At 50.4% G+C, this 70,801-nt stretch overlaps 2 protein-coding genes across 2 annotated transcripts in view; both read right to left on the bottom strand.

The window, feature by feature from the left end:
* Positions 1-12,552: 12,552 nt before the first annotated feature.
* Positions 12,553-52,113, bottom strand: LOC142022365 (protein-glutamine gamma-glutamyltransferase E-like). Its single transcript, XM_075012131.1, has 13 exons — positions 51,876-52,113; positions 35,491-35,685; positions 33,864-34,097; positions 32,938-33,056; positions 32,161-32,289; positions 29,338-29,515; positions 28,014-28,149; positions 19,191-19,294; positions 18,474-18,719; positions 16,891-17,196; positions 15,163-15,320; positions 14,748-14,881; positions 12,553-12,700 (listed from the first exon to the last, which is right to left on the bottom strand). Exons 1-13 carry the CDS (start codon positions 52,111-52,113, stop codon positions 12,553-12,555), a joined length of 2,325 nt encoding a protein of 774 aa, XP_074868232.1.
* Positions 52,114-66,871: 14,758 nt separating this feature from the next.
* LOC142022073 (protein-glutamine gamma-glutamyltransferase E-like) overlaps positions 66,872-70,801 on the bottom strand; it is a 20,314-nt gene continuing 16,384 nt past the window's right edge. The window contains exons 8-11 of the mRNA XM_075011545.1: positions 70,634-70,801; positions 69,544-69,701; positions 69,179-69,312; positions 66,872-67,226 (exon numbers count right to left, since the gene is read on the bottom strand). The exon at positions 70,634-70,801 is cut by the window's right edge and continues 138 nt beyond it. Coding sequence (XP_074867646.1) covers positions 67,079-67,226; positions 69,179-69,312; positions 69,544-69,701; positions 70,634-70,801 — 608 coding nt within the window. The 3' untranslated portion in view covers positions 66,872-67,078. The remainder of the gene's footprint in view (positions 67,227-69,178; positions 69,313-69,543; positions 69,702-70,633) is intronic.

Raw genomic sequence — 70,801 nt, 5'->3', positions numbered from 1 at the left:
ACTCCCACACGATGGTCCTAGACAATGCAGTATGGGAAGGTGGAGCGCAGGCATCTGTGGGGAAGGAACAAGTGGGATACTGAGCAGATGTCATTGCTGAACCTTTGGCCATTATCTCTGAAGACTCTGGGAGGTCGGGGGAGATACCGGATGACTGGAAAAAGGCAAATGTAGTGCCCATCTTTTAAAAAAAGGAAAGAAGGACAATCCAGGGAACTGTAGACTGGTCAGCCTTCCCTCAGTCCCTGGGAAAATAAGGAGGGGATCCTCAAGGAATCCATTTTGGAGCACTTGGAAGAGAGGAAAGTGATCAAAAGTCACCAACATGGATTCACCAGGGGCAAGTCCTGCCTCACCAATCTGATTAGCTTCTGTGACGAGGTAACAGGATCTGTGCACATGGAGAAGTCAGTGGATGTGATACACCTTGGCTTCAGCAAAACTTTTGATACAGTCTCCCACAACATTCTAGCCCATAAGTTAAGGAAATATGGACTGGATCCTTGGACTATAAGATGGACAGAAAGCTGGCTTGATGGTCGGGCCCAACAGGTAGTGGTCAGTGACTCAATATCTGGATGGCGGTCTGTTTCAAGCGGAGTGCTGCAAAGCTCGGTTCTGGGGCTGGTGTTGTTCAACATCTTTATTAATGACCTGGATGAGGGACTGGGTTGCACCCTCAGCAAGTTTGCAGATGACACAAAATTAGGGGGAGAGGTAGATATGTTGGAGGGTAGAGAGAGAATCCAGAGGGACCTGAATAAATTGGAGGACTGGGCCAAAGGAAATCTGAGGTGAGGCAGCTGTGGGAGAACGCAGAGGGAATCCCAGAAGCATAGGTAAACAGAACACGCTGCTTTGGGACAGGCTTGCCGAGCCCCCGGAAAAGCTGGGGGGTGGGGAGCCGGAGAGGGAGGCTGGCTGTGCACTCACAGAAGGGATGGAGCTGGGGACTCGCCTCCATCTATCAGCCCTTCAGCAGTGCCTTGAGTGCACTGCCTGGGGCTCCAGCCACCACCACTGCTGCTGCTGTGGCAGTAGCAGCCAGGAGTCCCAGGCTCTTTTGAATTGCCAGGCCCCAAGACAGCTGCCCTTTTTGTCCCTCCCTCCTGCCCCATTGTCAGGGCTGGCTATGCCTGGCAGAGCCGGGGCTGATATGTGGGGGGATGTCCCCCTTCCCCTGCCTCAGGTTAGGTCCACCAGCCTGCTTTCTTCCCACCCCATACTCACCATTCTTCTCTCCCTCCCACACACACCAGTTTCAAAGCAGCTGACAGTCTACCAGGAAGCCCGTGGAGCGAAGCAATTGAAAAACCTGTATCATATGACGCTGTACCTGCCTCATGAGGCATTGCAACCCTTTCCAAAGTCCCTGATCTGCCACCTGTAGAGGACGAGGAATCCTGGTGGGCCCACAGCTCACCAGAGATATCGTTTGGCAGGTCTGCCCTGGAGAGGTGAGCATGGGCAGGTACCTGGCATGGTTCACCCACATTCCCAATGCCTGCTCCTTCTGCTGTGTGAGGGAGACTCTGACACATACCTTTCTCGAATGCACCAGGCTGCATACCCATTCCAGTCCCTCCATAAGCTCCTGTTGTGGTCCTGGCTGCGCTTTTCCCCACACTTTTTCTATTAGCACACCCTGTCCATGGCTCCATGAAGTCAGGGACCTCCTCATCACTCTCCTCCTGGTTCTGGACAAAGTGGACATTGACAGCGTGTGATGGAGTGGGGGGAGTGCATGTGTGAGACAGGCAGAGCAGCTCCCAGCGGCTAAGGATGACCCTGGGGCTATAACCTAGGCTGGCAGGTAACACCTCAGCCCTGAACAAAGAGGAGGGTGGAGCCGAGCTGGTTTTGAATTGGGGGCAGCAGTTAGAGGCTAGCGGGAGAGGGAGCTGGAAGGAGCCAGCCAAAAGCTGCACCCCAGAGGGGCACCCCTCAGGCTCCTCTCCCCAGGACGGGTTGGAATGACTGTCTCTGCCGGCTGTACTGACTCTTCTGTGAGAAACTGGGCATCTGTTGCCTAATAAACCTCCTGTTGTACCTGCTGAGTGAGAGTCACTCCTGCCAGCGGACGGGGTGCAGTGCAGGGGGACCCCTGAATCCCATCACAGAGCATCAGGAGGAGGATGCTGGACTAGGATTGCTCTGAGACTCTGGGGCTGATTTCTGCTCCTCCCTGATCTCCCTCATCAGGGCAGAGCTTTCCTGGGTGGCATCCGTTGGCTCTCTAGATCTCTTTGGGGAGCTGCTCAGCTTCCTCCTCAGGCTCCCTCATTCTTCACCTGTGACCTCTACTCCCATCCCTGTTATTCCTTAGTGCCGCTCTCCAGATCGTCACCTTGTTGTGGTGAGTGGGTCTGTGTGTTCCAAAGAACCTGTGAGCGATGCCACAGGGCGTCTTACGCCCCCAGCTGGGTCACCCATGGCGGTAAGATCAAGGGGGAGGATCCAGGCACAGAATCCAGGCACAAAAGTCCTCAACGGCAGAACAGGTGGAGGATAGGAAAAAAGGCTGCAATGGCTGTGAAGGCAGATGAAGGCTGTAGCAGACTGGAGACTCCCAGATGTCATGGCTTCCATGCCACTGGACCTGCGTTTTCTATCCATCAGGAACCGTGTGGTGGCTGCAGTGCAACAGCCCCCAGCGTTAAAAGGAAACAGCAGAAATGTGCACTTTAAAGACTAACAAAATGATTTATTCAGTGATGAGCTTTCATGGGACAGACCCACTTCATCTGTCCCATGAAAGTCATCACCGAATAAATCATTTTGTTAGTCTTTAAAGTGCTACATTTCTGCTGCTTTGTTTTGTTGGAGTACAGATGGACATGATTACATGTTAAAAGAAGTCATGCATAGGCATCTTTCTCTGCATACTACTCTCCTAAACTTAAGCCCTACAGCAACTGGCAAATGGCAGTGGGATCAGGATTGTGAAATCTGGAAGCTTTTAGTCATGAACTAGCATGTAAGTGGCAGACGTGTATCAGTCATTCTGTTGTGAGGTAGTACAACGGTCCAGCTGCTGCATCCAAAACTGAGCAGCCCCTGTTTAGGATCCACTCTGCTCTCTCCACATGGACAGGGGGCTAGAAAAGGTGCCCTAAGCATAGTCCACCTCAGTCCCCCTGACTGGATAACCATGTGTTCACCTCCATGTGGTCAACATTGGACAGTAAACTTTGAACATGGAATATTCTAACAGACAACCTAGACAGCAAGTGACCTGAAAAATGCACAGCAATTATCACTCTTGAGCTGTGAAGATTCAACATCGATACCACTGCCCTGGCACAAACACGTAGACCAGAAGAAGGACAGCTAAGAGAAGGTGGAGGGTGCACATTTTTCTGGAAACGAACCTCGAAGGAAGAAAAACAAATTCATGGAGTGTTTTTGCCATCAAAAACAAAGTGATAAAGATCCTATCTGATATCCCTGTGAGCATCAAAGAGCATCTCATGACTCTCTGCTTGAAGCTCGCCAAAAACCAACAGGCAACTGTCATCACTGCTTATGCACCAACTCTAGATGCCGAAGATGATGTGAAGGAGAAGTTCTCTGTCCACCTGGCCACAGTCCTGAAAGACACACCCAAAGAAGACAAGATTATTCTTTTGCGATTTCAATGCCGGCGTTGGAAGAGAAGCAGATCTCTGGCAAACTACGACTGGGAAAGAAGGAGCTGGCAACAGCAACTCCAGTGCAGTGCTCCTCCTTACAAAATGTGTGGAACACGAGCTCATCACCACAAATGCCCTGTTCCGTCAGAAAAACAAATTTAATACCTCATGGCAACATCCATGATTGAAGCAGTGGCACCTCAAAGACTATACTCGTGATTGGCACGATGTCCTTCTCACACGTGCAGTGACTAGCGCTGCTGACTGCTGGACTGATCAGCGCCTTATTCAAAACCACAATGGCGATTAGGATTGTCACCAAATGGAGAAGTCAGAGGAAACAGATCCGATGAAAGATGAATGTACAAGACTTGAAGGACCCCATCATACGAAGTGACTTCCAGAATTCCAGTGTGGCTTCCGACCATTCCGAAGAACAGCGGACATGATCTTCACTGCCCAGCAACTTCAAGAAAAATTGTGAACACAACCAAACCTGATGAGTTTCAATGATCTGACCAAAACATTCATTTCAGTCAATTGTAGCGCTCTGTGGACCATCCTCTCAAAGATTGGCTGCCCCGAAAAATTCATTAGCATTTTAAGGCTGCTTCATGACAACATGGCTGCTACAGTATTGAACAACAGTGGATCCCAAAGTGACCCCTTTGAGGTCAAAACAAGAGTCAAGTAAGGCTACATCATTGCCCCATCACTGTTCTGCATCTTCATCACCATGACCCTTCAGCTCATTGATGGCAAGCTTCCAGATGGTGTGAAGATTGTCTATAGAATGAATGGGAAGCATTTCAGTGTCAGGAGACTGAAGGCTAAAAACAAGAAGTCCACAACTTTGATCATGGAGCTCCAGTACCTGGAAGACAATAAACATGGTTGTTGCTCTTTCTCCCACAGCTCTTCAGATCATCTAACGTGCCTTTGCTGAAGCAAACGAGAATCTTGGTCTCACACTGAACATCAAAAAGACCCAGGGTCCTCTACCAACCTCCATCGATGGGACAATCTCATGCACCTTCTACTGAAGTCAATGGAGAACTGCTGGAAATTGTGGCATACTTCCCATACCTTGGAAGTCATATTTCCACTAAAGTCAACACTGATGTGGAAATCCAGCATCGTCTGAGCCGTGCAAGCTCTGCTTTTGCCTGCCTGAGACACAGGGTCGTCAAGAACCAGAATGTTTATTCCAAGACAAAGCTCCTTGTATACTATGCAGTGGTTGTTCCAATACTACTATATGCATGTGAAACCTGGATAATATACAAGCAACACTTGGACATTATCAGTGCTGCCTCAGGAGAATCCTAAATATCTCTTGTAAGGATAGGCGCACGAACACTGGCATCCTGGAAGAGTCAAACACGACCACCACTATCAAAACAAAAAGCAGTCAAGTAGCACTTTAAAGACTAGCAAAATACTTTATTAGGTGAGGTTTCGTGGGACAGACCCACTTCTTCAGACCATAGCCAGACCAGAACAGACTCAATATTTAAGGCACACAGAACCAAAAACAGGAATCAAGGAGGACAAGTCAGAAAAAAAGATCAAGGTGAGCAAATCAGAGAGTGGAGGGGTGGGGGAGGAAGGTCAAGAATTAGACCTTCCTCTTCCTCCCCCACCCCTCCACTCTCTGATTTGCTCACCTTGATCATTTTTTTCTGATTCGTCCTCCTTGATTCCTGTTTTTGGTTCTGTGTGCCTTAAATATTGAGTCTGTTCTGGTATGGCTATGGTCTGAAGAAGTGGGTCTGTCCCACAAAAGCTCACCTAATAAAGTTTAGTCTTTAAAGTGCTACTTGACTGCTTTTTGTTTCGATAGTGTATAGACTAGCACGGCTCCCTCTCTGTTACTATGACCACCATGGACTCAATTATCATTCATCAACAACTTTGTTGGATGGGTCACAGGGTTCAGATGTCTGATCAGTGCCTCCCAAAACAGATTCTGTTTTCTGAATTGGAGGAAGATCAGAGGATTGTTCAGTGCCAGAGGAAGTGATATAAGGACATGCTGAAGGCACACATGAAAAAGTGCAGCATCGGTGTTGACACTTGGGAGAACCTTGCTTAAGACCATCCCCAGTGGAGAACGGTTATCTGTGCAATTTGAGAGGTTGTGCCACAATGCAGCTGAGAACAGGTGGAGAAGAAGAAAGGGTCATCAAAAACTGCCCCACACCCCTTCAACAGCTACTAACACCTGCCTCTTCTGTGATAAGATCTGTGGCTCCAGAATTGGGCTTATCAGCCGTCAATGGACTCTGTGACAAAGTCCCTTGTCCACCATGTGGGTCCCTGCACTTCCTGGCAGTTCTCTGTTGTACCTCAGAGAACCACAGAGATCCCCTTATCTGCCCAGGCCTTTCCAAAGGCAGGAGCCACAACTTAATGAGCCATCCTCATCACAGGCAAGTCCAGAGTGGGGAGGATAAAACCAGTCCCCTTGCAGGCCTGTGCCTGCTCCAGTGGAGTAATCCCTCTGGGGAAGGGTGTGGGGAGTCCAGACCCACCCTCTACCCTGGACTCCAGCCCAGGGTCCCTATGAGGACAACAGGCAGGGCCTTCACCCCTGCCTCAAAGTAGCAACCTCACCCTGGGCCACTTCACGCTCTGCTCTGCTCTGCTCCTCCCATGTACCTTCCAAAACCTTTCCCCCTGCAACCAGCGAGGGGGAACTTTTTATAGGGAGTGCCGGGCCTCAGCTCACCAATGAGGGCTGATTCCTAATAAGGCCCCAGCTGGCTGTACTAATTGGCCTAGTCAGGGAACAGGAACAACTTGGCTCACTGCCCTGCATTTCTTCTCTCTGGGGGGCTCCTACAGCCTGTCCCCACAGGCTGGGGAGCTGCCACAGAAAGCCCACTTAGGGCCCCTGTGGTTGGGAGGTTGGCAGCCTTGGCTGTGGCTTTGGCCTCCCTTGGGGCTGCTTTTGGCCCCTTCTTTTGGGCCAGCTTCTTCCCTACCCTAGGCAGGCTGCTTTCTTCTCCCCCCACTCCACCCCTCCCAGCTAGTTTTTCCTAGAACTGCTGGGTGGCTGGTGTGTGGGGGGACTCCTGCTGCCCTGCCTATTGGCAGGGAAGGGGGTATCCCCCCCACTTCCATCTTCTGGGGGGGGGGAGATGGCTGGCTCTCTATTTGGACCCACCTTCTTACATGTAGTGGCTGCTGCATCCCCACTGCTTCAGAGGAGGTAAGGGGCTTTCTGGGGCGGCGCCTGGGCTCTCCCTCCACAGCTTGCTGCGGAGAGGCTTGGGGGAGGGTGAGTTTGGGTGGGGCCCCTCTCCACCGGGGCTCCAGAGGGCTGGCTACATAGTTGGGGGTGGGGTGTTAGGGTGTGGTCCCTGCCCCACCCCTGCAGCCACCACCTCCTTTACCCACCCCCACACCCAGCTGCCGCTGGGGCCTTCCCCAACTGGGCCCCACCCTAACCATCTGCCCCTTCCTGCATCTGCGGGGCTCTGCAGCCGCAGCTGCTGTGGGCCCACCCTCAGGTGCCCGTGGGCACACCCTCCCCCAACACCCCCTTTCCTTCCTGGTTGGCTCTGCCACCCTCCTTCTTACCCCTCCCTTTGTGCCCACGCCCCCCCCTTTTGTGTTTGTTAGGGGCCTGAGTCCCTCCCCTGCTCTCACACTCACCTCCCCACACTTACATATATTGACCCCCCCCACATCCCAGTGCACTAGTAGGAGCCGTTTACCATCTTGTGCTGGGAGTTGTGGCCTTTCTTGCACCTCCCTTTCCTCCCTCTCGCCTGCCCCACCCCCACCTGACCAGGTCCTCAGCCTGGCCAGTGGGGGAGGGGTAGCCACTTCCTCCCTCCCTTTTCCTCTCCCCCTCCCCCCCCCACTCCTTCTTAAAGTGCCCTACCTCTATAAAACTCCTTGCCCTGCGCCCCTCATCATGACCTCCACAACCGCCAGGGGGACATCGGGTGGTGCCCCCCTCCCTCTTCCCTCCACTGCTACCCCTTCCACCTTTGAAATGGCGGCCCACTCGTCCAGGGCTGCCGGGGATTTTGCCATCGTGTCAGTCGAAGGCGCGGGCTCCGGGGCTCCTGCTGCCCCTGCCCTGGCGTCCTCCTCCAGCAACTCCACCCCGAATCCACACCCCCCAAAAGGGCAGGAAGGGCCAGGGGACCAAAAAGGGCAAGAGCCCTGCCCGGAAGGCCAAACCTCCCGTGGCCGGGCCCTCCACCCCAGCTGCCAAAACACCTGCTGCAGCTTCCCCTCCTTCCTGCCCCCCTGCTCCCTCCACCCATCCTGAGGGCTCTGATCCCCCAGCCCCCAGGTCGTACGCCCAGGCAGGGGCGGATGCTGCGCACCCTGCTCCTTCCGCCTCCGCTCGGAATACCATCCTTGACGGTCGCGGCTCCTTCCCCGCGCTCACCAGGAGGCACAGAGTCCGCTGCCTCGCCCCATGTGGAGACCTTCGTGCAGGCGTTGGCACGGGTGATGGGGCCCGTGGCCTTGGTGGCAGCCTCCTGGATGTTCGGGAGGATCGTCTTCTTCCTGGCTTTGGAGGCCGCTGCCCAGGAGGCGGTGGAGAGGGGCTTGGCGGTAGGGGGCATCCATGTGCCCCTGGAGCCGCTGGAAGACCTGGGTGTGCGGGTGGTGTTCTCTTCTCTCCTGCCCTTCCTCCCCAACTCCGCCCTTCTGCCTTTCCTTGCCACCCTGGGCTGGCCTCTGTCGGTCCTGAGCCCCCTCCCCCTAGGCTGCAAGGAGCCTGCCCTCCGACACGTGCTTTCTTTCCCCCGGCAGGCTCGTGTACAACTGTCGCCGGCAGCAGCACAGGGTGGGGTAGCCCAGGAGGGGGCTATACTGCCCCCTGGCCCGGCACGAAAGAGAGGAGCCTGGGGCCTCCTCCTGCTGAGGTTCTGGCTGCACTTCTCCCCGCACCTCCTCATTCTAGCACATCCCATCCGTGGCCCCACTAAGTCGTGGGACCTACTTGTCAGCCTCCACCTGGCTATGGCCAAGGTGGCCATTTATAACACCCGGGAGAGGAGGCCTGCGACTGTGGGGCCTATTTCTGCTCCTCCCTCCACTCACGAATCCCGGCAGAGTTCCTTTGGGCGGCGTCCACTGGCTCTCTCGACACCTTCGAGGGGCAGTGGGCGCTGTCCGGGGTTCTCTGCTTAGTGTCCCCTTCTGGTTCCCTCGTTTTAAACCTTTGACCCCACTCCCGTCCCTGTTTTCTCTGTGGTTGTCCCTCGCACTCTGTTGGGGCCATGGTTCTTTTAATGGGTTCCCTCTCCCATTAAGAGGGGCCTTTTAGTTGTGGGCGGGCTGCACCCACCCACTCCCTGGTCTTCAAAGAGGGCCCTGCATATCTTCCTTCTAGAAGGTTCCTGAGGCTTCCAGGTGGGTGTCTGTCACAACTCACAAATAGGAGGATGACATGAAGACATCCTACTTGTTATCAAGTGACCGCCAAGAAGATTCATAGAATCATGGAAGAGTAGGACTGGAAGGGACCTCGAGGGGCCATCGAGTCCAGCCCCCTGCCCTCATGGCAGGACCAAGCATTTCCTAGACCATCCCTGAAAGCCATTTATCTAACCTCTTCTTAAATATCTCCAGTGATGGACATTCTACCACCTCCCTTGGCAATTCGTTCCAGTGTTTGATCACCCTGACAGTTAGGCACTTTTTCCTAATGTCCAACCTGAACCTCCCCTGCTGCAATTTCAGTCCATTGCCTCTTTTTCTATCCTCAGAGGCAAGGAAGAACAAGTTGCCTCTCTCTGCCTTATGACACCCTTTTAGATACCTGAAAACTGCTATCATGTCCCCCCTCAATCTTCTCTTTTCCAAACTAAACAAGCCCAATTCTGTCGCAAGCATTCATTTGGATCCTGCGTCCAGTGGGTCCCTCCTGCAAGGCTGGAGGAGGCCCTTTAGAAGTGTGTGTGCTTGTACCTGCCCACCTCCCAGGTTTTCCAATAACATCTGAGAGCTGGGCCCTAGGCTTAGTTGGGGGAGGACATTCAAGCCTAGAGTTCTTATCCGTATCTGGGTATTAGCATAGTGGCCTGTGAATGCAAGGGATGGCAGTACAGCGGTGTGAGGCTGAAGGGGATCAGACTTTTTTCAGCAAAGGAAAGTTGTCCTGTGTTTTTGAGTGGAAAACTACAAGGCAGAAGGATATAAAATTACTGCAGCTGAATCTGGGTTTGGGTGGGTGGGTGGGAACATGGGTGTGTAGGAAGAAACAAAAAGAAACCTGATGAGAATCAACAGGGGCAAGTGCAGGGTTGTACACTTAGACCAGAAGAATCCCAGGCAATGATACGTGCTAAGGGCAGTGCTACAGAAAAGGGCCTGTAGATTACAGTTGATGAGGGGCTGGATATGAACTGAGTGTGCTTTTGCTGCTGAGAAGGCTACTGGTACACTCTTCCCCCGCCTTATGAGGGTCATTCGTTCCTGAAAAACCCCTCTTAGGGCGAATTCTCGTAAGTTGAAAATGTAATTATCATTAATTTCAATGGGAAAAAAAATTATGCATTCCTGGGCCCCAAAATGTGCACCCATTTATGCTAAAACACCACCAAATCCCATTAAATCTGGTGCAAGGGGGTGGGCAGAGCAGAGCAGGGCGGGGGGAGGCAGCCCGGCCTGAGTGCAGCTTAGGTTAAGTGAGGAGGGGGCGCTGCCTGGGGCTGGCCGTGTGGGGAGCTAGGTAGGCACAGGGGGCCCCTGGCTGGTGAGGGGCGATGCCTCTCTTGCACGGGGCTGCACAGCAGAGAGGCCCCACCGGCAGCAGCTGAGGCGGCAGCGGTGGGTGAGCCAGGCGCGAAATGGAAGGGAGCGCTACAGACGGCGAGCGGCACCCAAGGCACAGCTGTGCAGGGCGGGCAGCGGCGTCCCCCTAGCTGCCCGGGGGGTGGGCAGGAGCAGTGGGGCTGGGATGGGCTGCGCTCCCAGCATCCATGTCTCGCAGAGCGTCATGATCTACTGACGGGACTCGGACGAGTCTACCTCCCCGCACCAGACTGCCGCCCTCTTGCAGGGTGCTGCTGCCCCCCTGCACAACCTTTTTGTCAAGATCAACGCAGCCGACTCCATCCTTGGTGCTTGCCTACCAGAGCCGCCAGCCTCCAAATCGGTCCTCGTAGATGCGAGAAATGCCTTGTAAGCTAAGTAGGGGTATTAAATGAAACTCCTCGTAAAGTCGAATTCTCGTAACTCGAATGGGTGTATCTCGGGGTATGACTGTATAGTGGGGTGCATTGATAAGAGCATTGCCAGCAGATTGAGAGAAGTGACTATTCCCCTTTTTTTGTCACAGATGAGGCCACGTCTGGAGTATTGCATCCAGTTTTGGGCCCTTTCCCCCACAACACTATAGAAAGGATGTGGACAAACTGGAGACAGTCCAGTGGAGGGCAATGAAAGTGATTAGAGAGTTGGGGCACATGACTTTGGGTAAAAAGATGAGGGATTTGCACTTATTTTATTTGCAGAAAAGAATGAAGAGTGGGGATTTGATAAAAGCTTTCATCTACCTGAAAAGGGGTTCCAAAGATGATGAAGCAGCTGGCAGAATGAGGAGCAGTTGTCTCAAGTTGCAGTGGGGAAGTTTAGGTTGGCTATCAGGAAGAATGATTTCAATCGGAGAGTGGTGAAGCACTGGAATGGGTTGCATAGGGAAGTGGTGGAATCTCCATCCTTATAAGTTTTTAAGGTCAGGTGACAAAGTCCTGGCTGGAATGTTTTAGTTGGGATGGTACTGCTTCAAGAGGGGGTTGGACTACATGAGCTCCAGAGGTCTCTTCCAAATTAATCTTCCATGAGTCTATGGAGGGAGAGGAATTTCTGGGAATCATTACTAAAATAAATCCAAGCTGGCTCTCTCATCCTCTTGATCTTTCCATGCATGGCTACAGCTGGATCCTGGTTACTTAGCTGTGTTGCTAGCCGATGCTGGGGGCTATACCACTGCATCTTCACTGCTATGTTTAGCCATACTGGCTCTGTTGGAGCTAGTACAAGTATATATACCTAAGCTACAGCCACACATCCAATGGCAGCATAGACATACAGCATGCCTAGAGGTAATACCCATCTGTCACATTTCGTCTGTCTTTTATCTTTTTAAATTGTTCACGCTTAGCATAAGGACTGAAGCCTCTTCTCTGTTTGGAAAATACTACCCCAGCACAGCTAAGGCCCCACCAGCAATCTCAATAATGAAAAAGTCTGAAGAAAGGGACAGTAATGGTAGAGGAGAAGGTGAGGATCCAAATGGGATCAGTAAACCAGTGTAGGACTTCAGTTCTTTAACAGTGAATGGTCTGTAGAAAAACCCTAACCCTAATAGAAAATGATATGCCTGTGATAGAATGCTAGAGGCTGGGTTAAAAGCCAGAAAAAAGATTTTCTTCTTCTATATATCTTTAGAGTTATTGTTGTAGAACCATGTTCGTGCTCCTCCCTATTGAATTTTGTAGAACTTTTTCACAAGTGGCTTAAGTATTTGTACTATGCTGTCCTTTCCATACAGTACAAGTCATGTTACCAGCTGACCGTATAAAGACTAAAAATATCCTTCACTGTTAAACTGGGGCAGACTTTTACTGTAGCTCACTCTAATGAGGGTCTGTCTCTCACAGAGGATTCTCAATATTTGGAGCCACAGGGAATAGTGTCTAATTTTAAAAAAAGCATAAGAAACCAGACGCACTGTTGGGAGACATGTCCAGACAGTATATTTAAAATATTTACACCAATATGTGAAGAATCCCTGCCTCATTGCATATTGGAATGTAAAATTATGTGATTGGATAACTCTTGTCAGACAAGATGTGGTTTTTGTTTCACACAAGTAGATTGATTTACTAATTGTCACTATTTCTCTCAAGGTTACACAAACTGACCACTTCACTTCTTACAGTCAGTTGGACACATTTATGGTCTCAAAGGCTTTGACATCTGGAAACTTGTCGCAGGAGAAATTAACGAGCAGCTGCTTGGTTCCATTCTTGGTGGGGATGATTTCAACCAGCTCTGTCGAGCTTTGCCTGGGCTTTAGGGATGGCATTCTAAAAACCCAAAACAGAAGAAGAAAACGTCAGTTGAAAACATCCTTGTATTTTATAATTGAGATTATCCACCAGTCATCCTCCCGATACATCTGTCAGCAGGCAGGGGAACTTTCAGAGATGCCTGAAGGACTTACTGTCCAATGCTGACTTGGGAAGTGAGTAGCTAGCTCCCTTGGGCCACTTTCAAGATCCCTGCTCTCAGCGTCTCCCACAGCAATGACACGGAGCGATCTAGCATAATTCATATAGTCCCAGGTCAAACTTAATTCAGGCCGAGTTAAGAGTGTAAAGGATGGTCAATGACTTAAGAAAAATAACTGGAGACACTGAAAGAGGGTGTTAAGACTCCCCCTCCCCACTTAATAAGAATAAATTGTAGCGAGAAAACAAAACAGCAGTCACGTGGCACTTTAAAGACTAACAAAGTGATTTATTAGGTGATGAGCTTTTGTGGGACGGACCCACTTCTTCAGAAGCCCAAACCATTGAATTTCAGGATATTCTAAATTAAGGGTAATTTTTTAATTAAATTTTGGAATGTCCGGAAATGCACAATTATGGTTCTTCAAATAACCTTTCCAAGTCTTACACTCATGGTTTTCTTGCAGATCAGATTACAGGAGAGGGATGTAGAATAGCTACTACACAATTTAAGAGGTGCTGTGCATATGCAGTAGGTTATTTAGAGTTTTGTTAGCATTTTCACTTCCATTTGAGGACATGCAGCAGTAACACCAAAGAGCATAGACAAACAGACATTTTGGGCATTTACACTTGCCAAATGCATGTAGAAGTTTGCATGTGCACTTCTGTGAAGGGCAGATGGAGGTGTGGCCAAAGTTCCCTCTGTTTTCATCTATGTGTGGAATAAGTTATATTATGTGCACCGTGGCATGTACAGATGTGCATCGCCAGTAGAAACACATGTAGGTGGCCTGCCAATATCATCAGTGTAAGACATTAATGATCCAATACAGAAAAATGAACTGGGAGGCATCTATTTTATTCCAGCTCTTTATGGCTGACCCTTTCCTCATCTCTCAGTAGTGCTCCCTAATGAGTAAAGGTTGCAATTTATCGACCTTTTCTATTTTTACGTCTCTCAAAACAAGGATATTTCTTGAGTTTTGAAACCAAGGCTGAAAAAGCCATGTTTGGCTTTGGTTCCTGTTTAAGAGACAGTCTCGTCTTTAAAACACATATTTATCACAGTATTCACCAGTCCTTCCCTACTGTACCCCCTTAATTAATGTTTTAAATCTCAAAATAAACTCAAAATTGTACAGCTTTCAACATCTTAGCAGGTCTGGCTTTCCAAAAATTGTGTGGTAGGTCTATAGATTATCAAGACCCAGGCCCTCTTTGTACCTTGGAGATCGATTGGGGTGGGGGAGATACATTTTCAGAAGTATGGCCTTCTTCCAAGGGTGCCATTTGTTGGAACAAATTTGAACTGGTTTCCATTTTGAAGTTCAGGCACCAATCTGCATACTGACATCCCATGGGTGGTGCGGGGATTGCTGGGCTCCAGGGCAAGTTGGGATGGTGCCTGGCTACATGCTCCTGCCAGGGGCAGGGGGCAGAGCCTCAGGTGGAAGAGGAGGGGCTGGGGCAGCCAGTGCAGCACAGGGCCCCCTCCTCCAGCCAGCTACCAGACGCAACCAGCCTGTGCTGTGCTGCAGCCTCCCCTCTCCCCGCAACCAGCCCTCAGAGTTGCCCGGAGCATGCCCTGTGAGACCCTGGTATGATTCAGCGGGCCCGGTGCTGCGGCCACTGCTACTGCTGCCTGTTCTTTGGAATCGTTGGGCCCCAGGGCAGTTGTCCCCTGCCTCCCCTCCCGCACCACCACCCCCTGGCTACCCAGAGAGTGTAGCACTTTGGAGTCACTACAGGGCTGCCTCCTGGGAATTAGCACTTGGCAGCGCTGGAGCACTGTCCGCCAGTGCTGTCTTACCTGGAGTTCTCTTTTAATTCCCAAAACACCCAGCCCTAACTCCTGTTGTGTGTGTCCTTTGTGCCAAGAATTGAGTGTCCTTGGACTTACTCTATCTTGAGTTTTCCTTTGAGCAGGTCGCTGCCTTCTGCCTGCAGCACACAGTCTTTCACCTCTTGGTCGAGAGGATTGGTAAATGTCACTTCCACGGTCAGGGGTTCGTTCACCTTTGCATCACCGATCACCTGCATAGACCAGATATTTGCATGATTCCTCTCTGAAGCAGAAAATATGGAATTGTAGTAAGAAATGACAAGCACTCTCAAGACACTCCACCGTGGCAGCATGAAAACAGGGCATCTCTCTCTGGGAAAGGCAGTGGGTGTGGGAAGCAAAAGGTCTGTTCATACTGTCTCAATCTCCTTTCAGCTTTGCCCTTCTCCAGCAGTGACTCTGAGGTCAGATTAGCTGGGCAGCATAGCCAAAGCACTCTTTCTTTCCAGGTGGCAAAGGGGCAGATCTTTACCTGTATGACAAGGTCAGGGTTATCCAGCGTGATGCTCCTTTGCACCACCACTTCAATCCCACTTTCTACTTGGCACAGAGCAGTTACTTGAATCATATTGTCTCTAGTTAAATGTTGCTGGTATGCAGCATATTCTATCTTAATGGGAAATTGTTTTTCTGAAAAATTAAAAATAAAATACAATTTAAATGAAAATTTAAAATATAAATAAGAGACACACTTGCAAACGTCTAACAAATATTTTTGACCTAAAATGAATATTTTCTTATCACCCAGTATGTGGTGCTTGATAGGACATGAGATTTCCCTGCTTTTTCCCACTTCCTGCTGTCATTGTGTGTAGGGCTGTCAGGGACTGGGGTTAATCTGTTCTCTTCAGTTCTCTTTCTGTGTTATTTCCTGTCCTCTTTCTCCACCTCATTCTTCCTGGAAGGTGATAAGGCAGATAACTTGCCACTTTGCATTTTCTTAACTGACTAGTGTCTATTTAATTGTTATGGAAAAGTCCACTCAGGCCCTATCCAAGACTAATGCCTAAGGTACACATCACTTGGAGTTGCTTGTGTGGAGTTTCTGCATTTTTCCAAGCCTTTTTTAGTCACACATATTTTACAGTATTTTCCGTTCTTATTAATGATTCAGGCTTCTTAAGATATAGTTAAACATGGTGTTTCTGACACATTTGAATCTGCAGTAATTTCATTCCCTCCCAACAAACCACTTTTCCACCTTCTGATGTGCTGTTTCTCTGCATTATAAAAGTCCCTGTAAATTTCCCAAAGCCCCTTTGGCTCATCTTGCTTTTTTCACTCTCCTTCTCTTTTCCATGCTAGTTTCTGTTAACTGAGTATTCTGGTTTATTTGACATCACCTCTTTCATTTCTGGTATGTTCCCCTCCCCTACATTTTTGAACAATGTTTTGGAATCATAATGGAAAAGTTTTATTTCTTACATTTTTCTCAGAACTTTAACCTGCTTTGTATTAATTTAAGACCCTTTCCCATTGCAACTTTTGTAGTAGAGTTCTTCATTTCCTGAGTTTTGCCACATAGAATCATAGAACACTAGAACTGGAAAGGAGCTTGAAAGGTCATCAGGTTCAGTCCCCTGTCCTCACAGCAGGACCAGCCCTTAATTCTAGACTAGCATTTCTTAAACTGTGTTCTGTGGTACACTGATGTTCCATGAAGAACTCACAGATGACACTTTTTTGATATCACACATTGATGGTATATATTTTCTTTTCTTACTTCTTCATTGTTGTGATAGGTGATTACATCACTTCGTTTTGTTTTTGTTGTATATATTGCCGTTTGGTTATTTTGGTTTTTTTTTTTTTTTGGTCTGACAACAATATTTTGAAGAAAATTTTCATAGGTGTTCCACATAAAAAATATTATTGCTTGGTGTTCTGTGGTCTCAAAAGGTTTAAGAAACACTTATCTAGATCATCCCTGATGTTTATGTAACCTGCTCTTATATATCTCCGATGAGGGAAATTCTACAGCCTGCCTAGGCATTTTATTCCGGTGTTTAACCACCCTGACAGTTAGGAAGTTTTTGCTAATGTTCAACCTAAACCTCTCTTGCTGCTACTTAAGTCCACTGCTTCTTGTACTGTCATCAGGCATCAAGGAGAATAATTTTTCTCCTGCCTCCTTGTCTAATTCTGTCATGCTTTTACAACAAACTTGTTTCTTTGATGACAAAATTATATGAAAAATTACCTTCTTTAGAAGCAAAAGTAGCTGATAAGGAGTCCTTCCATACTTCATGAATTAGCTTCCCAGTATACATAGTAGTCCAAGCAGTCGCATTTGCCTTTACAGTCTTAGTAACAGAGGTCAAATTTCCAAGAACCAAGTTTAGGCTGATATCTTTGCCAATCTTTAAGGGCCCATCAACCTTGAACTTTCCTGAGATGTCAGGCTTTTGATCAATCTCTGGACGCTTCTCTGATGTGGCAGCAAAACCATGTGCTCGACTCACCTTACTGAGAGCCTTTTTAAACACCTCTCTTTCCTTCCTAGAGCCTATCAGAGAGAGAGAGAGTGAGAGAGAGAGAAATGGATGCAAATAATAATAAAGTTTAAATATCTCAATTTTATGTTCAGTGTAGTTGTGACTGAGTCAGCCCCAGGATAATTAATTAGAGAGACAACCAATTTGTATTTCCATTTTTATCAGACAATGCTGATGTTTACCCACCAGTATGAAGGGCCTGCCTCCAGGGGACTGTTTCCAACTGTTTACAAAGCGGGTCTTGAAAGCTCATGCTCCAAAATATCTGTTAGTGTATAAAGTGCCATAGGACTTCTTGTTGTTCTTGAAGATACAGATTAACATGGTCTGTACTTGTTTACAACTGTACTGTCTGATACTTGTTTACATCAGCTACTATTAACGTCTTTCACAGTTTCTCTTCTGAAACTTGAGACCACGAAACATTTTAAGTTCAGAGAGGAACTAAAACTTAGTTCGCAAACCTCCCCTCACCCCACTTTTGCTATGACTATACAAATGGTAAATGTAAACTTCAACTTGCTTCACTTTATTGTGCAATATGAGGCAGCTCTGTAAGCTGATGGGGTTGACAGTCCTTCAGTTTAATTGAACAGGCTAAGTTTGAATACATCTTGGATCTGAAGAAGTGGGTCTGTCCCTCAAAAGCTCATCCCCTAATAAATTATTTTGTTAGTCTTTTTAAAGTGCTACTTGGCTGCTTTTTTGTTTTGACTTGAATACACAGTTTTTTTCCATCGGTTCTTGCCCCCTTTAGACATTTTTAATAGCAGACTGTGTCTTACTGACGTGCACATGCAGACTGAGCTGTCATATGTTTGTATTCTTTATTTTCCACTAGTAAAAATGAAGTGCAAATTTAGAGGCTAATTCAGATATCTCCCTTTGTAGTCTGATGTTAAAATCTCTTTGTTTTAGAAAGCAGACTTTTAAATTTTGGATGCTATAACCTAATAGATTGAAATGCCCACTGACTCCTTCCTGTGGAATTTGCAATCTGCTTTTCTATAGGTACTATACAGAAGCCTAATAATTGTTCTATAGAATAGCAAATGCAATTTGAGAAGCCTGTGTTACGAGGATGTCAGGTAATTAGAAATAGAAATAATATGGCACAAAAGTATGCATTTCCATCTCCCTCCTTTTCCCACCACTGGAGGAGCCACAATTGTCAATTTTGTACTAGCTGTCATAGAACTTGCACAGATACTGGCTCCTACTACACTGTGTCTAGCAGTTTAAGAATGAAGCTTTTGTGCTGCCATCAAGAAACAGGATTTTTCTTTACCTTCTACATATTTGTAATCTTTAGTGACATCTATGGGCTCATAACTGCCTACTGCCTTGGTGGTGATGAACTGCCCAACTGACTTGGTGTCAGAGAAAAGTGGCTTTTGCTCTCCAGTTCTGATGTCATATTTCCAAGTGATACGGTCTGCATTCACCTCCGCAAATACAAATGGAGTGTCATGGTCCAGGTCCACATCTCCTTCTTTGATGGCTTTAAGTGAGGCAGGACCACACTGAAATATCCCTAGAATATCAAGGAGAAGGAAATCAATTGGGGCTAGACTAGACAAAGCACTCTACTACATTGCAAGCAAGGCACATTAGGCATAAACTGTGTGTCAAAGACCCTTGAATCATACAGCCCTGCCACCTCACTCCAGGTCTCTCCACATTACAGTTGTCCAGTATATTCAGAAGCATAGCTTTTGTATTGATTTCATGATGAATCAAATTTATTGTATGCTGCCATCTAATTTTGAATAGCTGCCAACTTGAGTGTAGCAAATGCAGGTGTCTCTGAAGGAAGCTGGACAGGGAAGGTTGTTTGGTATTTTGGCACCAAGGAATATACTGTTGTTTTAATGGTGGAAAAGGATTCTGGTTCTTGGGCAAGGAGAATAATGATGGTTGGCCAGGGCTGATTTCCTCATTCATCTCCCCAGCAAGTCCTATAGTGCTGCAGCTTAAACATTTTCTTGACCTAAAATCTGTTTACCTTCACTTCTCTCCTGGGGAGTTGCATCCAGAATTTGCCATCCATTATAGGAGGGCCCCAGGTCACTTCGGGTAAACCAACTTTCATTCCAGACATGGAAATTCCTGGTGATGAAAATAAACGTGGTAAATAACTAGTTGTGTAGTGGGTTTGAGGATCACTGATTCTTTCCACTTCCACATTTCTGTAAGCCCAGATTCTCTGGTTCATGCTGAAAGATGGGGGTGGGAGCAGGAGGTTGGGGGAAGTCTTCCTGTTGTCTTTGCGGCTTGTTGAGCCAGGGGCCAGTTTGGCCCAGGACACAACTCACTGCAGCTTCAGGGCATTTCTAATTTATGTTCAGTTTATACAGCCCCAAAAGCATTTGTGGCAGGAATGGATTACATGAGTGCAGCATTGTTCTGACCATGTCTTGTGATGTGGGAATGGCCAAAAGGTTGATTCAGAAACTCATCTTCCTCAAGGGAACTCTCTAGTAGCTAATCGTAGAATCATAGAACAATAGAGGTGGAAGAGACCTAAAAAAGCCATCGAGTCCAGCCCCCTGCCCTGGGCAGGACCAAACCCATCAGATCAGCCCACCCAGGACTTTGTCGAGTCAAAACTTAAGTACCTCCAGCGATGGAGACTCCACTACTTCCCTGGGTAGACCATTCCAATGCTTCACCACCCTCCTAGTGAAAAAGTTTTTCCTAATGTTCAACCTGGACCTTCCCAACCACAACTTGAGACCATAGTTCCGTATTTTGCCATCCGTGACCACTGTGAACAGCCTCTCTCCAGCCTCTTTGCAACCTCCCTTCAGTAAGTTGAAGGCTGTTATCAAGTCCCCCCTCAGTCTTCTCTTCTGCAGACTAAACAGTCCCAATTCCCTCAACCTTTGTTCATAGGTCATATGCTGCAGCCCCCTAATTATTTTGGTTGCCCTCTGCTGGACCCTCTCCATTGTATCCATATCCTTCCTATAGTTGGAGGCCCAGAACTTGACACAGTACTCCAGATGCAGCCTCATCAAAGCCGAATAAAGAGGAATAATCACTTCTCTGGATCTACTGGCAACGCTCCTCTTGATGCAACCTAATATGCCATTCGCCTTCTTGACTACAACAGCACACTGTTGACTCATGTCCAGCTTTTTGTCCACTATAACTCCCAGGTCCTTTTCTGCAGATCTACTACTAAGCCAGTCGGACCCCAGCATGTAACAATGCTTGGGATTCTTCTGGCCCAAGTGCAGGACTCTGCACTTGTCCTTATTGAACCTCATCAGATTTCTTGCGGCCCAGTCTTCCAATTTGTCTAAGTCACTCTGGACCCTGTCCCTACCCTCCAGCATATCTGCCTCTCTCCCTAGCTTAGTGTCATCTGCAGACTTGCTGAGGGTGCAATCCAACCCCTCATCCAGGTCATTGATAAATATGTTGAACAGAACAGGACCCAGAACCAAACCTTGGGGCTCTCCACTAGAAACCGACCGCCATCCCGACATCGAGCCGTTGATCACTACCCTCTGGGCGCGACCTTCTAGCCAGCTTTGTATCCTTCTTACCATCCATTTATCCAATCCACATTCCTTTAACTTGCTGACAAGAATATTGTGGGAGACCGTATCAAAAGCTTTGTTAAAGTCAAGATACATCACATCCATTGATTTTCTCCTATCCACAGAGCCAGTTATCTCATTGTAGAAACTAATCATATTGGTCAGGCATAATCCATGCTGATGACTATTCCTGATCACTTTCCCCTCCTCCAAGTGCCTCAAAATGACTTCCTTGAGGAGCCCCTCCATGATTTTTCCAGGGACTGATGTAAGACTGACCAGCCTGTAGTTCCCTGGATCATCCTTCTTCCCTTTTTTAAAGATGGGCACTACATTTGCCTTTTTCCAATCATCCAGGATCTTTTCTGATCTCCATGACTTTTCAAAGATAATGTCCGAGGGCTTGTCAACGACATACGCCAACTCCCTCAGACCCCTTGGATGAATTAGGTCCGGGCCCATGGATTTATGTACATTTAGCTTTTTTAGATAGCTCCTAACCTGTTCTTTCCCCACCAAAGGCTGTCTACCTTCATCCCACAGTGCACCCCTTGTCGCATTAGTCTGGGAGCTGTCCTTGTCCGTGAAAACAGAGGCAAAGAAAGCATTAAGTACTTCAGCTTTCCCTGCATCATCTGTCACTGGGTTACCTCCCTCATCCAGTGGGGGCCCCACACCCTCTCTGATCACCTTCTTCTTGCTAACATGCCTGTAGAAACTTTTCTTGTTATCCTTCACATTCCCCGTGAGTTGCAATTCCAGTTGTGCTTTCGCCTTCCTGATAACTGCCCTACATTCTCCAGCAATACCTTTATATCCCCCCCTAGACATCTGCCCAAGTTTCCACTTTTTGTAAGCTCCCTTTTTGTGCCTAAGTTTTCCAAGGATTTCCCCAGTAAGCCAGTCTGGTCTCCTACCATATATACTTCTCTTGCTGCGCATCGGGATGGTTACTTTCTGCGCCCTCAATAGGGCTTCCTTAAAATACTGCCAGTTTTCCTGGACTCCTTTTCCCTTCATGGTAGCATCTCGGGATTCTGCCTATCAGGTTCCTGAAGATGGCTTTCTGAGCTTCTTGCAGCAAGGCCATGATTGCGAATGCAGCCATAATTATTAAATGGCAGCTAAGTTTAATACTTTTCCTAGCCATCATACCTCCTAATAAAACATTCTCTGTGAGGCATGGTTTTCCCAGTGGTTTCTGTACTTGTCTCTGGTGGCTAAGAAAATAACAGAGTAAATAATACTGAAACAGCATGACTATTAATTATTTTGATGCTGCTGTAAACCATATGAAATAAATTATACTGTTTCTGGATCAGGCTTATCTCAGGAAGTAACGGTCTTCATTATGGGCCCTCAGCACATCCGGCCTCCATTAATGTACAGGAAACGTGCTCCTCATCAGTCACATGTAGCTTACTGTAGCAAATGTTGTAATTCAGTCACTGTTCTGGTTGGAGAATCTCCAACAGAAGTTATGGCTGGGAGTTTCATTGGGAAATGTAAAATAAACAAGAATTTTATGTCTAAGATAAAATTGTACAGTCCCAGACATTTTATAGTTATATAGAAAGCCTTGGACCTGGTTTGGAAAGGTTCTGAGGACTCTTCACTTCCATTGGTTTCACCATGGTTTGAATCACAAGGGCTAAGAGAATCTGGTGCTTGTGCATTAGATAAAGGGAGAAGGTGAAAAATGTGAGAGGCTCTTTGTGCTCTCCCTTCCTGAGCACAATCTCGTGATAAATTTATACCTTAATTAATGCATCTACCATTTCTATAATGGGCATAATTCTGTGGATTTTCACCCTAGTAACTTGTTCTGAGGACGCATTATATCTCGGAGAAGGAAGCCTGTATCCTGCTCATGCTGAAAGTTCATATCTTCATTTTCATCCTTTTAAAAATCTCGATCCGAATTAACCCACTCTCATTGTGTGGTATGTCCAGGCTGACACCTTAGATTTTATGTTGACGTTAGTCTGACAGCTCTGTTCTTGTTAGAACGCGTTCTAATGTAAGTGACTTTCACAGAATTATAGAATCCAAAGGCAGGAAGACAGTTTAGGAGATCACCTAGTCCAGCACCCTGCCTAAAGCAGGATCGACCCGAACTCAATCATCCAACTAAATCATGGATGTCAAGCCGGGTCTTAAAAAACTCTAGAGATGGAGATTCCACCACCTCTCTGAGTAAGGAAGTCCAGTGCTTCACCATCCTTCTGGGAAACAGTTTTTCCTTATATCCAGCCTATGCCTCTACTTTTGTAATGACAGATCATTGCTTCTTGTTTTGCCATCAGTCACTACTGAGAATAGCCTCTCTCCATTCTCTAAAGAGCCCCCTTTCAGGAAGTTGAAGGCTGCTATCAAATTGCCCCTCATTTTTCTCTTCTGCAAACTAAATGAGCCCAAGTGCCTCAACCTTTCCTCATAGGTCATATACTCCAGCCCCCTAATCATTTTGTTGCCCTTCACTGGACACACTCCAATGCATCCACTTCCTTTCTGTACTGGGGGCCCCAGAACTAGACACAGTACTCCAGATGTGGCCTCACCAGTGCCCAATAGAGGGGACTAATAATGTCTCTAGATCTGCTCAAAATGCTCCTTCTAATGCAACCTAATATGCTGTTAGCCTGTTTACTCATATCCAGCCTTTTGTCCATCATAACCCCTAGGTCTCTTTCTGCTGTACTTCTGCTTAGCCAGTCGGTCCCCAGCCTATAACAATGCTTGGGATTCTTCCATCCCAAGTGCAGGACTCTACACTTCTCCTTGCTGAACTAATCAGATTTCTCTTGGCCCAATCCTCCAATTTATCCAGGTCACTCTGGATCCTGGCTGTACCCTCCAACGTATCCACCTTTCCCTCTAGCAGACTTGCCCTAGAATCGATCGTTTGGGCTCTCCACTTGAAACTAACCACTAACCAGACATAAAGCCATTGATCACTACCCATTGGGCCCAACCATCTAGCCAGGTTTTTATTCAGCTTACAGTCCATGTATCCAATCCATACTTTCTTAATTTTTGGGCAAGAATGTTGTGGGAGACTGTATCAAAAACTTGCTAAAGTCAAGGTATATCACATCCATTGGTGTCTCCATGTCCACAGAGCCAGTTACCTCATCACAGAAGCTAATCAGATTGGTCATGTATGACTTGCCCTTGGTGAATCCATGTTGACTACTCTTGATCACTTTGCCCTCTTCCGAGTGCTTCAAACTGATTCAAACCCCTCCATGACTTTTCTGGTGACTGAGATAAGGCTGACTGGTCGACAGTTCCCTGAGTTATCTTTCTTTCCTTTTTTTAAAGATGGGTACTATATTTGTGTTGTTCCAATCATCTGGGACCTATGCCAATCTCCACAAGTTTTCAAAGATGATAACCAAAGGCTCTGCAATGACATCTACCAATTCCATCAGTACCCGTGGATGCATTAAATCTGGACCCATGGATTTGTATACCTCTGACTTTTCTAAATAGCGCTTAACCTGTTCCTTCCCCGCCAAGGTCTGCCCACCTCCTTCCCATACTGCATTGCCTAGTGCCGTAGTCTGGGAGCTGACCTTGTCTGTAAAGACTGAGGCAAAAAAAGCATTGAGTACTTCAGCCTTTCCCATATCATCTGTCACCAGGTTACCTCCCTCATCCTGTAACCACCCCACACCCTCCCTGTTAGCCCTCTTATTGTTGACATGCCTGTAGAAACCCTTCATGTGGCCCTTCACATTTGTTACAATTGTGCTTTCACTTTCCTGATTTTTTCTTCAGCATTCTCCAGTCTCATATTTATACTCCTCCTTAATCATCTGGCCAAGTTTCCACTTCTTATATGCATCTCTTTTGAGTTTAAGCTGACCAAGAATTTCTCTGGTAAGGCAAGCTGGTTGTCTACCATTTGCTTTTCTTATTGAACATTGGGATGGTTTGTTCCTATGTCTTCAGTAAGGTTTCTTTAAAATACTGCCAGTTCTCCTGAACTCCTTTCCCCTTCATATTCATTTCCCAGGAGATCCAGACCATCATTTCTCTCATGGAGTCAAAGTCTACTCTTCTGAAATCAAGGGTCTGTATTTTACTGCTCACCTTTTCTTCCTTTTGTCAGAATCCCGAAATCTACCATCTTGTGATCGCTGCAGCCCAGGTTGCCATCCACTTCTATTTCGCCCACTCGTTCTTTCCTGTTTGTGAGCAGCAGGTCAAGTTGTGGATGGCTCCTGGTAGGTTCCTTCAGCACTTGTACCAGGAAGTTATCCCCCAAATTCTCCAAAAATATCCTGGATTATCTGCGTGCTGCTGTATTGGTCTCCCAACAAATGTCCAGATGATTAAAGTATCCAATGAAAACCAGGGCCTGTGATCTTGAAGCTTCTCTTAGCTGTTTGAAGAAATCCTCATCTACCTCGTCTACTTGATCTGGTGGTCTATAGCAGACACCAACCACAACATCACCTCTGTTGCTTCTGCCTCTGAGCTTAAATCCAAGACCCTCAACTGGCTTTTCTCCCTTCAATATACTGGAGCTCTGAGCAATCATATTGCTGTGTCATATACAGCACAACTCCTCCTCCTTTTCTCCCCGGCCTGTCCTTCCTGAAGAGTTTATACCCTTCCGTGACCATGCTCCAGTTATGTGAGTCATCCCACCAAATCTCCAGTATTCCAATCACTTCATACTTCTTCGACTGTGTCAGGGCCTCTAATTCTTCCTGTTTGTTTCCCAGGCTTCTTGCATTTGTGTACAAACACCTTAGATAGTTATCTGATGGACCCACTTTCTCCTTTTGAACCAGGGTCCTCTTTTGTTGTTCCTTCCTCCTTTCTCACTCACCTCAGGGCTTGTGTCACCATCCCCTTATGAACCTAGTTTACAGTCCTCCTCAGTAGGTTTGCAAGCCTGGCCGCAAATATTTTCTTTCCTCTCTTGGGTAGGTGGATCTCTTCTCTTCCTAGCAATCCTTGTTCCCATAACACAATCCCATGGCTGAAGAAGCCAAATCCCTCTCTGCAAGACCACTTGCACAACCACACACTTACTTCCATGATTTGACGATCCCTAACTGGACCCCTTACTTCAACAGGGAGAATGGACGAGAACACCACTTGTGCTCTATATTCCTTGATCTTCCTTCCCAGAGTTACATAAGCCATAGTGATCTGCTTAAGGTTGTTCTTTTCTGTGTCATTGGTTCCTACATGGAGAAGTAGGAAGGGGTAATAATCTGCAGGTTTGGTGATTTTTGGAAGTCTCTGTCACATCTGGGATTCTCATTCCTGGTAAGCAGCAGACTTCCCAAGATTCCAGGTCTGGATGGCAGATTGATGACTCCATCCCTCTTAGGTGTGAGTCCCCATCCACCACCACCCATCTTCTTCTCTTGGAAGTTCTGGTCGTAGAACTACCATCCCTAGGGCTATGCATCCCATGTCTTCCAGCCAGTGGGGGTCTTCTTTTGATCCCTTCCATGAGAACTCTCTGCCACAGCATTCTCCACCATAACATCCATGCAGCGATCCTGAAAGTGGTTGCTTACCTCCACCAGAAAAAGAGCTATCTGAACTGACTTCCTTCTCCTGGAGGTTACATGCTGCCAATTTTCTTCCTTGTTCTGTACTGACCTCACTGGTTGCTCAGCCTGCTGTGCCTGCAGGAATAAATTCTGCCTTCTGTCGAGGAAGTCTCCATCTTCTCTGATGGACTGGAGGGTTGATATTTGCCCCTTAAGTCCTCTAATCTTTTCTTCCAAGATGGCATCTAGCTTGGACTTGGTACGTATGAAATCCCTTCTATCTTCTGGGAGGAAGACCAACGTAGCACAGAGTGTGCAGGTCACAACAGCTGATTTATCAGTGGACTTGTCATTACCCATTTTTCCCTTTCTTCAGAGAATTCCCTCAGATAATATCAGTGCTGCCTTGAAGCGCAAAAGAAACAAAACGTACAAGACCAAATAAGATGGGGCTGTGCCCAGGGTAAACTCCCAGGCAAACTCCCCTGTCAGCAGCTCCCAGCTGGTCACACTCCCACTAGTCGCTAGCCTCTGGCTTGTGAAGCCTTCTCTTCTTTGATCCCTTCTGCCCCTGGTGAGTCACAGGGGCTGTGTCTACACTACCTCCCTGCTTTGAAGGGAGGATGGTAAGTAGGGTGTTGGGAGTTTATTAATGAAGTGCTGCAGTGCATATGCAAAATTTTGAGGAGTGAAGGGACTTTGAAGTTGGCCAGGCACTTCGAAGTACCGGGGGGTGAGCCACGGCTAGATGAGAGCCGGCATTTCGAAGTACCAGGGGGTGAGCCACGGCTAGATGAGAGCCGGCGCTTCGAAGTACCAGCACGTGAGCCACGGCTAGATGAGAGCCGGCATTTCGAAGTACCAGCGGGTGAGCCACGGCTAGATGAGAGCTGGCACTTTGAAGTACCGGGGGGGTGAGCCACGGCTAGATGAGAGCCAGCATTTCAAAGTACCGGGGGGTGAGCCACGGCTAGATGAGAGCCGGCACTTCGAAGTACCGGGGGGTGAGCCACGGCTAGATGAGAGCCGGCATTTCGAAGTACCGGGGGGTGAGCCACGGCTAGATGAGAGCCGGCACTTCGAAGTACCAGGGGGTGAGCCACGGCTAGATGAGAGCCGGCACTTCGAAGTTTAACACTTCGGAGGTGCCGCGCGGGGGAATTTGCTTAATGAAATGCTGCATGTGCACCGCAGCACTTCATTAATAAACTCCCAACACCCTACTTCCCATCCTCCCTTTGAAATAGGGAGGTAGTGTAGACACAGCCAGGGGAGAGGCTCAATCACTCACAAACACACTAACTGCCACAGTAACTGAGCTCAATCAGTAACTGAAATTCAGATTCAAATTCAGAAATTGAAATTCACACAGACAATCAGCTTATCAAACTGAAATGCAAATTCAAATTCATGTTGAATTAGACACTGTACTAAATGATGTACATATAGATAAATAGTGTTGATGATTGAGAATTATTGTGCTCATTGAACAAAGAGACCACAGTTTGGGTGTGAAGATTGGGGTGACTAATTGGTGGTTTCCATAATTTTTATTGTTTTGATGTTTGTTTAATAATGTATGTCTTGTTCTGAGTTGCGGCTTTAACATTATGCCTAGTGTGGGAACTTTGGTTGAGGAGTTTGTGTCTATCTCACCCATCAATGGCGATGACAAAAATCATATTCTTGACTTGCATCTGTAAGTCCCAGTGGGGTTAAAGCTTAATACTGCAGATATTTAGAAGAGTAGCTGGTTACCAGACACTGTCACCTCCCATACGCAGAGGATTTCCAGAAATGTCATAATATTCATCTACGGTCAGGTTTCTATTCACATCATGGGCGGAGTTGAAATTTGAAATTGTACGAGTAGGAATCCCCAGACTTCTGAGAACTAAGAAAAAAACAAAACAAATAATTAAAAGCCTGTATTTCTGAGAAACATTTCTAGGCACCTATCCTCAGCTAATTGATCATAGCCAAACCAGGCTCCAACATTACCGGTGCACTGAAACATGCCTCAGTATACACTGTTTAGTGTTTAGGAGTTCCCATGTACCATGATGAGTTGTGTTTACGGAAGTCCCTTAGGGATTGTTCCCCCATGTGCCGATCAGAGCACTGATGCCCACCTTCTTGCTCTCTGGGGCTCCCCACTATCCTCTCCTGCTGGGCCAGGTCCTCTGGCCACCCACAGTGAAGACAAAGAGTTGGGAGTTTCCATCCCCATGGAGAGCAATGAAGACTCGAAACCACTTCAGCTCCGGGAAGATGCACTTCTAGGGCACAGACCCTGGAAACCAGCATCCAACAGGAATCAAATCCCCCAATAAATCCTTCTTTCTTCATGTAAAAGTTCTATACAGTTAAAGCTCATCAGATTAAGCTCCACTGAGCAATGAAAGAGAAATATACTCAGAGGTTTCTCCCACCAGGCAACTGTTTATACTGGGCCTGATAGTAAACAAAAGTATATTTATTAAGTATAAACAAAAGAATTTAAATGGTTGCAAGTGAAAACAGCCAGATCCAAGTTACTAAATTAAAATGAATAGAAAATGCATAGCTAGTTCTAATTCACTAAGCAACTTAATACATGCAAATTCTTACCCTAAACAGCTATTCTTATTTCAGGCATAATCTTCAAGTTAGAGATGATTTTTTACTCTGACTTGGGTCACATGTCTTTCTAGACCAACCACCTTCTCGGCTTACAGGGCAAATAAGGCTCTTTACAAGCAGCTGAGTTGATCAACGAGCATTAGGCTTCCAGAGTGCCAGTAATGACTCTCGTTTGGTCGTTTAAAACTATAAACAGACTCACACTTAATATTTCTAACTTCATGTACAAAAATGATACATGTAGCAACATGGAATAAACAGATCCAGCTTATAACTGTAAAATCAGTATGTTTCACGACCAGTTTTGCATAAAGCATCTTCAAACTACGCATATTCGTATTTACAGCCCAGTTCTCATAAAGCATGGGGGAGTACATCACAACATGCCTCAGTATATAGTGTTTGGCATTTCCTATAACGGAGCCTGTGCAACAAACACGTCTGTGATAATGAAACATACCTGTGGTTAGCACTGATGCAAAAACCCAGCATTGGCCATATTTAACAGGTTGAAATCCTGTCCCCTTCCACTTTCTAAGGATTTCAACACTTCCACTCCAATTGCTTGGACTTGTTCCATCTCTGTAATCTCCACTCCAGTTTCCTACCAGCACTCCCTTATCATCATTGCTGTTGATCTGGGGGAAAATACCATAGATTAACTCATAGCATAGCTCTGTGGTAGAAGAAGGAAGGGAGGGAGAAACAGCCCTGTGTGGCATGCACTAATAATTAATACCTACAAAAGTTATAGAATTGCTTTTTCGTCAATAGATTTCAAAGTGCATCACAGTCTGTACTCTATGGATCACCACAATGTCCTTAGATAGGGCTATTCTCCCTATTGTATAGGTAACTGAGGCCCAGGGAGGCTGAGTGCCTTTCCAAAGAAACACAGAGAGACAGTGACAGAGGAAGTTTTAGGCTAGTGTCCGCATTATTGAATAAGGAGCAAAGACTTCAAGGAACTGCTTTGTAACAAAGAAGGCATCTTATTGTTAGGGAAGTAAGAGGTAGATTGTAGCAAAAAGAGAAATATTTAGACCCCTTTGCTCCTTCCACCCAAAGATAAAAGCTGGAGGTCAAAGCATTGTAAGTATGTTAAGAGCATCATGTTAGGGTCCATGTGCCAGCTGGTGCCAGTCCACAGTAAGTGTATTCCCCTGTGCCAGATTGCTGCATGCTAAGTTTCAGAATAGACAAGCCACTAAGTGGGGAAATACAAGAAGTCCTGTGGCACCTTATAGACTAACAGGTATTTTGGAGCATAAGCTTCAGTGGGCAAAGACCTGCTTCGTTAGATGCATGGGGGGTGGGGGAGTTTCAGAGGGGTATTTAAAGAGTGGGGTCCCAGTAAAAGGGAGGGCAGAGATGACGAGGTCTATTCAGCAAGGTGGAAAAGGCCCATTATCAGCAGTATGTATCAAAAGAGTAAAAAATAAGTCACATCAGACAGGGGCATATGGCCCATTGTCAGAGTCTAATGTGGAGATATTAACAACCAGGGCAGAGAAGCTCCTTTTGTAATGGGCCAACCACTCCCAGTCTCTGTTTGATCCTTGGTTGGTGGAGTCAAATTTGCAAATAAATTGCAGCTCAGATATTTCTCTCTCCATTTGATTTTTGAAGTTCCTTTGTTTTAGGACTGCTACTTTTAAATCTGTTACTGAGCGTCCAGGAAGATTGAAATGTTCTCCCACAGGCTTCTGTACATTACTGTTCCTGATGTCTGACTTATGTCCATTTATTCTTTTACATAGAGACTGCAGTTTGGCCAATGTAAATTGCAATGGGGCATTGCTGGCACATGATGACATATATTATATTAGTAGATGTGCGGGTAAAGAAGCCCCTGATGGTGTGGTTGATGTTAGCTCCTGTGATGATATCACTGGTGTAGATATATGAGCAGAATTGGCAGCGAGGTTTGTTGCAGGGATTGGTTCCAGGTTCAGAGTTACCGTGTTGTGATTTCTAGTTGCGGGTGAGAATTTGTTTAAGGTTGGCAGGCTGTCTGTAGGCGGGGACAGGCCTGCCTCCCAAGGTCTGTGAGAGTGAAGGATCATTGTCCAGGATGCGTTGCAGATCACTGATGGTGCGTTGGAGAGGCCTTCAGTGAGGGCTGTACATGATGGCCAGTGGTGTTCTCTTGTTTTCCTTGTGAGGCCTGTCTTATAGCAGGTGGCTTCTGGGTACCCATTTGGCTCTATCAGTCTGTTTCCTCACTTCCTTAGGTGGGTATTGTAGTTTGAGGAAACCTTGGTAAAGGTCTTGTCTCTGTCTGATGGATCAGAGCAAATACGGTTGTACCTCAGTGGCTGGCTGCATACAATGGATCGTTTAGTGTGCCCTGTGTGGAAGCTGGAGGCGTGTAGATAAGCATAGTGGTCTGTGGGTTTTCAGTATAGGGTGGTATTTATGTGACCATTGCTTATCTGCACAGTAGTGTCCAGGAAGTGGCTCTCTTACGTGGACTGGTCCAGGCTAAGGTTGATGGTGGGGTGGAAACTGTTGAAATCTCTTCAAGAGCCTCCTTCCCATGGGTCCAGATGATGAAGATGTCATCAGTGTAGAGCAGGTAGAGGAGGGGTGTTAGGGGATGAGACCTGAGGAAGAGTCAGCCATAAAAATGTTGGCATACTGTGGGCCATGTGAGTGCCCATAGCAGTGCCACTGATTTGAAGGTATAAATTGTCCTCAAATCTGAAATAGTTGTGGGTGAGGACAAAGTCACAAAGCTCCGCCACCATATGTGCCTCGGTCTCGTCAGGGAAATGTTCCTAACAGCTTGGAGTCCATCTTCATGTGGGATATTGGTGTAAAGGGCCTCTACATCCATGGTGGCCAGGATGGTGTTTTCCTGGAGAATAAAATCCTACATCTAGGAAAATGGGGAAGAGCCTTTTCCATGTAACAATAACCTGCCTATAGAATTTCTTGACAGAAGTGATCAAACAAGCCCTAGTTTAGGTCCCAGGAATGGAGTCTGTAAATACTACCAGAACCACTTATACTCTCTCTTTACTGGGGCAAATGGAGCTCTGAAATGCTTATTTTGTCTGACAACTAGACGCCAAAAGTAATAGATGCCTCAGAAATACCCTACACTAGGAAGATCTTGCAGGTGCAAATCAGGTGGTTATTCATCATTGTGGTTTCTGAGCTTTACTTCCCCGGGAAGGTGAATACAGCGTTTGTATCTTCCAGCTACCTTTAAAGAAACAGTTCGCGGTTTTGGCTTTTACAAAGTTTCTAATGGTGATTAAATTGACCCTTTACTTACCATGGCACTGAGCACACGGCCCACGTGTTTGGGATCATTTCTGCGAGACACGTCAGTGGCAGGGTCTTTACGGTAGCTTAGGCTTCTATCCAGTATAGCAAGGCAAATATTCAGAATGTCTTCTTGAAACTGCGTTTGAAAAATAAGTTAATATGTAGGTGGTGCAAATTGCTCTTTCTTACAAATCTTCAGCCTGAAATGGTCTAAATCAATATTTGAAACAATATCCTACACATTTCTTAATGAGCCCTACTACTGCCAACATAAATTACGGGCTTGATGCAACAGTTACTTGAATGAAACACTCCGGCCTGTGTCATTCATCGGGTCAAACTAGGTGATCACAACAGTTCTTTAAGGGCTCAGAATGTATGACTGTGTAATCAGGGTTGGAACAGTGTGGCCCAGCATTGCAGCAGTTACATCTATGTGCAGAGTCATCCAGCAGAGACTTTAAGATGTTTACAGCTGAACTTTGGGACTCCTAGTTTATGAGAAACACCCAGTTATCATGACTGACCGCTATGTGAATTGGTGTAAAATGCGGCCTGAAATGAGGCCTGAACCCTGTGACCAGGGTCCTGTTATCTAGATATGCCATTGGCAGTGGTGGTGGTGTTGGGAGGAGGCAGAGAATCTGGCTAGTGGCTTCCATTGTCCCAAGAGGTCTCCCAAAGACAGTGTAGTGAAGTGTGAACTAGACATAGCAGGCATGTACAGCTCTAACACGTGAGAAGAAAGGAGGCCCATATACCAAGTTCTTTACTTTGCCTTTACCTGTCCATAGTTCCAACCAATACTGCTCCTATGGTTTATGTTGCCCAGAGTGACAATGCCAAACTCTTCCATCACGTACTCCTGGCGCTCAGCGCTGTTCGACAAAAACACCTCATCTCCTGAAAATCCAAGCAGAGGTGCTGTAAAACCACAAAGGGGCTGAGGTTTGAAAGCTTCAGATGAGCTCCTCTGAACACCCACCCTGTTCTCCTCTCATTCTTATCAATGGATTTTAGAAACTCAACCCTGTTGCTGTTGGGGGTGTGGGTGAAGGAAGACAGAGGACTGAGAAGACCCACATGAGGCTAAGTCTCTGTTCTGTAACGGAAAATTAGTGTGTGGTAGATTCAGGGCCTTGCCTCTTTTCTCAGGGATAGTAGAGTCCCTGGTAGTGTCCGGTTTCAACTCCTCTAGGTGGTGCTGCTGAGCTATGGGAGACGCAGGTCTCAGTCTATGCCTTTCAGGGTAGACAAGGGTCAGAGAGGTAGCAGAGTTAGTCTGTATCTTCAAAAACAACAAGAAGTCCTGTGGCACCTTACAGACCTACAGCTATTTTGGAGCATAAGCTTTCATGGGCAAAGACCCACTTCTTCAGATGCATGAGTAGGGGGGTTTCAGAGAAGGATTTAAAGGGGGATCTCAGTAAAGGGGAGGGCCAGAGCCAACAAGGTCTATGCAGTCAGAGTGGATATGGTCCATTATTGGCAGTTAATGTGGAGTTGTGAACATCAAGAGAGGAGAAAGCAAGTCAGTTCAGTCTGGGGGAATGTGGCCCATTGTTAGATGCTAATGTGGAGGTGTGGACATCAAGAGTAGAGAAACTGCTTTTGTAAGGGGCCAGCCACTCCCGGTTTCTGTTTAATCCTTGATTGATGGAGTCAAATTTGCAAATGAATTGCAGCTCAGAATACTCAGAATGTCTGTACCTGGAGACCAAGCGTTAAAGAGCAGAATGAATGTTCCAGAGGAGGCACTGCCACCTGAGGTTGGCTGCACACTCAGTTTGTAGCGTCCGATGGCAGCATTAGCTGGACTGGAAATAGACACACTGATGGAGCGGGAATTGGTTGATTGTTGGACTGCGCTCCAGGTACTACTGCTTGCTGTGCTGGAGATGCCAAATAGAGCCCGGGTCTTAGCTTGCAGTGATGGTTTTGGCCCTTTCAAAGAGGATAAAGAACAGTGAGATTTCTCCTGCACTCTGAAACCACATACCAATTCTGTTTGATCCAGTCAAGACACAGGCCCCAGTGGGTGATTTTTACCATATGTTGCTGTGCTATAGAGCAGTGGTTCCCAAACTTTTTGGCATCACGCCCCCCCACCTCTCTTTACTGTCCTCTAATCGCACTTTAAACAAAAAATTAAATTTCTAATTTAAAATAAACACAAAATCTTGATATAAAATGTTATTTAAAATTAAAAATAAGCACAAATACTTTTTTCTTGGCCCCTTGCGGGTGTCTGGTGCAGCTCCAGCTGGGCAGCTGCCTGAGCCCTGTGCCCGCTGCCAGAACTGCCTGTGCCATCCACCCGCCCACCCAAGTCCTGTGCTGCCAAAGCCACCCTCCAAAGCCAACTGAGCCCACCAGCCTGCTAGCTGCCAGGGCCAGCTGCCTGCTCGCCCACCAGCTTCCTGAGCCCCGTGCTGTGGGGGCCAGACACCCACCTGCCAGCTGTCCCAGCTACCTGCCCGAGCTGTGAGCCAGCCGCCCAAGCTGCCTGCCTGAGCCCCACACTGCCAGGGTCACCCACCCACCCTCCAGCCTGACCCACCCAAGCCCCACACTGCCAGGGCCAGTCTCCCGAGTCCCACACGGCTGGGGCCACCCGCCCGCCTGCCTGCCAGCTGCTGGGGCCAGCTGCCCACTCACCTGCCAGCTGCCTGAGCCCTGTGCTGTCATGGCCAGCCACCCAAGCCCTGTGGGCTGCCTGCCTGAGCCCCACAAGTCCCCCTCCCAAGCTCCTCCCCTCCCCAAAGCCAGGTTCCACCAGCCCCCCACTCTTACCCCATCTCCATCCCCTTCCCCTGAGCCAGGCACCCCAGCCCCCCATCTAACCCCATGCTAGTCCTCCTTCCCCTCCCCTCCAACCCATACTCACTCACCTTTGCAGGAGGCAGCTAGCTCCATGTGGGTCTTCGCCAGCTGCCTGCTTTTTGTAGCAGCTGCGCCAGGTCGCCCACATAAAATGGAAGGGACTGAGAGCCGGAAGCAAAGGCCAGCTCTTTCTTGGGGTGGGGGAATGATGGCGGGGGCTGGGTTGCCTTGACCTGGAATTTCTTCAGACCTCCCCAGGGGGCGCGACCCCCAGTTTGGGAAACCATACTATAGACACATTGAAGCCAAATACCATTTAAGTGAGAGATACTCAATTAACAGAAAGCAGAGTTACTGGAGGTACTGCAGTTTTAACAATGCCTTTGAGAGCATGAATGTACCTGGGCATTATTTCCTCCTTCTGACAGGGTGAGTGGGCAGCTGCAAGCGAAGGCCATTGCCAGTCCATGAGAGCAGCAACCTTTTTGTGGGATGCACTGAAGTGGGGTCTTACCTGTTTCTGCAGTGAATGTGAAGCTCTCGCCAGTCCTTAGTTCTCTGTTGCAGTTCAGGATGATGGTGAAGGGCTGTCCTCTCCTCACAATGAGCTCTCTGCTGGAGTATTCAGCACTATGGTGTGCGCGTGCATTTTCTTGCTGCTGCCAGTTGATCTCTGTCAGTGTTAGATCTGTGAGAAGAAAGAAAAGAACTGAGGAGAAGCCCAAGGCCTTGTGTGGGTAGTGGAGTCTGCAGAGACTGACAGAAAAAGGCCTCAGGGATCTTCTCTGGAGTTGTGCATGTTTTAAGTGCTAGTTGCATGGGGCAATTGGAGGTAATTTGATGGGATGCATTTTAAATATTCTGCCTGCTTCCGTCAGTCAAAATACAATGGCCAGCTGTGGCAGGAAGTTGAAAATTTGAGATGTAAAGCAGGGTTATACAGAGGAAATTTCTTGGTTTCTGGGAAGGAAACAGAGGACTTAAAAACCTATAGAACTGAGTCTTGTTGCTGTACAGTAATCCCTCAAGATACGCGCATTCGAAATGCACATATCTTGTGTTTACACGAGACAGTGTGTTGGGGGCAGTGCTGTGGGCGGGGGTGGGGGGAATACCTGCACCTGGAAGCTGGCTGGGCAATGTCTGGCCAGCAGAGCCAGCCATGGGGTCCCTTGCTGCACGGGTCTGGGTGGGATGGGGAGAACAACCCCATGGCTGGAAGCTGACTGGGCGGCAACTGGCTGGCAGAGCCAGCCATGGAGTCCCCAGCTTGGGGGCAGGTGTCCCCCACGGCCCAGCACCTGGGAAGCAGCTGGACTACCAAACCAGTCCCCAGCAGCAGCCTCAGATAAGGCTGCCATTTGGTTCCCAACTCCCCTCCACTTGTGGGACCTGGGAAATGGACCAGCTCGTGGCTGGTCAGTTTCCCCGTTCCTGCCAGGGTCAGGGATCTGGGAACCAGGCTGCTGCACTGGCAGGACCTGGGAAACTGACCAGTCATGAGCTGGTCAGTTTCCTGGGTCCCACAAGTGGCAGGGAGACTGGAACAAGGCTGCCCCCTGGTTCCCAGCTCCCTGCCATTCTGGGAGCCAGGAAACTGACCAGCCCTGGTGAGCTGGTCAGTTCTGCAGCTCCTGCATGCTCCCCCGCCCAACGTGCATGAAAATTTGAGTTACGCAGGGGTTGCAAGAGCACAGCCCCCGCAGAACTTGGGGGTTTGCTGTATTTTAAAAGTGATGTGACTCACTTCTACAGCAACTCGGCCCTTGTGGCTTCGAAGAGCAGGAACTCAGCTCAGAGCTCTGGCACATCAAGACAAGGCACCTGTTTAGTCTTTGGGTCAAGTTTCACCTGGCCATCCAGAACCCTTATGAATTAGATCTGATTTCATTTAAGCATTAAGCAACAGGATGGCTGGGCCCCTGGGCAAGGTGGTGGTGGAGCAGGCAGTTCCCTGCTCTCTGATGGGGCAGGCCCTTGGGTGCATAGGGCTCCCTCATCCTTCTGTGAGCATATGCTAGGGCAACACGGAGCATTCTGGAGGAGGAAGTGTTTAGAAAGCCACTTACTCAACTATGGGCTATAGTTAATCCACACCACTGCTGGGTGTGATGTTGAGTCCCCATTTATAATACCAACAGACTCCAGTCATTGGCAAATGTGGTCTAACCTGGACCTCTGTAGCTAAATGAGTGAGCGTTTACCACATGAGCTGACAACTGCATGTAGAACAGACCCATTAATTTTTCTCTAAGTGACTTCAGTGCCACTAGCTGGAACAACATCCCACTCCCCGGAGATCTGTGGGTTACATTGGCACATCATTGCACAAGTGTTACACTGAGGAAATTGTGGGTTAGTGGTTATGTCCCTCTTGCTGCAATCTGTGGTAAGTGTTTTTCCTGTGCAATTTTAACACACACTCCCTCTGTTAACAAAGAGCTTTCTTAAGCATTTGTCACGGCTGTTTACTTAAGCAATATTTAATGAAGCAGATTAGTGGGGATGACAGAATTGCTGGGTCCCTGTGCAGCATGGAGGTGGGAGGACTGGCTCTGCACTTCCAGAAGGGGTAGGGCTCAGGCAGAAGAGGGTATCTAGGGGTAGCCAGCCCTTAGTTCCCCTCGGACTGTGTCCCCCACCCCAGTCCTGAGCACCTCTTGGAGTGTGCCGTCTGGGGCTTTGGACCCTGCTGCTGTTGCAGCACCAATGGTGGTGGCTAGGAGCCCCCCACCAGTTTGAATTGCTGGGACCCAGGGTGGTTGCCACCTTTTCTCCTTCATCAACAGGCCTGGAGCCAACATTTTGGTACCTGCCCATAACATACACCAGACCCCTTCCCAACCCTCCTGCTTCTCCATTCATTTCTTAGAGATGAACATTTAGATCAGGGTCTCAGACTCCTGAGGTTGGAGGTCTTTGGCTGAAATTGGGGCGTGTTTTTTAGATTTCTTCACAAGCCATAAGACCTAAAGTCTTCCTTTTCTAAAGAAAAAGGGATGCAGGGATGAAAACTAGGCTGGGAGTCTCTTCTAATACCACGCACCAACAAACAGGCATCCTCTCCTAAATCAGCGTGATCACAGTTGATAGTTTGTCATGGGTAGCAGTGAAGTTCCCAGATCTGGCTTAATTCTAATAATGTGGCTGTGGCTTTCTAGAATTTGTCAGGAGGCTTGTGTGTTGTTACTGGGTATTAACATGAATGTGGGAACCAGTCTTGTAATCACTGTCCTAAGTTTGCACCAAATCTTGGACCAAGTGAGGTGTCTAATGAAGGCTGGTTCACTGTGGCCCCTTCATGCCTATTCTCCTGCACCTTCCTCCTGTGCCTCTATCCCGTCCATGGTTCCCCTTTTACTCCTCGCTCCTGTGCCTCTACCACCTGTATTAAGCTCTCTTCACTCCTTCCCTCTGCACCTCCTGTGTCCCCAACCCCTGCACAGTTTTCCCTTCAGTTCTAGTCCCTGCACTTCCCTCTTGTACCTCTAATCCCTACACAGTTCCCCCAGCACCTCCCTGCTCGGAGGGGGCTAGAGGTTTGAGGGGTTCGGAACCAGGATTTGAAGTATGAGGAGGGGTTCCGGGCAGATGTTAGGGCTGGGGGGTGTTGCAGGAATCAGAGCAGGGGGCTGGTGATGCGGGAGGCTCAAGGCAGTGGTTTGGTGTGTAGGGGGATGCGGGAAGCAGGATGGGTATGTGGGCTTAGGGCAGAGAGGTGTAGAAGTCAGGACCAGGGGATTCCTAACAGAGCTGTTTGCTGTTCCCCTTCCTGTCCCTGTTAGGGAGTGAGAGGAAAGTGCACAACACCTGCTCTCTGCCCTCCCCAGTCAGGGGGAGAGGGAAATGCAACAAACTGGGCACTTTCCTGTGGCTCCCTGACAGGAAGAACTAGAGCAAAGCAGCATCCCCAGTGCAAGTCGCAGGGCAGGGGAGGAAGTGGGGAGGACACAACTTCACTCCTCCCTCAGATGGGGCTGTGGCCTTTCAGCAGTCCTGGACCAGAGGTGGGGGTGTGCCCTGAGCTAGTCCCTTTAAGCCTCCTGGCAGCCTGCTGCTTAGCACAGATGGTCCTGATTCATTGTTTGCCTGAAAAGCCCAGGCTCCAACACTGGCACAGAAGAATGAGACAGTGATTCATTCCCCCTCTGGGCTAGATTTCACTGCTGGGGCTCATAGAATGAACCCCCTTCTAGAGGTGCTTTTGCAAGGACCAGGCATGCATTGCAGAGTCCCTGCACCTACAGGATGGTATCTAGCCCCACATGTCAGCTCAGCACACAAACACACCTATCAACACAGGCTTGTAAAATCACAGAAGATAAGGGTTGCAAGAGACCTCAGGAGATCACCTAGTCCAACCCCTTGCTCAAAGTAGGACCAACCACAACTAAATCATTTCGGACAGGGCTTTGCTGAGCCTGGCCTTAAAACCCCCTAAGGATGAAGATTCCAGCACCTCCCTATGTAACCCATTCCAGTGTTCACCACTCTCCTAGTGAAATACCAAAACAAAAAGCAGCCCAGTAGCACTTTAAAGACTAGCAAAATGGTTTATTAGGTGAGCTTTCGTGGGACAGACCCACTTCTTCAGGCCACAGCCAGACCAGAACAGACTCAATATTTAAGGCACAGAGAACCAAAACCAGTAAGCAAGGAGGACAAATCAGAAAAAAATGATCAAGGTGAGCAAACCAGAGAGTGGAGGGGTGTCGGGGGAAGGTCAAGAATTAGATTAAGCCAAGAATGCAAACGAGCCCCTATAGTGACCCAGAAAATTCCTATCCCGGCTCAAACCACGTGTTAATGCGCCGAATTTGAATATAAAAGACAGCTTGGCTGTTTTTCTTTGAATAGCGGTGCGAAAATTTTTCTTCAGTAACACGTAAACTCTTAAAACAAAAAGCAGTCAAGTAGCACTTTAAAGACTAGCAAAACGGTTAAAGTGCTACTTGACTGCTTTTTGTTTTGATAATGTATAGACTAGCACGGCTTCCTCTCTGTAAACTCTTAAGTCATTGACAGAATGGCCCACTCCATTAAAATGTTGACTGACTGGTTTGTGGATCTGGAGTGTTTTGATGTCTGTTTTGTGCTCGTTGACCCTTTGTCTAAGGGAGTTAGAAGTCTGTCCAATATACAAAGCATCTGGGCATTGTTGGCACATGATGGCATATACGATGTTAGCAGAGGAGCATGAGAAAGTGCCCGTGATTCTGTGAGTAACCTGGTTAGGTCCAGTGGTGGTATTTCCAGAGAAGATATGTGGACAAAGCTGGCAGCGGGCTCTGTGTGTGTGTGTGTGCGTGCGTGCGCGCGCACCCACCCATATATGAGACCCAACCTGACCCGACCTGTGGGAGAGAGCAGGTTTGAGCAGAGCACAAGAGAGTATCAGGAACACCAGAAACCACAGTGGGACAGTGAGGCGCTTTAGCAGATCAAGAGTGGGGACTCGTGACTGCTGCAGCCTGGGGAAGGTACCAAGGGAAATCATCTGGGGATGTGGCCCAGGGAGAAGAGCTGCTGTGCCAAGGGCTCAGGGAGTCAGCTATTCCCACTAGTGGTCACATAGGCTACGTCTACACGTGAAGCCAACATCGAAATAGCTTATTTCGATGAATAACATCTACACGTCCTCCAGGGCTGGCAATGTCGATGTTCAACTTCGACGTTGCGCGGCACCACATCGAAATAGGCGCTGCAAGGGTACGTCTACACGCCAAAGTAGCACACATCGAAATAAGGGTGCCAGGCACAGCTGCAGACAGGATCACAGGGCAGACTCAACAGCAAGCCGCTCCCTTAAAGGGCCCCTCCCAGACACAGTTGCACTAAACAACACAAGATACACAGAGCTGACAACTGGTTGCAGACCCTGTGCCTGCAGCATAGATCCCCAGCTGCCGCAGAAGCAGCCAGAAGCCCTGGGCTAAGGGCTGCTGCCCATGGTGACCATAGAGCCCTGCAGGGGCTGGAGAGAGAGCATCTCTCAACCCCCCAGCTGATGGCCGCCATGGAGGACCCAGCAATTTCGACGTTGCGGGACGCGGATCGTCTACACAGTCCCTACTTTGACGTTGAACGTCGAAGTAGGGTGCTATTCTGATCCCCTCATGAGGTTAGCGACTTCGACGTCTCGCCGCCTAACGTCGAAGTTAACTTCGAAATAGCGCCCGACGCGTGTAGCCACGACGGGCGCTATTTCGAAGTTGGTGCCACTACTTCGAAGTAGCGTGCACGTGTAGACACAGCTATAGGGTCCCTGGACTGGAACCTGGCATGATAGGGTGGGCATAAGTTGGCCCAGCAGCCTGAATAGAGGCTAGAGGCCCAGGAATAGGACTGACTTTGTCACAGGAACGTAGACTTATTCAGTTGCTCTCAGAATATTTATTGAGAAACTTGTATTTTACTCACCAGCCATGGTTTCTTGCTGTTCTGCCACACGTGTTCTGTACCCTGGGTGGTTACTGTGCTGTATGATGAGGCTTCAAGCTGTGCTTGAAACACAATTTATAGACAAAATCTTGGGCAGGCCTCTCCTTCTGTGCAAACCAGTTAAGATTCAAATGAGGTGGGTGAGGCGCTCAGACCATTCATGTAAATTTTCAGATGACAATGCACTGTCTTATAGGCTTTAAAGTAATTAGAGTTATTCAAGATAGGAAGAAAAGCCGGGACAGTGGAAGCTGCAAATTACTTGTCCAGAGGAAACTGACTTAGTTACAGAGAAAAGAGCCCAGGTTTCAGGTATAGCGATGTGTCACTTCTAGAGAAGAGGAGTAATTTTTGAGTCACTAAGGAGTCATACCTTTACCCCATATTTTCCATGGGTAACTGTATCATTTATATGTTTTTCTTCTTGCTTTATGCTCAGAGCAGAGCTGCCAGAACTAAGGATGTCACTTCCTCCTGGATGAATCACTGGACCCTGTTGAACTGTGGTTTTCCTCTGCATTCAGAGTAGACTAGTGGCCATCAATCCCCCGTATTGCCACATCCCTGAAGAGTAAGTTCAGGTATGCTAGTGAGCACTTGCACAAAGCAGAATCAGTAGCAGAGAGGGAGCTGTGCTAGTGTATGTACTACCAAAAGAAAGCAGCAGTCCAGCCGCACCTTATAGACTAGCGCAATAATTTATTAGCTTTCGTGGGACAGACCCACTTCTTCAGCCCATAGCCAGACCAGAACAGACTCAATAGTTAAGGCACAGAGAACCAAAAACAGTAATCAAGGTGGCCAAATCAGAAAAATATGATCAAGGTGAGCAAATCAGGGAGCAGAGGGGCAGAAGGGGGGCAGGGGGAGTCAAGAATTAGATTAAAACAACAAGCAGCCCAGTAGCACCTTAAAGCCTAGCACAATGGTTTATTGGGTGAGCTTTCGTGGGACAGACCCACTTCTTCAGACCATTAGACAATTCTTCAGAATTAGATTGTTTGCAAAAGAGCCCCTATAGTGACCTATAAAATTCCCATCCCGGTTCACTGGGGCCTGCTGCTGTAGCAGTGGCCACATGGAGATGGTGCTCCTGACCCTGCTTCCCTCCAGATGGGTAAGGCCCAGCCCGCACAAGCACCCGAGCAGGGGTGCCCTACTGCTCTCTCACAACTCCCCCACCCCGTTGCTGGGGGGCCAGGAAAGCAGTCTCGCCTCCAGAAGCTCTTCCTGGGCCAAGCACAGGAGTCCCAGCCCCTCCACACCCACAGAGCAGGCTGCAGCCCAGTCCTGGCCCTTTCACTCCCACTGAGCTCCCTGCACTGGAGGTTCAGGCTGCGGTCCCCAGCCCCTTCCATCAGGCTGCTGGGGCGGGGTGAGTGGTCCCAGCTCTGGAGAGAAGGCGAAGCCACGAGGGAAAGAGGGCCAGAGAGTCTGGTCCCAGCTCTGGGGGGCAGGAGGTGATGGGGGCCCAGCTCCAGTACAGTAGTGAGGGAGTGGGCCTGAGAAAGGAGGGGTTCCAGGAAGGGAAGGGATCCCCCTCCCAGCAACCTCTCCAAAGCTGGGGCCAGCTGGATCAGCACCCCCACTCTAGGAAGAGTTCAGGCTGCAGTGGGGCCAGGCCAAATGTGGCAGCACAGCTCCAACCCCAAAGTTCCCCCTTGAAGCTGGGCCAGCGGCTGGTTCCCATGGCACCCCCTCCCCCCAGCTCCTCCAACTGGCTGACCATGGGGCTCGGCCCAGCACTCTAACCCACGCCGTACAGCCCCCATAATGAGTAGTCCTGGTGCATGTGGGGCCAGCTCTAGCCTACCCCGAGGTGGTGCCGCAGGAGTTCCGCACCCTGCTTGCCAAGTGAGTAGCGTCCTCAGGGTAGTGGCGCCTGGACGGACAGACAGATCACTGATGGACTGGCTGGGCCAGAGGGGCAGTGGGAGGGTGTTGGGACAGACAGATGGACAGGGCTAGGCTGTGGTGCCGGGGGGATGGATGGACTGGTTGGGCTGGAGGGGGAGTGAGGAGTTATCATGACAGACGGACAGGCTGAGCTGGAGGGTCAGTGGGGGCTTTGAGACAGACATATGGAGAAGCTGGGCTAGAGGGCTACGTGTACACATGAAGCCTACATCGAAGTAGCCTATTTCGATGTGTCGACATCGAAATAGGCTATTTCGATGAATAACGTCTACACGTCCTCCAGGGCTGGCAACGTCGATGTTCAACATCGACGTTGGGCAGCACCACATCGAAATAGGCGCAGCGAGGGAACGTCTACACGCCACAGTAGCACACATCGAAATAAGGGTGCCAGGCACAGCTGCAGACAGGGTCACAGGGCGGACTCAACGGCTACGTCTACACATGCACGCTACATCGAAATAGCTAATTTCGAAGTAGCGACATCGAAATAGCCTATTTCGATGAATAACGTCTACACGTCCTCCAGGGCCGGCAACGTCGATGTTCAACTTCGACGTTGCTCAGCCCAACATCGAAATAGGCGCAGCGAGGGAATGTCTACACGCCAAAGTAGCACACATCGAAATAAGGGAGCCAGGCACAGCTGCAGACAGGGTCACGGGGCGGACTCAACAGCAAGTCGCTCCCTTAAAGGGCCCCTCCCAGACACACTTTCATTAAACAGTGCAAGATACACAGAGCCAACAACTAGTTGCAGACCCTGTATATGCAGCACGGACCCCCAGCTGCAGCAGCAGCAGCCAGAAGCCCTGGGCTAAGGGCTGCTGCCCACGGTGACCACAGAGCCCCGCAAGGGCTGGAGAGAGAGTATCTCTCAACCCCCCAGCTGATGGCCGCCATGGCGGACCCCGCTATTTCGATGTTGCGGGACGCGGATCGTCTACACGTCCCTACTTCGATGTTGAACGTCGAAGTAGGGCGCTATTCCCATCCCCTCATGGGGTTAGCGACTTCGACGTCTCGCCGCCTAACGTCGATTTCAACTTCGAAATAGCGCCCAACACGTGTAGCCGCGACGGGCGCTATTTCGAAGTTACTGCCGCTACTTCGAAGTAGCGTGCACGTGTAGACGCAGCCAACAGCAAGCCGCTCCCTTAAAGGGCCCCTCCCAGACACACTTGCACTAAACACCACAAGATCCACAGAGCCGACAACGAGTTGCAGACCCTGTGCATGCAGCATGAATCCCCCGCTGCAGCAGCAGCAGCCAGAAGCCCTGGGCTAAGGGCTGCTGCACACGGTGACCATAGAGCCCCGCAGGGGCTGGAGAGAGAGCATCTCTCAACCCCCCAGCTGATAGCTGCCATGGAGGACCCCACAGTTTCGACGTTGCGGGACGCGGATCGTCTACACGGTCCCTACTTCGACGTTGAATGTCGAAGTAGGGCGCTATTCCGATCCCCTCATGAGGTTAGCGACTTCGACGTCTCTCTGCCTAACGTCGAAGTTAACTTCGAAATAGCGCCCAACAAGTGTAGCCATGACAGGCGCTATTTCGAAGTTAGTGCCGCTACTCCGAAGTAGCGTGCACGTGTAGACACAGCTGAGGGGTGCGTGGGGAGATTGGTTCTAAGGCTGAGGATGGTTTGGGGCTGTGGGGGGGTCTAAGGCTGTTGAGGGTTTAAGCCTGGGACAGGGGGTTGTTGGAGGTTGTGACTTGGGGCTATTCTATGTTTGGCCCCCCAGAACAAGTGAAAAATTGCCTTGGGGCCACTAGTGAGAAAAGGTTGGACACCCCTGGGTTAGGGCCAGTGTCAGTCTCCCTGGTTTACCCTGCAGTCGTGCACAGCGCTGCAGCCCAGACAGCCCCCGCCCCACCCCTCCGAAGACGTGGCCAGCCCTGCCCTCTGCTCACTTTGGAACTGGGCCCATGGGCCTGGCATCCTAGGGCTGTGGGCCTCCCGCCCTTCCCTCCAGCTCACCCTGGGCCCAGACCCAGCACCATGGCCCAGCCCTGGCCCCCGCAGCTCCCCATCCCTGAGCTGAGGTTGGAGCTGCGTCCCCGAGCTTGCCTTGGGGCTGAGCTGAGGGGCACAGGCCAACCCAAGCCCCAAACGGCAACCCCTCCCTTCCCTTCCGCTGGGGCTGTGGCCAGCCCCCCGCAATAAAAGCCACTCTGTCTGAGGTCTCTCTGCTCCACTGGCTCATCCTGGGGTTGAGCCAAGAACTGTGGTCTGCGCCCCCACCCCAGGAGCCCAGCTTGCCCTGGGACTGTGAAAAGGTCCCTCCCCTTCAGGAGCTAAGGCTGGGGGTGCAGAAGCCCGTCTGGTCCAGACCGTGTTCGTCTGTATTCTATCAAAACAAAACAGCAGTCCAGTAGCACTTTAAAGACTAACCAAATAATTTATTCGGTGATGAGCTTTCGTGGGTCAGATCCACTTCTTCAGATCTGAGTCTCTTCCTCCCAGTCACTCAGGAGATGCTGTCCAACACAAAGGGCTGCTTGAATTTCCCACCATGCTCAAACCAGCACAGGTGGGGCAGGATCATGTGGCTTGCCATGGTTGCGTCAAGCCCAGCATGCAAACCTGGCACAGTGACTCCCTCCCACCTCAGGTGCTCCAGGGTGTCTGCTCCCCTCCCTGGGCTTTCAGCTGCTCCCAGCTCAAATCAGTCACTTCCCTTTGCACAGCCCTTACGTCGGGAATGTGGCAGCAGGAATGCAATGCTGCTGAAGGCTGGGAGGAATGTGTCTCCCAGAGGTCATCTGCATGAGAATGCAAAGGGCTGCATAGCCGTGTCTACACGTGCACGCTACTTCGAAGTAGCGGCACTAACTTCGAAATAGCGCCCGTCACGGCTACACGTGTTGGGCGCTATTTCAATGTTAACGTCGACGTTAGTCGGCGAGACGTCGAAGTCGCTAACCCCACGAGGGGATGGGAATAGCGCCCTACTTCGACGTTCAATGTCAAAGTAGGGACCGTGTAGTCGTTGCGCGTCCCGCAACTTCAAAATAGCGGGGTCCGCCATGGCGGCCATCAGCTGAGGGGTTGAGAGACTCTCTCTCTCCAGCCCCTGCGGGGCTCTATGGTCACCGTGTGCAGCAGCCCTTAGCCCAGGGTTTCTGGCTGCTGCTGCGGCAGCTGGGGATCCATGCTGCATGCACAGGGTCTGCAACCAGTTGTTGGCTCTATGTATCTTGTGTTGTTTAGTGCAACTGTGTCTGGGAGGGGCCCTTTAAGGGAGCGGCTGGCTGTTGAGTCCACCCTGTGACCCTGTCTGCAGCTGTGCCTGGCACCCTTATTTCGATGTGTGCTACTTTAGTGTGTAGACGTTCCCTCGCAGCGCCTATTTCGATGTGGTGCTGCGCAATGTTGATGTTGAACATCGACGTTGCCAGCCCTGGAGGACGTGTAGACGTTATTCATCGAAATAACCTATTTCGATATCGCCACATCAAAATAGGCTACTTCGATGTAGGCTTCACGTGTAGATGTTGCTCATGTGTGATACTGAGGCTGGGAGGAATGTGTCTCCCAGAGATCATTTGCATGAGAATGCAAAGGTGTGCATGTGTGATACCTTTCAGGCAAAGCCTAATGGGTAGCAAGTAAGCCATGAGATTCGGTCTATTGTAAACACGTTGTTGTAAAATCACAATTTAAGCTGGCACTCAGTGAGGGAGTTGTGAGATCTCACCAATGCTCTGGGTTGTTGTGGGGGACAGGGCAGTCGCCACAGCTGCATAAGACATTGATTACACAGGGCTCCCTGGTTTAAAGCATTGTAAAGTTGGAGGGGGTATTGGTTGAGTTAGTTTGCTGAGTGCCTTGGTCCTATAGCCACAAGCCTGGCTTGACTAGCCCTCCCCACCTGTTGGAAGGTAGAGCTGGATGCTAGGGTGGTCATGAGACCCTACACTAGAGCTGTTAAGTGCTGAAATTACAGAGTGGTAGCTGAGGCCATGTAGAGCTAAAATCACAGGGTTCTGCCTCAGGGTGATCCCAAGCAGTGTGGTTGGTAAAGGAGCAGTGGATGATGGTGGGCAGCTGGTAGGTGCGATGGTGGTGGGCGGCCAGTAGGAGGAGCAGCAGACAACAGCGGGTGGCTGGTAGGAGCAGCGGTGGATGGCAGCGACTGGTGGGTGGCTGGTAGGAGGAGTAGCCAGCAGCCATCAGGTGGCAGCAAGGGGAGGCTGCAGACAAGTGGACAGCTAGTACTGCCCTGGTGATGTATCTGTGGGCTCTGGGTTTGGGACTGCAGCCTCAGTACACCCTGTAACTGTGTGTGGGGTAAAGGGCCAAGAGCCCCAGCAAGAGACTGGGTTCTACTGCATATGGGGATGGGATCTTGTTAAAGGGGTTTGTCTCTTCTTTGCTTAGGTTTACTGCATCTGTCACTGTAACCTTGGGGTAGGATATGGTCATTAAATAGGCTGTTTCTATCTTAGGCTTGTCACTTGATAGCGAGATCAACAAGTGCATTGGAAAAGCCGCCACAACATTCTCCAGGCTGACGAAGGGAGCAGGGGCTCACAATAAGCTCACTGTACACACCACAGTGCAGGTCTACACAGCCTGTGTTTTGAGCACACTGCTGTACGCCAGTGAAACATGGACTTTGCGCTCAAAACAAGAGCAGCGGCTCAACACATTCCACATGCGCTGCCTTAGGCGCATACTCGGCATCTCATGGCAGGACAAGGTCCCCAGTAGCGCAGTGCTTGAGAGGACAGGCACCGCCTCCATGTTGACCCTTCTCAAACAGAGGCGTATGCGCTGGCTGGGCCATGTCGCACGCATGATGGATGGCCGAATACCGCAGGACCTCCTCTTCGGCGAACGGGCATCTGGAAAGAGGCCGAAAGGGCGACCTAAATTGCGCTACAAGGACACGTGTACGCGTGACCTCAGTGCTCTATCAGTGCGAACACCTGGCATTCGCTCGCCTCAGACAGGCACGCCTGGAAACAGGGAGTGAAGGAAGCTCTTGTTATGTATGGAACTACCTTGGTGAAGGAAGCGGAAGACAGGAGAGCCCTCAGGAAGATCCGTGCCCGTGATACCAGAGCGACATCTGCCTCCTGCTGCTCACAGTGCGGAAAGGACGGCCACTCCCGCATTGGATTGCACAGCCACAGAAGATGCTGCTCAAATCAGTCCAACTGGGGCGCAAACCCCTGATCCCTCGGGATCGAAGGATGCCTACAACTACTACTACTGTCTTAGACTCTGTGCTTGCGAGCCGGGGAGAACCGTCTTACAGGCTCCCAGCAAGTGGGGTGAAATAGTCCCAGGCCACTGGGTGGGGGCTCGAGCTGGTTGGTTGTATCCTTGACAGGAAACCCCCCAGGAGCTGAACCCGGCCCTTCTAGCAGGCACCTGGCATTAATAGCAGGGTTACACTGAAAATAAGCAACCAGGTGGCAGCAGGGAGCAGCGGGAGAGGCAGTCACCTCAGGCAGGTAAATCCTGGGTTTGGCGCTGATAACTGTTGGGGGTGCAGGGGTGGTTTGGGGATGGGGGGTTAAGCCTGGGGATGGGGGTGCAGTTTGCAGGATGGGGGGTGGGTAAAGGTTGAGGATAGGATTTGGTGGATTTGGGGGCTGAAATGGGTAAAGCCTGGAGATGGGGTAACAACTTTCTAACTGGCACAAATCGTTGTGCGTGCGCTGTTCTGAAATAGGGTGACAAGAAGTAGGGGCTGATGTTATTTATTAAGGACTGTCTCACTCCTGTGCATGGTGGCTCTTGAAGTATTGATTTTGTAACTGAATTTGAAAAAAATGGCTCTTCTTGCTATTTTGGTTGCAGACCCCTGGGCTCGGGGCATGTAGAACATGGTGCTGTATCCCTGCCCCCACCCCATCCCCGGCTAAAACTGTTCATGGAGCTGTGCTCCAGGAGCTTATCTAGTTCTTATTGTTTCAGTTTTGTCCTCCACAAAAATCCTCTGGCAATAGGTGCATCTACAGTAGCAAGTACATTTGAAATCCAGGTCAGAAGATGGAGTTGTTTCGAAAGAACCTGCGGAGCGTCTGCACTGACACGGTGCCCTTTTGAAATGAACTTCGAAAGAGCTCCTCTGTTTCCGTTCTTTCGCAGTCGGTCCTCCCTTCCCGGCATGGGAAGAGCACCCTCCTTTGAAAGACTATTTCGAAAGAGAGCAAGTGCAGACACTCCTCAGCCTGCTCTTTCGAAAGAGAGTCCTCCATGGCTGCCATCAGCTGGCAGGTGGTGGCGCTGCTGACAGCACAAGCGGAGCTCTATGGCTCCAGCGTCCAGCCACGTCTAAGGACACAGACTCCCAGAAACGCTCAGGCAGGAAGCCGAGAGCGTGCAGGCAGCAGGGAGCCCACGCTGCTGCCCAGCCAGCCAGCAATCGCGGTGCTCCAGCCAGCCAAATGCCCTCCTCGGCACCATGGCCAGCGCTCCTCATCCCCGCCTACCCCAGGGCCCCTCCCAAGGAAACTGGGGAGCCCCTCTTGGATGGACGCTGAGCTGGGGGACCTCCTTGTCCTCTGGGCAGAGGTTCTGCATCAGATGCGAGTCCCGTGCAGGAAAGCGGCAGCATTCAGTGCCTTGCCACGGGCCTCACTGGCCAGGGTCACCCCACCCCGACCCCGGACCAGGTGAGGTCCAAGGTGAAGGAGCTGCACCAGGGATATGGCGGGGCCCAGGACATGGCCGGGTGGTCAGGGGCAGCGCCCACAAGCTGCCCCTACTATCGAGAACTGGATTGCCTCCTTGGGCCCAAGCAGGTGGGACCCCCAGCCATGCTGCTGGACACTGCAGTCCTGGGGAGAGAGCAGGAGCCCAAGACAGGGACCAAGGGGGAGGCCTGTCCCAGACCTGCGGCCGGCACCAGGCGCCCATGGAGGCTCAATGCCACCAGTGATGATGAGGGCTTAAGCAAGGGGACCCTCATCATCGACATCCCATCCGGGCCGTCCAGCTGGGCCCCATCCACCCTTACCTCACCTGAGTTCCTGGAGGGACCAACAGGTAGGTGGCCCACATATCAGCCACCCCAGGAACTGGGGAGGGGTTCGGTACCACCCTGGGTGGCTTCAGCCCTCCCATGTGCCCACCACCCCGGGGCCTGTGGACCCTGGACGGCCACGTTCCCTGGGCCTGGGCGGGGGGCTGATGCGCAGCACTCAGCACCACAAGTACCACAGGTCGGCTGCCTGTGGAGGGACTGGGGGGCTTGAGACAGCCCATGCCCTTGGCACCCATGTAGGGAATCTCAGGACATGGGCATCACAGGGCACCTGGTGGCGGGGGGCACAAGGTTCTGTGCCTGGGACTAATGTCCCCTCCACCCCCCTCTCTCCCCTTTTGGCTCCACAGCTCCTGTAGCCAGTGGCCGGACCAGCCCGACCACCGAGGGCGAGGGGAAGCAGCCCAGACCCCATGCACCCCTGCGCGGGCTCACCACCAGGCTGTCTGCCGGCAGCACTGCGGTGGGGAGGAGGAAGCAGGGGATGCTGTCCACACCACAGCACTGCAGGATCTTTCCGGCCTGCTGCGGAGTAGCTGGCCATGGAGCGGCAGGCCTGGGACTGGGTGGCGGCCACCCTGGACACCCTGACCCAAGCCGTGGCCGGCTGCCTGGCCCTGAGTGCTGCCCCGTCATCGCCCACTCCCGCAGACGCCCTTCCTGCCCCCAGCCCAACGTCCCCCGTCCACCCACTACCAACCCTCCCACCTCCTTCCCTCCGACCTCCCCAGTCGGTCTCCCCCCTCCCAACCTGCCCCCCTCCCCAGTCCAGCCTCTTACCCCACCCCCCGCAGTGAACAGCCCCCGCCCCCGCAAATGCCCGACCTCACTGTTCTGGTCTCGACCCATGTGCCCCGGCTGACCTCATCGAGCTGCTGGCCAGGGCTGGGCAGGAGGAGGCCAGGGCTTCCTCCCCGTGCTCCCTCCTTGCTGACCCTACAGAGCCCACAGAGGTCTCATCCCAGCTGCACCCCTGCCTGCCCATGAGGCTGGCCCCGGCCCTACCCTGGCCCAGTCCCCGGACACGGGGGGGATGGGCAGAGCATGGGCAACAGGGATCATGGCCCATCGAGCCCCCGGAGGGCTGACGCTGCCCCCTCCATGGAGGCCCCCCAGGCTCCCAGGAAGCCCACCTGGGTCTGATCCGTCCCTTTAAATAGTCACCCCCAGCCCCCATTACCCATTCCACCTCCCTGTCGACAGCCCCCCCGTAAATAGTTGTCTAAAAGAGTTGGAGATGGTTATTTCAATTAAAGAGTTTATTTTTGTGTTCTACCCTATGTCCCCTGTGCATGCATGGTGGGGGGTGTGTGTGTGTGTGTGTGTGTGTGCGTGCACAGGATGGTAGTGTGTGTCCATGTGTGTGTGTGCGTGTCTGTGTGCATGTGCTGGATGGTGGTGTGTGTGTGTGTGTGTGTGTTTGCGGGGGGGGTCACTGTTGCCCCCCACTCAAAGGCCTGGCACAGGGCCTCCTGGATCCACACCCCATCCTGCTGGGCCAGGCAGCATGGGGCAGCGGGGGGCTGCTCGTACCTGCATCCTGGCGCGGGCCCCCCCCCCCCCGCACGCGTGGCTTGTTCTTGGCGTCAACGAGGTTCTGCAGGGTGCAGCAGGCCCCAACCCCTGCTGGGACGTTGGCCAGGCTCACCTCCAGCCTCATGTGGAGGCACCTAAAGTGCCTCTTGAGGCGGCTGAACGCCCACTCCACAGTATTGCGGGCCTGGTTCAGCCGCTCCTTAAAATGGTCCTGGCTCAGCTGGATGTGCCCCATGTATGGTCTCATGAGCCAGGCCTGCAGGGATTGGGCCTCATCCACCACAATACATGTGTAGGGAATGTGGCAGAAGGAACCCAATGCTGCTGAAGGCTGGGAGGAATGTGTCTCCCAGAGATCATCTGCATGAGGATGCAAAGGGCTGCATGTGTGATACTTTTTCAGGCAAAGCCTAATGGGCAGCAAGTCAGCCATGAGATTTGGTCTATTGTAAACATGTAGTTGTAAAATCACAATTTAAGCTGACACTTAATGCGGGAGTTGTGAGATCTCACCAATGCTCTGGGTTGTTGTGGGGGACAGGGCAGTCGCCTTAGCTGTGTAAGACATTGATTACACAGGGCTCCCTGGTTTAAAGCATTGTGAAAAAGAAGGGGGAGGGGCACTGGTTGAGCCAACTTGCTGAGTGCCTTGGCCCTGCCTATGCCTTGGCCATACAGCTATAAGCCTGGCTTGACTAACCCTCCCCACCTGTTGAAAGATAGAGCTGGATACTAGGGTGTTTGTGAAACCCCATATGAGAGATACCAGGAGCTGAAATCACAGAATAGCAGCTGAGGCTGTGCAGAGCTGAAATCACAGGGTTCTGCCTTAGGGTGATCCCAAGCAGTGGGGTTGGGAGTGATGACGGCAGGCAGCTGGTAGGCGCGGCGGTGCACGAGGGTGGGCAGCTGGTAGGAGGAACGACGGCGGGCGGCTGGTAGGAGGAGCGGTGGCGGACGACGGCGGGCGGCTGGTAGGAGGAGCGGCGGCGGATGACGGTGGGTGGCTGGTGGCAGCAAGGGGAGGCTGCAGACAAGTGGACAGCTAGTACTTCCCTGGATGTATCTGCGGGCTTTGGGTTTGGGACTGCACCACAGAAGGTACATCCTGTAACTGTGTGTGGGGTAAAGGGCCAAGAGCCCCAGCAAGAGACTGGGTTCTACTGCATATGGGGATGGTATCTGGGTAAAAGGGGTTTTGTCTCTTCTGTGCTGAGATACGCTGCATCTGTCACTGTAACCTTGGGGTAGGTTACGGTCATTAAACAAGCCATTTCTATCTCAGACTCTGTGCTTGCGGGGGGCGGGGAGAACCGCCTTACAGGCACCCAGCACGGGTGTGAAATTGTCCCAGGCCACTGGGTGGGGGCTCGAGCCAGTTGGTTGTATCCTTGACAGGAAAACCCCAGAAGAATTGAACCCGGCCCTTCTGACAGGCATCTGGCATTAACAGAAGGGTTACACATGGCAGCATTGTCGTGTCCCCACAGGCAGCTCCCACAGGGGATGAAGGTCCTCCTGGCCATGTGGGCTACGTCTACACGTGCACCCAACTTCGAAATAGCTTATTTCGATGTTGAGACATCGAAATAGGCTATTTCGACGAATAACGTCTACACGTCCTCCAGGGCTGGCAACGTCGATGTTCAACTTCGACGTTGCTCAGCCCAACATCGAAATAGGCACAGCGAGGGAACGTCTACACGCCAAAGTAGCACACATGGAAATAAGGGAGCCAGGCACAGCTGCAGACAGGGTCACGGGGCGGACTCAACAGCAAGTCGCTCCCTTAAAGGGCCCCTCCCAGACACACTTTCATTAAACAGTGCAAGATACACAGAGCCAACAACTAGTTGCAGACCCTGTATATGCAGCACGGACCCCCAGCTGCAGCAGCAGCAGCCAGAAGCCCTGGGCTAAGGGCTGCTGCCCACGGTGACCACAGAGCCCCGCAAGGGCTGGAGAGAGAGTATCTCTCAACCCCCCAGCTGATGGCCGCCATGGAGGACCCCGCTATTTCGATGTTGCGGGACGCGGATCGTCTACACGTCCCTACTTCGATGTTGAACGTCGAAGTAGGGCGCTATTCCCATCCCCTCATGGGGTTAGCGACTTCGACGTCTCGCCGCCTAACGTCGATTTCAACTTCGAAATAGCGCCCAACACGTGTAGACGTGACGGGAGCTATTTCGAAGTTACTGCCGCTACTTCGAAGTAGCGTGCACGTGTAGACTCAGCCGTGGTGTCCCAGTCCTGAGTTCCTGAAAACCCTGTTGTCATGGGCGTGGCTGGACCAGCCCACACAGATGTCCTGGAACTGGCCATTGGCATCGACGAGCACCTGCAGGACCACATAGTGGTAGCCCTTCCGATTCACATAGGCCCGGTGACTGTGCTCCGTGGCCCTGATGGTGATGTGGGTGCCATCCAGGGCCCCGAAGCAGTTCGGGAAGCCCAGCTCCTGGAAGTCCCACATGGCGTTGTCCAGGTCCCTGACACAAATCAATTGCCGCAGGAGCACCTTGTTGATGGCGCGGACAACCTCCGGGGCAGTGGGGAGAGCACGGTCATGAGTGCGGCCTGGGATGCAACTTGCACCCCACCAGTCCCCAGCCATGTCCCCAGTGGGGGATGCCCCACCAGTCCCCCATAGTGCCTCTTGCCGGGGCACCCCTGCCCCCTGCTTCCCGCATGCAGTATGGGTGTGATCCGGCCATGGCTTACCTCATTGAGGACAGCCCCGATCACGGCCCTGCCCACCCTGAACTGGTGGCTGATGGATCAGTGGCTGTCCAGGGTGGCCAGTTTCCACAGGGCAATGGCCACCGTTTTCTGTAGGGGGAGCGCTGGCCTCATGCGGGTGTCACAGTGCTGGAGGACTGGGGCGAGCCAGTGGCAGAGCTCCAGGAATGTCTACTTGGTCATCCTGAAGTTCTGTAGCCACCGGTCATTGCCCCAGTCTGCCAGCACCAGCTGGTCCCACCAGTTGCTGCTTCTGGGGAAACTCCACAGGCGGCGGATGACCTGGGGGGCTGGCTGGGGACATCATGCCCTGAGGCCGGCCTCTGGGAGGGTGGCTAGTAGAGTGGCCACTTGGAGCCGCTGGAGCGCAGCGGCTAGGACTGCAGCCAGTGGGCTAGACATGGCCTCGATGTTGGGGGGATGCTGTTTGAGGTCCGTGGGGGCCCAGAATGCCACCTCCGCCCTCTCTCCCGACGTTCGGGGGGACAGGTTGCTAGCCCTTGGCGTGTGCAGACCGAGCCCTGTGGGGGTGTGTGTGGGAAGGGCTCTTTAAAGGGATGGTGGGCGGTGGCCCCAGAAGGGCTCATCTGCTGTGCAACCCTGCCCATGGCGCTTCCTGCCCCTGTTCTTTCAAAAGAGCGCCCTGGTATGCGTGGATGCTCCCTTTCGAACGTGTGCTGGGGGGACTTTCAGAAGAATGGCCTGAACCTTCGGTCCCTGTTGGCGTGTGTGGACGTTCTGTTTCAAAAGGCCGTCTTTCGCTATTCTATTTCGAAAGCTGTCCTTTCGACACAGCTGTAGTGGAGACGCACCCAATGAGTCCTACGGGTTGACTGTGCAGAAATAACAAATGTCTTGTGGCACCTTCTAGGCTAACAGATATTTTGGAGCATAAGCTTTCGAGGGCAAAAAGTCTTGTTTTTGAAGATGCAGACGAACTCAGCTACCTCTCTGAGATTTGTGCAGAAATCATTTCTTTTATTTGTTTTAAATCTGTTGCCAATTAATTTCATTGAGTGACCTCTAGTTCTTGTGTTATATGAAGGAGTAAAATATAATTTTGTTATTCAATTTTTTCCACATAATTCATAATTATACAAACATCTATCATCCTTCAATCTTCTCTTTTCCGAGCTGAAAAGTCCCAGTCTTGGTAATCACGCCTCATACAGGTGTAATCATTTCCCTTGCCTTTGCTGTATCTTTTCCACATCCAGAATGTTTTTTGAGATGGGATGATGAAAGCTGCATGCAGTATTCAATATGTGGGTGTATTTAGGATATTTAGAGGGCAATAATAATCATATTTTCTGTCCGCTTATCTATCCCTGTCCTATTGATTCCCAATATTCTGTTGGCTTTTTTGACTGCTGCTGGACATTGAGCTGTCCACAATGACTGCAGGCTTTCTTTCTTGACTGGTAACAGCTAATTTAGACTCCAACGTTTTGTTTGTGTAGTTGAGGTAATGTTTTCTGTGTGCATTACTTTGCCTTTGTCAACACTGGTCCCAGTGCAGGTCCCTAGGGGCCACCACTATTTACTTTGCTCAGTTCTAACAGTTTTTTCCTACCAAAGCCATCCTGTCCACTGGATAGTTCCAGGCAACCACCCTGGGTCCTGCACTTTGAGGTCTGCTCAGGGGAGCCTGGGGGATTACTGTGGGGCCTGGTGCCACCAGTAGGAGTCAGGCCTGCTCCTGGGCTCACCAGTGCTGGCAAGAGCCAGGGGAACAGAATAGTGCAGCCCCAGCCTGCTCCACTCTGCCATCTCCCAGCTGTGTCACTCCACTTCGCTGGCAGGAAACTGAGCAACCCAGCCCCAGCCCACTCCCCTTATCCTAGCTACACAGGGTGGGGCTGGGCTGCTCTGCTTCCCACTGCTGCAGTGAGTGTGAGGGGCTTGGGGCCTGCTGCCAGCACCATGTCTTCTGGTAATCTCCCAGGTCATGTTGCTTGCAGGAGGGGGCAAGCAGAAGAGGTAGAGTGGGAAGGCAGAGGCAGGGCAGGGCCTTGGCAGAGGTAGGGTGCACCCCAATAGGGGTGGCCCTGATTCCTACCCTTTGTTTCCTATCTTTTAATTGGAGTGCCAGGCAATGCTTTCAGTCTCATCTAATGGCCTAATCTTTAATTCAATTTAATGTCAAACCCTTTGTTAATCCTTGTCTCTATTTATACAAACACTCCTTGCCCTGAGGCTGAAGGTGGCAGCAGCCCAATGCATCACACGCAAGCTGGGTTTCACTTGAGAGCTGCAGCTGAGACTTGGGTGTTGGCAGTGAGGAGAGCTTGGAGGAGCCTCGCTGGAAAGGGTCCTGCTCGCCACCCCCAGGCTTGTCTAAATGGCACCCCTGTTACTAGGGCAAACATTTTAAAATTAGCAGTCCTGAATGAATTGCACCCAGCTGTCTTTCAAAAGCTGATTGCGGTGATGTTCATTTCTAAAAATCTCAGAAGTGTCAGGGGAAATCCAAGGTACTGAAGGAGCAGTTCTGTTGTGGCACTATTCAAAAAGTGTAAGAAAAAAGACAAGGGTGACTATAGTTCCATAAGCCTGACATTGATCTTGGGGAAATGAATTAAAAGTTGCTATGGGATTCAATTAACATTGAATACAATATATAGGCTACGTCTACACATGAATGCGACATCGAAATAGCTTATTTCGATGTAGCAACATCGAAATAAGCTATTTCGATGAATAACGTCTACACGTCCTCCAGGGCTGGTGCGGTTGACGCTCAACGTCGACGTTGGGCAGCACCACATCGAAATAGGCGCTGCGAGGGAACGTCTACACGCCAAAGTAGCACATATCGAAATAAGGGTGCCAGGAACAGCTGCAGACAGGGTCACAGGGCGGACTAGCGCTTCCGGGGCAACAGCTAGCCGCTCCCTTAAAGGGCCCCTCCCAGACACACGCAGCCTGCACAGCACGCGGTCTGCAGAGCCACAGGCACGCACACCTCGAGCGACGCAGTCATGGACCCCCAGCAGCAGCAGCAGCAGCCAGCGGTCCACCCAGCCGCCCCTGCAGGAGCAGGGCGAGCCCTGCTCCATGCCATGCAGGAGGCAGCTGAGCACCTCCTTGCCACAGAGGAGGAGCTGCCCACAGGGCAGGAGGACGCAACCCCCAACCCTGCAGCACCCGCCCCCCGCCCACCCCCCGCCTCATACGCTGCCGGCTGTGGAGCTACCCCACCAGCACCGACTGGTGGGTGCGGCTGGTGCTCGGCGAGTGGGACGACGACCGCTGGCTCAGGAACTTTCGCGTGAGCCGGCAGACATTCCTGGAGCTATGCCAGTGGCTCACCCCCGCACTGAGGCACCAGGACACCTTCATGCGGTGTGCCTTCAGCGTCGAGAAACGGGTCGGCATCGCTGTCTGGAAGCTGGCCACTCCAGACAGCTACCGATCTGTGGGGCAGCAGTTTGGTGTCGGCAAGGCCACCGTCGGGGCTGTCCTCATGGAGGTAAGAGGACCTACAGGGGGGAGGGGGAGGCAGCCCTGGCAGGGGAGGGGAGGGGGGCCCTGGCAGGAGAGGGCCACACACCCCCTGCACACCCCTCATTGGTGCTCTCTCATGGGCTTCCCCTGCAGGTTGTCCGCGCCATCAACGCCCTGCTCCTCCACAGGCTCGTGAGGCTTGGAGACCCGGATGCTGCCATCACGGGCTTTGCCACCCTGGGCTTCCCCAATTGCTTCAGGGCTCTGGATGGGACCCACATCCCCATCTGTGCCCCAGAGCACAGTGGAGGACGCTACCTGAACAGGAAGGGCTACCATCCTGTGGTCCTCCAGGCCTTGGTGGACAGCCGGGGCCGTTTCCTGGACATTTATGTGGGCTGGCCTGGCAGCACCCACGACGCCCGGGTATTCCAGAACTCGGGCCTGTGCTGCCGGCTGGAGGCGGGGACCTACATCCCCCAGCGGGAGATCCCTGTGGGGGACACCACCATGCCCCTCTGCGTCATCGCAGATGCGGCGTACCCACTCCGGCCCTGGCTCATGCACCCTTACACGGGCCATCTGTCTGCCAGCCAGGAGCGCTTCAACATGCACCTGAACCACGCGCGCCAGGTGGTGGAGCGCTCATTTGGGCACCTCAAAGGGCGCTGGAGGTGTCTCCTCACCCTCCTGGATGTGGGCCCCACCAACATCCCCCAGATTGTGGGTGCGTGCAGCGCCCTCCACAACCTCGTTGAGAGCAAGGGGGCGGCCTTCTTTCAGGGCTGGGCTGTGGAGGCTGGCAGGGCCGATGTGCAGCCACCCGCTGCCCCCGGTCGCCATGTGGACCCTGAAGGGACCCGGGTCCGGGAGGCCCTGCGGGCCCATTTTGACCAGGCCGCGGGGTGAACGCTGGCAGGCCCCCCCACTGCCCCTCCCCCATCCTCCACAACACTCCCTGCCCCCTACGCCCACACCACAGAGCACCCAAGAGCACACACCCCACCCTTCTTGAAAATAAAAGCAGACATTTGTTTGTAAAACCAGATCTGTGTTGAACTCTACTTATTAATATCTTAACTAACTATTTACAGGCCGAATAAATATTACATATATATATATTATAAGTCCGATAAGATGAAAGAAAAAAAGGGGAAGATAAGGAAGGGGAGAACTATGTACATGGGGAGGGCAGGTATCAGCATCCATAACAACAACATAACAACAGGGGTCTAATAGAAACTATTTACAAACGAACATAAAACTGAGGGGAATATATACAAAGGGGGGGGGGGCCACGTCCTGGGCCCCACACCCCCTAATGTCCAGCGCTGGGGGTGGGCGTCCGCAATCCGCGTCTCGGCCTCAGCCCTGGCCGGGGCTGGCTGGGGGCCGGGCGGACCGGGAGATAAGGCCAGCGGGTGTCAGCTGGCTGCAGGTCACCCTCGGTGGAAGGGCCTTCGGTGGCGGGTGGCGGTGCGACGGCAGATGGAGCAGCGGATGGAGCAGCGGGTGGAGCAGGCAGGGTGGGCAGAGCGGCGGCTGGCACGGCATGGGGGGCCAGGTAGTCTGCGATACGCTCAAATGTATGCATGAAGGCCCCCCATGTCTCCTGGCGCCAGGCCAGTGCCCGCTTTTGCAGTTTAAGGCGCCGCCCCTCCACCCGCAGACGCTGCTCTGCGACCTCCAGCTGCCGACGGTGGATGGCCAGCAGCTGGGGGTCCGTCGCCGTCCAGGAGTGGGGCTGGCTCCGCCGTCGTCCCCGCCATGGGGCTGGTTGGTCCTCCGCCAAGGGGCTGGCCTGGAGTGATGGCCCCGGTGGGCTTTCCGGGACCACTGACACCTCGCCGGCGCTCTCCGGTCCTTCCGATGGTGCAGCTGCGGAACACGGGGGGAAGAAGAGTGGGGACAGCCATTAGTGTGGGCCCCGAGCCGTGGCCCTTGTCCCCCCACCCCTCTGCTGCAGGTTCCCCATCCCTGTCCCCGGGAGATGCTGCTGCTGCTGCTGCTGCTGCTGCTGCTGCTGCTGGGTGTCCCACCCCCTCCCCTCAGGGGACCCTAGGTTCCGCTTCCCCCAACCCCGGGGATGGGGCATGGCACTGTCGTGCTGTGGGGGGGCTGGGGCTGATGCACTCCTGTGAGGGACATGCCACTGCTGTCCTTGGGGCCCTGGTCATATCTGTTACCCCCGCCCCTCAACCCCGGGGGTGCGCACCGGGGGAGTACATACCTGATGGTCCGCTCCCACGGTCGGGGGACACCCGCTGGGTGGACGCCCTGCTGGAGCTCCTCGAGGGCAAGATAATCCGCAGCCCCCCGTCACTGGAGGAGGACTCCCCCTCCTCCTTCTCCGGTGCCCCAGGGGTGGGCTCCTGGGGGGGCCCCTGGGGTGCGGGGCTTACCTCCAGGGCGGACTCTGCCTCCGGGGCCTGCTGGGGCTCGTCGGCCGATGTATCAAGCGTGGCCGGAGGGGAGGAGGTGTTCCGGGGGCCCAGGATGTCCCTGAGCTCCCTGTAAAAGGGGCAAGTGACGGTGGCGGCCCCAGATCGGCCGGCCACATCCCGGGCCCGGGCGTAACCCTGCCGCAGCTCCTTCACTTTACTGCGGACATGATCCGGAGTGCGGGCAGGGTGACCCCGGGCGGCCAGGCCCTCGGCCAGCCGAGCGAACGCATCCGCGTTCCGCCTCTTGCTCCCCATTACCTGGAGCACCTCCTCCTCGCTCCAGAGCCCCAGCAGGTCCCAAAGCTCGGCCTCCGTCCAGGAGGTGCCCCGCTGCCGCTTCCCAGCCTGGCTGCTGGTCTGGGAGCCCTGGCTCCCCTTGCGGGGGGGTGCCCTGGGGGCGCTTTGGGGGCTGGGGGGCGGCCATCGCAGCGGTGGGCGGCTGTTCTGGCTGCAGAGGAGCGTGCAGGCTGGCCGTGTGGCTGGGCTGCTGCCTGCACACACTCTCAGCTTCCTGCACAGGAAAGCAGGGGGCGGGGAGCTTTAAGGGGCCGCTGCACGCGGCGACCATCGAGCTCAGGGGCTGGAGAGAGCGTCTCTTAACCCCTCAGCTGATGGCTGCCATGGCGGACCCCGCTATTTCGATGTTGCGGGACGCGCAATGACTACACGTTCCCTACTTCGACGTTCAACGTGGAAGTAGGGCGCTATTCCGATCTCCTGATGGGGGAAGCGACTTTGACGTCTCACCGCCTTACGTCGATGTCAACTTCGAAATAGCGCCCGCCACGTGTAGCCGTGACGGGCGCTATTTCGAAGTTGGCGCGGATACTTCAAAGTAGCCGGCACGTGTAGACGCGGCCATAGTGTGACAGACCCTGATGAGTTGGCTGCTGCATATTAATGAAGAGCAAATATGCAGGGCTCCAGGTAAAGTTACCTTTTCTCTGAGTACTCTTTGGATCCTATTTGGAAGCCAGGGAGTGGGCGGGCAGGACGGAGCCTAGTGCAATGCAATTGAGCAGGCACCTGGGGCCAACTGAGAGCTTTCCAGAAGCAGCAGGCGAACCAGTGCACCTGCAGCACATTACGGTCTGCTAGGGTTTGTTTAAAAGATCACCCTGCAGGGAGGGCAGAAGCCTAAGGTCTGAGAGTAAAGAGGTGTACTGAGGAGAGGTAAGGACTGTGAGCAAGGTGCCACCTTGCAAGGTGCCACCAGAGGAAAGTTACAAGAAGGGATGGCTTTTTTAGGGGAAAATGGTTCTGGGAAGAAGGTGCCAGTCCAGGAGTAAAGGAAATCCTGCCTGTTACTGCTGCTTTGGGGTCCCTGGTCTGAAACTCTGGAATAAACCTTCTTCCCACCACCACCCTGAGAGGGGAAACCAGAACTATGGGCTGGTTTCCGCCCTAAACTGTGACCTACCCGTGACGAGAATGGCTTAGCAGGCTGTGCTGCTTGCCTATAGTGGAGGGAAAGCCTGTGTGGAAGGCCTCAGTGACTCTGAAGCAAACACTCTCTGCCAGAACAAACAGGACTCTCCGGGCATAGGCAAGGCTTGCCACTGGGTAGATCAGTGTGATTTAAATGGGAAATCAGTCTTCTCAGGGGGAAAAAACCTGATTATTTGACAAGGTTACAAGTATATCACCAGCTTTACATCCAGTGGTGGTTTGAAGACCTGGTCCCTTGGGAGCTATGTAGGAAAGTACCCCCTCAATCACCCACCCCTATTCCATTCCTGCACCCTTCCTCCTCCCTGATCTCCCATCCCCAGCCTGCTCTAGCACCCTCTGGCAATTGGCGGCTGGAAAGTCTAATGTCAGTACTGTGCAAATTGGTTGACGCTATAGTAAAGGGCAGACATCTCTGACAACGACAAACATAATTTCTTGGGGGAAAAAGTCAACGTGGCTTCTTTTAAAGGGGAATTGTGCCTCAGCCATACACTAGAATTCTTTGAGGGGGAATCATTGAGCATGTGAACAAGGAGCATCCAGTGGATATAGTGTGCTTGGATTTTCTGAAAGCCTTTGCAAGGCCCCTCGCTAAAGGCTCTGAAGCTAATAAACTGTCATGGGGTAAGAGGGAAGGTCCTCTCATGGTCTGGTAATTAGCCTGAAAAACAGGTAACAGAGTAGGAATGAGTGGTCAGTTTTCAGAATGAAGAGAGGTATCTAGTGGTGTCTTGCAGGGGTCCGTACTTGAACCTATTGTATGGAATAATGATCTAGGGGCAAGGGAAAGGAATCAGGGAGCAAAATTTGTTGATGATACTGAACTACTCAAGATATTTTTAAGTCCAGTGCAAGCTGTGAAGAGTTTCAAAAGGATCACAGAAAACTAGGTAACTGGCCAACAAAATGGCAGACTAGTGTTTCGTGTGGGGACTAAATTAGCTGGTACCACTCCAGAGAGATCATGGAGTAGTTGGCAGTTTTCTGAAAACATCCGCTCAGTGTTTAGCAGCAGTCAAAGAAACCCAAACAGAATGTGAGGAATCATGAAGAAAGGGATAGAGAATGAGAGAGAATCTTACTGCCTCTCTATAAAGCCATTATATGCCCACACCGTGGATACTGAATGCAGATGTGGTTGTCTCACCTCAAAATTACCTTGGAATCCGTGGTGACTGGCTGTTCTTACTGCCAAATTTACCTAGCATAGCTCAGGTATTTATGTTAAATAAGGGTAAGGCTGGGTGCCTTCCCCTACCCCAGCCTGATCTTAGGGGTTGCTGGGAGGAGCCGGGCACTTTTCCCCAGCCCTAGCAAGCGATGGGGACACAAGGCCATGGTGCCTTGCCCTGGCCCCCAGCAAGAACTGCCAGGCTGGGCCAGGGTTTTGCAGCTTGTCCTCAGCCACAGTGAGAGGTGAAGGAGGAAGAGACTGAGGCCGTGCCACTTTTCCCTGTCCCTGGTGAGGGTGGCTGTTTCATCTCTCTTGCCCCATCAGGGGTGGGGTTGGGGCCAGGGTTTCACCATGTGTGGCCTGACCTCAGCAAGAGCTGTAGGGGTGAGGTCTCAACATGAGCTGGGGGCAGGGCTGGGGTTCTGGAACCCAGCATCTCTGGGGGGTGGAAGTGGGGAGTTAATTGTGAGGGGGGTCGGCAGCAGGAACTGTGGCTGAGTGCCTGGGGGTGGGTTGGGGCAGGCTACACTCAATACAAGTGTTAACAGATGATGCTGTCAACAAATGATTCAACAAAAACTCTGACACAGTGCATCTACACACAGAAGAAGATTGAAAGAGCAATCTGCTCTAACAGAACAGCTGACTGGAAGCTCTGCAAGCACTTCAAGCAGGATCAACCTGTTAGCCGATGGCCAAGGATGTTTGGTGAGGTGCCAGCTATGCCCGTTTTACACCATCCGTGACTTTAACCGCTAGGATGCACTGTCCCTTCACGGCAGGCAGCCCGGGCCAGGCTGACGGATGCCCCAAGGTCCTAAACACCCGTGACTTTAACTGCTAGAGCTCAGAGCCCCTTCGCGGTGGGCAGTCAACACTGACTGACAGGTGCCCCAATGGCAGCACCAAACAGCCTTTCCACACCTGTGACTTTAACCGCTAGGACGCACTGTCCCTTCACGGCAGGCAGTCAGGATTGACTGACAGGCGCCCCAAGAGTTTGCCCCGTGGAGGCGGCACATCTCAACGCTAGGCTCTTAGTACTCTTACCTAATGGCCAGGCTTTATAGCCAAAACGGCTGAGGTTCTTTAATTGTGTTGGCTGCTTTACAGTAACCCAGGGGAAACAAGTCAGGCTTATGCACAAACGGTTACCAAAATTTATTAAACTAGATTCTAATCATGTGGTTACAAAATTGCTAGTGCCTACTTATTTAAATGTAGAGATGTTACACACACAAACAAGTTACAAAACTGAAGCCACGATCCCAAAGAAAGAAAACAAAGTGTAGAGCTCTATTTCAAAATATGTGCACACTAAAGATAGGAGATCAGGTGTGGGTGCTTCTTACCCTCCTTGCATCTCTCGATTCCAGCGGTGCCAAGCCAGGATCGGTCACTCAGTTCCGTGGAAAGACAAATAAGGGACAAGGCTTAGGGACCCCTTTAGCTGCAGAAGCCTTGGGAGGCTGTCACTTATCTGACCAGCAGATAGATAGTGAAAAGCACTCAAAAATCATGGTGCTGTTGGTCCCATACTTATACCTCTGTACTCCTTTATTCTCTTTCTCCTTTCTTATGCCAGATTGGGGCTGGTCTGTCTGGGTGATGCCAGCTCTTGCAAGAGTAGTGTGAACTTAATTTACACTTGCAAGCGAGAGGAACAATACGTTTCGACTACTGGACATTCCTTTTTTATTAGGGTAAATATTTCCCACCTGGGATGTCAGTGTGTGTGCATCACGTTATTAGTAGAGGCTAAGAGCCATGTCTGTCACAGCTCCTCTGTCTGCTGTGAGCCTAATCGTTGTATATGTTCCCAGAGGCACATTGTAGCAGCACCTGTGCTTTCTCACAGCCTCAAAGGCTGTGCTGGAATTTACATTAAGTGCCCTGTTGTCTTGGTTCCCTTGTTTTCCCAGCAATGCTGGTCTGAGAGGGGGCTGGCTGGCTGGCTACACAACCCCAACTAAGTCATCCCACTACCCCTCGAGGCAACACATTCCACTGCTTCACCACCCTCCTGGGGAAGTAGTTTTTCCTAATATCCAACCTACACCTCTCCCCTGTAACTTGAGACCATTGCTCCTTCTTCTGCCATCTGACACCACTGAGAACAGTTTCTCACCATCCTCTTTAGAGCCCCCTTTAGGTAGTTGAAGGCTGCTATTAAATCACCCCTCAGTCTTCTCTTCTGCAACCTAAATAAACCCAAACCCATCAGCTTCTCCTCCTAGGTCGTGTGCTCCAGCCCCTTAATCATTTTTGTTCCCTCTGCTGAACCTGCTCCAGCAAATCCACATCCTTTCTAAATGAGGGGGCGGGCGGGGGGACTGGATGCAGTACTCCAGATGTGGCCTCACCAGTGCCGAATAGAGAACAAATATCATACTTCACAAGCCCATGTGGATCCTAATTATGTACTCATTGGTAACTGGTTTCTGGATTTATGCCACTGCATCTTCACTGGTGCCTTGAGCCATGCTGGCTAGATTGAAGCCTGTACATATGTGTCTACCCAAGCTACACTCACACCTCTAGTGGCAGCATAGACATACTGTCGGCCTAGAACCTACTGCCTAGCCATACTATTCCTCTGCCGCAATTAATCTGGCTTCATTCTTTTAAATTGTTCACTCAGCGTAAGGTCTGCAGCCTTCTCTGTGTTTGAAAAGTGTCACCCCAGCACAGGTAAGGTCTCACCAGCTATCTAAATAATGAAAAAGTCTGAGGAAAGGGACAGTAATGGTAGAGGAGAAGCTGAAGATACAAATGGGATCGGTAAACCAGTGTAGGACTTCAGTTGTTTAACAGTGAATGGTCTGTAGAAAAACCCTAATAGAAAATGATATGCCTGTGATAGAATTCTGCAGGATTGTTTAAAAGCCAGAAAAAGAATGATCTTATTCTATGTTTTTAGAACAAAAAAGCAGTCGTATAGCACTTCAAAGGCTAACAGAATAATTTACTAGGTGATGAGCTTTCATGGGACAGACCCACTTCAGATCATATCTTCAGATATGTTTTTAGAGTTATTGTTGTAGAGCCACATTGGTGCTCATCCCTGTTACGTTTTGTAGAACTTTTTCACAAGTGCCTTAAGCACTTGTACAATGCTGTCCTTTCCATACAGTATGCCAGCTGACCATGTAGCCTACATCTACACGAGCCCCAAACTTCAAAATGGCCACGCAAATGGCCCTTTCGAAGTGTACTAATGAAGCACTGAAATACATATTCAGCGCTTCATTAGCATGCGGGAGGCCGCAGCGCTTCGAAATTGATGTGCCTCACCGCCGCGCGGCTCGTCCTGAGGGGGCTCCTTTTTGAAAGGACCCCGCCTACTTCGAAGTCCCCTTATTCCCATCAGCTCATGGGAATAAGGGGACTTCGCAGTAGGCGGGGTCCTTTCGAAAAGGAGACGCACGGCAGTGAGGTGCATCAATTTCGAAGTGCCGCGGCCACCCGCATGCTAATGAGGCGCTGAATATGTATTTCAGCGCTTCATTAGTAAACTTCGAAATGGCCATTTGCGTGGCCATTTCAAAGTTTGGGGCTCGTGTAGACACGGCCGTAGAGAGACTGAAAACATCCTTCAATGTAAAACTGGTGCAGATCTTAACTGTGGCTCATTCTTTGAGGGTTCAGCTCTCATAAAGGAGTCTCAGTACTGGGAGCCCCTGGGAATAGCATCTAATTTTAAAAAAGCATAAGAAAATGAGACACAGTTGGGAGATAATCAAACAGTATATTTAAAATAAGAAAACTTACACAAGTATGTGAAGAATCCCTGCCTTATTGTGTATTTGAACTTACATCCTGTCAGATAAGATATGGCTTTTGTTTTATAGAAGTAGATTAACTAATTGTCACAGAATATAGGTGCTTTCTTGCACTATTTCTCTCAAGGTTACACAAACTGACCACTTCACATCTTACAATCAGGTGGACACATTTATGGTCTCAAAGGCTTTGACATCTGGAAACTTGTCACAGGTGAAATTAATGAGCAGCTGCTTGGTTCCACTCTTGGTGGGGATGATTTCAACCAGCTCTGTCGAGCTTTGCCTGGGCTTTAGGGATGGCATTCTAAAAACCCAAAACAGAAGAAGAAAACGTCAGTTGAAAACATCCTTGTATTTTATAATTGAGATTATCCACCAGTCATCCTCCCGATACATCTGTCAGCAGGGAGGGGAACTTTCAGAGATGCCTGAAGGACTTCCTGTCCAATGCTGACTTGGGAAGTGAGTAGCTAGCTCCCTTGGGCCGCTTTCAAGATCCCTGCTCTCAGCGTCTCCCACAGCAATGACACGGAGCGATCTAGCATAATTCATATAGTCCCAGGTCAAACTTCATTCAGGCCGAGTTAAGAGTGTAAAGGATGGTCAATGACTTAAGAAAAATAACCTGAGACACCGAAAGAGGGTGTTAAGACTCCCCCTCCCCACTGAATAAGAATAAACTGTAGCTAGAAAACAAAACAGCAGTCACGTGGCACTTTAAAGACTAACAAAGTGATTTATTAGGTGATGAGCTTTTGTGGGACGGACCCACTTCTTCAGAAGCCCAAACCATTGAATTTCAGGATATTCTAAATTAAGGGTAATTTTTTAATTAAATTTTGGAATGTCTGGAAATGCACAATTATGGTTCTTCAAATAACCTTTCCAAGTCTTACACTCATGGTTTTCTTGCAGATCAGATTACAGGAGAGGGGTGTAAAATGGCTACTACACAATTTAAGAGGTGCTGTGCATATGCAGTAGGTTATTTAGAGTTTTGTTAGCATTTTCACTTCCATTTGAGGACATGCAGCAGTAACACCAAAGAGCATAGACAAACAGACATTTTGGGCATTTACACTTGCCAAATGCATGTAGAAGTTTGCATGTGCACTTCTGTGAAGGGCAGATGGAGGTGTGGCCAAAGTTCCCTCTGTTTTCATCTATGTGTGGAATAAGTTATATTATGTGCACCGTGGCATGTACAGATGTGCATCGCCAGTAGAAACACATGTAGGTGGCCTGCCAATATCATCAGTGTAAGACATTAATGATCCAATATACAAAAAATGAACTGGGAGGCATCTATTTTATTCCAACTCTTTATGGCTGACCCTTTCCTCATCTCTCAGTAGTGCTCCCTAATGAGTAAAGGTTGCAATTTATCGACCTTTTCTATTTTTACGTCTCTCAAAACAAGGATATTTCTTGAGTTTTGAAACCAAGGCTGAAAAAGCCATGTTTGGCTTTGGTTCCTGTTTAAGAGACAGTCTCGTCTTTAAAACACATATTTATCACAGTATTCACCAGTCCTTCCCTACTGTACCCCCTTAATTAATGTTTTAAATCTCAAAATAAACTCAAAATTGTACAGCTTTCAACATCTTAGCAGGTCTGGCTTTCCAAAAATTGTGTGGTAGGTCTATAGATTATCAAGACCCAGGCCCTCTTTGTACCTTGGAGATCGACTGGGGTGGGGGAAATACATTTTCAGAAGTATGGCCTTCTTCCAAGGGTGCCATTTGTTGGAACAAATTTGAACTGAAATGCAGGCACAAATCTGCATACTGGCATCCCATTGGGGGCGGGGGGATTGCTGGGCTTCAGGGCAAGTTGGGATGGTGCCTGGCTGCATGCTCCTGGAAGGGGCAAGGGGCAGGGCCTCAGGTGGAAGAGGAGGGGCGGGGGAGCTCCATCCCTCAGAGTTGCCCGGAGCATGCCATGTGAGACCCTGGTATGATTCAGCGGGCCCGGTGCTGCGGCCACTGCTACTGCTGCCTGTTCTTTGGAATCGTTGGGCCCCAGGGCAGTTGTCCCCTGCCTCCCCTCCCGCACCACCACCCCCTGGCTACCCAGAGAGTGTAGCACTTTGGAGTCACTACAGGGCTGCCTCCTGGGAATTAGCACTTGGCAGCGCTGGAGCACTGTCCGCCAGTGCTGTCTTACCTGGAGTTCTCTTTTAATTCCCAAAACACCCAGCCCTAACTCCTGTTGTGTGTGTCCTTTGTGCCAAGAATTGAGGGTCCTTGGACTTACTCTATCTTGAGTTTTCCTTTGAGCAGGTCGCTGCCTTCTGCCTGCAGCACACAGTCTTTCACCTCTTGGTCGAGAGGATTGGTAAATACCACTTCCACGTTCAGGGGTTCGTTCACCTTTGCATCACCGATCACCTGCATAGACCAGACATTTGCATGATTCCTCTCTGAAGCAGAAAATATGGAATTGTAGTAAGAAATGACAAGCACTCTCAAGACACTCCACCGTGGCAGCATGAAAACAGGGCATCTCTCTCTCTCTGGGAAAGGCAGTGGACATGGGAAGCAAAAGATCTAGTAGGGATTAGCTGTGCAGCATGGCTGAAAGCACTCTTTCTCGCAGGTCGCAAAGGGGCAGATCTTTACCTGCATGATGAGCTCAGGGTTATCCAGCGTGATTGTCCTTTCTACCACCATTTCAATCCCACTTTCTATTTGACACAGAGCAGTTACTCGAATCATGTTGTCTCTAGTTAAAAGTTTCTGGTATGCAGCATATGCTATTTTAATGGGAAACTGTTTCTCTAAAAGTAAAAATTACAATAGAGATTAAAAAAAAAAGATGAGATGCACTTGCAAAAGTCTAATAAATGTCATAACTTTTTCCTATCACCCAGTATGTGATGGTAGCCAGGATATGAGCTTTTCCTGCTTTGCTCCCTCTTTTTGTTGCATTGCCTGTCAGATATTAGCATTGGTCTCTCCCCTTCAGTTTCCCTTCTTTCTGAATCTCTGTCTCTTTCTTCCTCATCCTTCTTCTTGGTACGTGATAAGGCTGAGAACTTGCCACATGGAATTTCATTAACTGGTTAATGTCTTTAATTGTCATGGGAAAGTTCTTTCAGGACCTATCTAGGACTAACTCCCTAAGGTGCACATCACTTAGACCTGCTTGTGTGTGCACATGGGAGAGTATCTGCATTTTCCCAAGCCGCCATCTATGGTATTTTATAGCATTTTCCTTACTATTAATTCAGACTTCTTTTTTTGAAGATAAAGTTTAAACATGGCATTTCTGCCCACATTTAAAATGACAATAATTTCATTCTCTCCCAATGAACATGCTTTCTCCCTTCTGCTATGGTGCTGTATTGCATTACAAAAATCCATGTAGCTTTTTGGTAGCCCCTTTGGCTTCCATTAACTCATCTTGATTGTTTTGCTCTCTTTTTCTTTTCCATGCCAGCTTCTGTTAACTGCTTTCTTGCCACCACCTCTTCATTTCTGGTATGTTTCCCCCTTATATTTTAGCTGTGTTTGGGTATCATAATGGAAATATTTAATTTGTTACATTTTTCTATTTTAGATTAACCTTAACCTCCTTTGGATTAATTTAAGACCCTCTCCCATTGCAACTTTGGTAGCAGATTTCTGCATTCCCTGAGTTTTGCTACCTTTAAATTGTTATATTGTTACAACAAACTTGTTTCTTTGACATAATTATATGAAAAATTACCTTCTTTAGATGCAAAAGTAGCTGATAGGGTGTCCTTCCATACTTCATGAATTGGCTTCCCAGTGTACACAATGGTCCAAGCAGTCATACTTGCCTTTAGAGTCTTAGGAGCAGAAGTCAAATTTTTGAGAACCAGAATTAGGCTGATATCTTTGCCAATCTCTAAGA

This window comes from Carettochelys insculpta, chromosome 17 (assembly GCF_033958435.1).
Source record: "Carettochelys insculpta isolate YL-2023 chromosome 17, ASM3395843v1, whole genome shotgun sequence".
NCBI classification, from domain to species: domain Eukaryota; kingdom Metazoa; phylum Chordata; order Testudines; family Carettochelyidae; genus Carettochelys; species Carettochelys insculpta.
The sequence above is the reverse complement of the archived record's forward strand: the minus strand, read 5'-3'. Positions and strand labels throughout refer to the sequence as shown.

Bases quoted from the DNA above. Each gene is read 5' to 3' on its own strand.
- LOC142022365 (XM_075012131.1), bottom strand. From the start codon at position 52,113: ATGGGGCACATCCAGCTGAGCCAGGACCATTTTAAGGAGCGGCTGAAC. The intron at 17,197-18,473 runs GTAAAGAAAAAT...TCTCTCTGATAG, and splicing joins AGATTACAAATATGTAGAAG to GCTCTAGGAAGGAAAGAGAG. The intron at 12,701-14,747 runs GTAAGTCCAAGG...TTGGGTTTTTAG, and splicing joins AAAGGAAAACTCAAGATAGA to AATGCCATCCCTAAAGCCCA.